Here is a 72,089-nt window from a genome sequence, read left to right as displayed (position 1 = left end):
ATCCCAAACATGTTTATTAATTTTATTTATAAGTGGGCAGGTGAGAGGGAGAAAAAAAATGAAACAAAAGATACAAAAAAAAAAAAGTAATGATAAAACACTAACTAAAGGTAAAATGAGTGAAAACGCATCTAATGTTTGGATAAATTTAAAATGAAACTTGTGAAAAAAATGAACCAATTTAAAAATCTGAATTTTATAGTAAGAAAATCGAGAGGGAGTATTATTTCTCTCTTCAGCAGTGGAGCGAGTATGTCCTACCATTTTGTTCCTCATCCGCACATATGCATTGAATATTGCATTCTCTGTTTTCTTTTAAGAAAAATATTAAATCAAAAAATTATATACTACTCTTAAGGTCTTGGGTAAAGAAAGAATTTTGTTTTAATCATATTTATAAGCGCCTCGTTTAATTTTTAACATAAATGTATTATTTTGTTTTTTTATCTATTATACTATAAATAATTATTTTTTACAATTATATTAAAGATAATTAAAGTTTAGAAGGAAAAATGACATAAGAAGAAGTTAAAAATTATAATATTCTAATTCAGGCATCTAAGGGATTAAAATTTTAGGGAAAGAACTTGATATGGTATTTTACAAATATAATTAAATGACAAAAATATCTTTATATAAAAAATAATTTATAATTGAAAAAATTGATGTTGATAGTCACACATCATTTGATGACAAATATAAAAGAAGACTCACAAAAAGTGACCACTTTAAAATGGACAGAAGAGATGAACAATTGTCACAGTAGTGATAAAAAATTTTTGTATTTTATTTGAAGTAAACATTACGGTGCGAAATCTTTTGCTTTTCTTAAGTGGAAAAATTTGTTCATAAATGGGAAAGGAGTTTGGCAAGAGTGGAGAAGAAAATTACATGATTCTTGTTCTATCCTGATCGATTTGTCCCATCGTATAGTGATTGGAGAAGAAAATTTTCATTTAGTTTGCCTGACATTCATATAACATATTATGTATATAAAAATATTCTTATGATTATATTTAAAAATATTGTTGTTATGTTTTAAAAAAAATTTAATCAGTTGAAAAGGAAAAGGATTATATATACGTTCTTGTTTTATTTGGGGTGAAAATATTGTGAGATGAGAAAACTGTTGTTTTTTAAAGTGTCAAAAAAATTTTTGTTGATTCGAAAAGACCTTTTGAAAATAAGAGAAATGAGTTAAAAACCCTCCACACAAGTTTCTTATGGTTCACTCGTATAAGAAAAAAGTTTACCAACTATGTCTTTAATTTCCAGAATTTGCAACCATGCTTCTAAAATTGTTGTTCCACTGTGGGGTTGAAATTAAAAGTTCGATCCAATTGGCTCATCTTCAAGTTATTGTCTCCATTTGAAGATTTTGGATTTTTTACACTTTTTTTCAATTTTTTCAACGACTTGAAAATATTTGTATAGATCAGTGCACTTGATCTAAATCAACATAGTAATATTGATCAGTGCAATTTATTTTTGCCCATTTGAAAGACATATGATATTTGGCGTAGTTTGAAAAAAAGTTTATAATTATTTTTGTAAATTTACTTTTTATATTTTTTAAATAGCATGTATCCCACTATAAAAAGTAAGTAGACTTTATGTGATTTTAGTAGTTGTATCATTTTCACTCTAATTTTACATTCTTATGTGCATTTTTGAACTTCCAAAAAGCATATGATGTTTGGTGCATTTCATGTAAAAGTTAATGAGTTTGTTCACACACTTGGCTTTTGGGGGGGGGGGGGATCTGTGCTACCTTTTTTATTGCAGGTTCTATCTTCATCAACTATTTTTTTATTGTAGGTCCCGTTCCCACTTTTTCATTGGGCTTTACATTCTCCTTTATTCTTTTTTACTACGTCAAAATTGAAAAATGCTATGTAAAATAAAACTAAAACCAAAAGAAAATAAACATTGGATGGGTGCTCATCCGACCAAAATTATAAAGGAAAGAGAGTTAACTAAAATATTTATTTAAATATTATGCTGTTTTCTGTGTAAGATTCAATAAATTGACGACAAAAAAAGCGTTGATTGTTAAATTATGAGAATAGTTAATCATTTTAAACACCAATCTGCATTGATCTTAGTGAAAGAGGTTTTGAACGCTTAAATATGAGATGTTGAGTTTAATTTGAGTTCATGTGAATTAAAAAAAAATATTTTAGAGATTTGTTCTCAATTTGGCCTTCGAGATAGTCATATAAACGTTTTTAACATAAACTTCAATTAAGAAAAATATTTTTAGAATTTGTTACCAAAACATTATTAAAAAATGTTGAAAATATATATTAAAATTAAGGTTGTGAAAATATTTTGAAAGGTTTTTGTAATTTTAGTAAAATTGAGGTAGGTCAAGTGTTATATTAAAAAAATTGATGTTGATAGTCACATATCATTTGATGACAAATACTAAAGAAGACTCATAAAAGTTGACTACTTTAAAACGGACAGAAGAGATGAACAATTGTCATAGTAGTGATAGAAAAATTTTTGTATTCTTTTAATTTTCTTGTGTGGAAAAATTTGTTCATAATTTGAAAAGGAATTTGGCAAGAGAGGAGTGGAGAAGAAAATTCCATGATTCTTCTTTTGTCCTAATCGATATGTCCTATCGTATAGTGATAGTAGAAGAAAATTTCTATTTATGGGGTGTTTGGATGGAATCAAAACCATGATTTTAAAAGTGATTTTACAGTTTACGAAGTAAATATGTTGAGGAGTTTGCCTCATTTTGCAAAAAAGTGCTTCCAAGTTCCAAACACCCCCTTAATTTGCCTGACATTCATATAAGACATTATATATATAAATATTCTTATGATTATATTTAAACATAATATTCATTTAAAATGATTTCTGTTATTGTTTTAAAAATATTTTAATTAGTTGAAAAGGAAAAAGATTATACATGCGTTTTTGGTTTGTTCGGGATGAAAATATTGTGAGATGAGGAAAATTTTATTTTTTTTAATGTGAAAAAGTATTCTGTTAAATTTGAAAAGAGCTTTGAAAAATAAAAGAAATAATGAGTCAAGTACCCTCCACACAAGTTTTGTATGGTTAACTCGTGTGGAAAAAATTTGCCAACTATGTTTCTTTTTTACTTTCCAGCATTTGTAACCATGCATCTAACATTATAAATATAAATATTAATTCAGTAAATTTATTCATGATAATTCGACTAATTTGTTTGTAGGAAATCCCATGAAGTCCAACACTTGTATAAGAAACTCTTTGGATCCAACAAACAAGTTTGGTAGGGGAGTCATTTGTAATTATCATGGAAGGGACAATAGAAAACTCCGTGCATATTCACTCATTTTTCATGAAATTTGAAAAAGAGTTTATTATAAGAAAGAATATATAAACATATTTTTTAATTAGAATCAATTATAATATTTATGAAGATTTATCGATTAAATTTTATTTATCAACACTTAATTAAATTGTCAAAGGCAGATTATTCAAGATTTATCACTCGCACATGTATAAAAAAGTTTAAACACCTTACTTATAAAAAAAAACAAAGTCCATATGTAAGAATATATTGTATACCAAGATTAGTTGTACTGTTCCTTTAAATTATTTTCATCAATTTATACATATGTACGTGATTTGCTAATAATAGCAATAACGTTTTATAACTTTTACAGGCATATTTGGAGAGGAATATAACAATTAAAAATTACTTAAATCCATATTTTTTTAAGGAAATGATGAGACCTATTAGGCTATAGCTTTGCATAAATAATAAAGAATTATGTATACCTTTTACATACATAATCGTCTCAAGCTTCACATCTCACTGTCATCGTGTATTGACCAAGACGCCTATAGAATGAACGCTTTGCTAGGAAGTCATTCACTGTTATGTGAAAGTTTTGCTTAAACCCCCACTTTCTAACACTATAAATACCAGTAATTTTGTGTAGAGTTGTAAGCCAGCTCTAGTAAAGAAACTAATCATGGGTCTGTGCAAAAATACCATTTTGTTCATTTTGATTTGCTCACTCACCTCATCACTAAATCCGTTATGCAAATGCAAAGCATCTGATCAAGTTCTTTGCATTCCTAGTGAGCGACAAGCCCTGCTTAATTTCAAGCAACATCTTCATGATCCTTCAAACAGGCTTGCCACTTGGTCTGATGATAACACAAATTGCTGCAACTGGACATCAGTTTCTTGCAATCATGAAACAGGTCACATTCTTGAACTTCACCTCTCAACTTCAATTACTTACTCATATGTGGGTTATGAGGTTGCTGAGATATCACGGTTTGGGGGTGAAATACATCCTTCGATACTTCAGTTGAAAGAATTAAGTTACTTGGATTTGAGCAGCAACTATTTTGGAGGCATGCAGTTTCCAAGTTTCCTTTGTTCAATGAAGAGCTTGACATATTTGAACCTCTCTTATGTGGGATTTAGTGGAAGCATTCCTCACCAAATAGGAAATCTCTCTGGTTTGCTCCATCTTGACCTTGGAGGAGATAATTATTTTACTGGAAAGATTCCCCATCAAATTGGTAATTTATCAAATCTACTCTATCTCGATCTCTCTGGTGGTGATCAATATGACATGGATTGGATATCATTGTATGAAGAAAATCTGCAGTGGATATCATCTCTTTCTTCACTTCAATATCTTCAATTGAGTTTTGTTAATCTGTCTAATGCCTTTGATTGGTTGCCTGTTTTGCAATCTCTTCCCTCATTGACAGAGTTACACCTACAAGGGTGTGCTCTTCATCACAATTTCCATCCAGCCATTGCCATAAACTTTTCATCTCTAACAATCCTTGACCTTTCCTCTTCTTTTGATTTTGGATCTCCTTCCACTCCAAAGTGGATTTTTCAGCTAAAGAATTTGGTTTCTCTTAAATTAAGCAACAAAAATTTGCAAGGATTCATCCCAAATGGTATTCATAACCTCTCTCTCATTGAAGATCTTGATTTGTCTGAAAATTTGTTTAATTCTTCTATCCCTGATTGGTTATATAGTTTGAACCATCTCAAGTCTCTTGATCTTTCCTTTAACAATTTGCATGGAACAATTTCACATGCAATTGGAAACTTGACTTCTATGGTTACTCTTGCTTTGTCGGCCAATCAATTGGAAGGGCCATTTCCAAACTCTTTAAGCAATCTCTGTAACTTAAGAAGTGTTTATCTCTCTAACAATAACTTCGATCAACAAGTTTCTGGGTTAGTAGAAATAATCTCTAATTGTGCTTCTCACACACTCGAGGTTTTGTCAATTGGTGGTTCAAAAGTTTATGGTAATTTGACAGCCCAAATTGGAATTTTCAAAAATCTCTATGGCCTTTCTATCTCTGGCAGTTCTATTCAAGGTGCAATTCCTATATCTTTAGGAAATCTTACCTCTTTGAAATATCTTGATGTTTCGGGAAATAAATTTGATGGGAATCCTTTTGATGTTTTGCAATCACTTTCTGAATTAGAAGATCTTGATATCAGTGATAATCTTTTCTGTGGAATTGTAAATGAACATCACCTCGTGAATTTCACTAAATTAAATTCTTTCATAGCATCAGAAAACAGACTTACTTTAAAAGTAGGTCCCAATTGGAAGCCATATTTTCAAAAGTTGATCTTCTTGGACATGGCCTTATGGCATTTAGGTCCCCACTTTCCATCATGGATTCGTTCACTGAAATATCTTAAGGTGTTGTCCATACCTAACACCAACATCTCTGATTCTATCCCCACATGGCTGTGGGGTGCATTCCCTTATGCTTCTTCTTTTGATTTCTCTAACAATGATATCCATGGAGAGCTTTCTTATACATTGAAGAATCCCATCAATGTCTCCACTATTGATTTAAGCTCAAATCGTTTAAGTGGTCCTTTACCACACATATCACCAATTATGGAATACTTAGACCTCTCAAATAATTGGTTTTCTGGATCCATAGCCTCCTTCTCATGTCAGGAAAAGGAAGAGCCAGTGTGGTTAGATTATCTCAATTTAGCATCAAATAATTTGTCAGGTGAAATACCTGATTGTTGGAAGATGTGGTCAAATAATCTAATGATTATCAAGTTTGATAATAACCATTTTAGTGGGAAGTTGCCCACATCCATGGGATCCTTACGTTGGCTGTACTCATTGCAACTACGCAACAACACACTCTCAGGAAATTTTCCCGTTTGTTTCAAGAATAGTACTAAATTGGTATTTTTGGATCTTAGAGAGAATCAATTTTCAGGAATCATTCCACCATGGGTTGGAGACATTCTCTTGAATTTGAAGATCTTTCTCCTCAGATCAAACCAATTTAATGGCAAGATTCCCAGTCAAATATGCTCTTTGAATTCACTACATATCTTGGATCTTGCACAAAACAACTTGATGGGACAAATACCAAGATGCCTCAATCACTTGAGTGTTATGCTAGTCAAGAATACCACTCTAAAATCGCACATCGATGGCAAAGGAAATAGTAGTATAAGATCTGTAACTGATGTGCTTCTAGAGGTGAAAGGAAGAGAAGATGTATATGCTTGGCCGGGCCTTGTCACAAGCATAGATCTTTCTGTTAATGAATTATCTGGGGAGATACCAAGTGAAATTACATCTCTCAAGGGGTTGCATTTCCTGAACTTGTCAAACAATCTTTTGAGTGGTAAGATTCCTCAAATATTGGAAACATGGAATGGTTGGAGACAATAGACCTCTCAGAAAATCAGCTTTATGGTGAAATCCCATCAAGCATGTCCAATTTGAATTTCTTGAGCAAGTTGAACTTGTCATCCAACAATTTGACGGGGAAAATTCCAACAGGCACTCAATTGCAAAGCTTCGAAGCATCAAGTTTCATGGGCAACAATCTCTGTGGTCCTCCGCTACCAAAGAATTGTGATGATTTGCAGAATATCCCAAACCATCATGATGACAAAGAAGGTAAGAGAAATGGGCTCGATTGGTTTTATGTGAGCATGTCCCTAGGATTTATTTCAGGATTTTGGATAGTTGTTGGTCCCTTGCTCTACAGTAGATCCTGGAGGTATACTTACTTTCGGTTCATAGACTACATGTGGTACAAACTTCGATATTGTTGGTGGTAGTTATGGTTGTGTGACTGTAGTTATGGTTTATTACGAGCATTTTGTATGGTGTTGCTTCTGTTTATCGTTAATGACTTGGGCTTTTGAATAATATAAGTGATGTTAGGATTATGCTTTATAGCAATAATGTGTACTCCGTATTTGTTTGATAATGTATTGCTCTATTGAAGAAAGGGTCTCCAATTTGTTCGTTGCTTCTTGGCATAAGCTAGTTGAGAATAATAGCTTTTGTTAAAAAAAAAAAAAGATAAAGTAAAATAAAAAAATAAGTTAAAAAATCGAAATAAGGCTTATTAGGACGTTGGACCTAGGTGGTCAATCTACCAATTTCAGGTTATTTTTTATAATTTGAACAAACAAGTAGTGTGTGTGGGTGTGGTGTGTGTGTGTATATATATTATATATATATATATAGAAGCACCTTTGCAAGCGAATGTATGAAAAATTAAATTTCAATTTGGATTTAAAAAGAAATTCAAAACATATCTAACCTCACTGGGTGGCAAGCAATGTGTGCATTTTAAATTACATCCCTCTATTTATTCATTCATTCATTCATTAAGTAAGTTGATCTTTTCCATCATTATTTTGATGCTTTTTTAAATCTCAGTTGGATAAAAAAAATATATATTTGAAAGTATAAATTAATTTATTGACTTAAAATTATTGTTTTCATATTTAACATGTTATGGTCAACTTCATTATTTATTATTGTTTTCATATTTAACATGTTATGGTCAACTTCATTATTTTATCTCTTAATTTAATTGAAAACTTCAATTAATTTCTGAACTGGCATTTTATCAAAATAATCCATGAATTTATATTGCATCTCATTTTTTATATGTTTAAAGTTACATATATTTGCCATCTAATGATGCTACTTGAACAGTAAATCCAAATGGCAGATGAATCCGCACCACTTATCACCTAGGGGGGAAGAATACCACAGTCAAAATCCAAAACAAAATTTAAAGATGAATGTGGCAAACTAAGGTTTAAATAAATCTTTGTTGGGAGAGGTATTCACATTTAGTGTTCAACAATGTCTCAAAAACATTACTTCCAAATAAGAGAATACATGTACTTAACAAAAATATTTTAGAATTGTTATCAAAATATTATTAAAAATGTTAATAAATTAGTAAAATTAAGGCTGTGAAAATATTTGGAAGGTTTTTGTAATTTTAGCAAAGATGAAGTCTTATACTAAAAATATTGATGTTGTCATAGAAGAAGACTTACAAAAAAAGTGAAGATTTTAAAAAGGACAAAAGAGATGAGGAATTACCACAACAGTGATAAAAAAATTTATTTTAGTTGAAGTAAACATCACGGTGAGGAATCTTTTATTTTTTTTATGGGGAAAAAGTTGCTCATAAGAGGGATGGAGAAGAAAATTCCATAATTCTTCTTTTTTGTGTTGAATACTATTTTGCTTTTAGTTAATAATTATATCTGACATAACAACTAATGGATTATGAAGCATTTATTAGTAGAAATTATTTTTGCCCCAAATAAAAACAAGGAGAAGAACAAGAAAGTATATATGTAAAAATACTTTTCTGATTATATTTAGAAATACTATTCCTTTAAAAATATTGTTGTGAATATTTTTAAAGTATTTTAGTTCAAAAAAACCTTATATATATTTGTTTTATGTAAGGTGAAAATCAAGAAACTAAAAATTGGACTAGTTGAGGCAAAAGGTCAAGGATCAATAGGTCAGACCTGAGTCACCTAGGGTCAAACATGTAAGAAATAAAAAATTGAAAAAAAATTTAAGTTTCATTATACCACCTAAGGACTAAATATTAGTTCATTACCTTGAATTACAAACAAAATAATCACATACTTTCAATTTCTTTTTTATCTTCTTTACAATTTCTTTGGCAAATTCACATCGTAGTATCATATTAAAAAGATCACTTCATATTAATCCTAGCAAAATATCAAACTAAATATAGGATAACAAAATATTCCTACCTACAGTTTATTAATCACTAAACTAATAATTATCAATAGCTTAAGAAAAAAGAAGAGGTTTTTGGCTCAAAATAGCTTTTTTTTAATTAAAAAAAAAAAGAGCAATCGGTTTAACCCACCAAACCAGGAGGGTTGACCAAATTGCCCCCAAATTGGTCCGGTTTACAATGGGTCACCCCCTCCTAGGTTAATTTGATTCCGGTCTACATGCTTAACCAAATTAGTTACCTGACTGGTTTGCCGATTTGCGGCCTGTACTAACTAATCTGCTTTGGTTTTCATACCATAGTGAAAATATTATGAGATGTGGAAACTTTTACTTTTCTATTGTGGAAAAGTGTTCTCTTATATTGAAAAGACCTTTGAAAAATAAGAGAGGATCGACCAAGAAACCTCAAAACAAGTTTTATGTACTTGACTCATTTTTCTATGAAAATATAGTTAATCAGCCTCTGGGTGGAAAAAGTTAGCCAGTAAGCCAACTACGTTTCTACTTCTCAAAACTTGTAATAATCTGACATTAAAATAAAAAAATTATTAAATAAATTTATTCAATAAAATTTGAACAATATGTCAGTAGGAAATCCTATAAAGTCCAAAACGTGTTCGAAAAAATTCTTTGGATCCAACAAAAACGTTAAGTGAAGGGAAATCATTTGTAGTCATCATCAAAGGGCCAATAGAAAACTTCGTGCTACATATTCACTCATTTTATATGAAATTTGAAGGAGTTTATTATAAGAAAAACATGCAAACCATTTTTTTTTAATTAAGAATCACTTATACTACTAATATTTATAAATTGCAAAGGCAGATACTATTACACCTTACTTTTACACCTCATATTACATCAATTGGAACCATTAGGAATCATTTCTTATGATTTAAAGTTGGAAAAATTCAAACTTTAAATTTTTGAAATTTGGGTTACTATTTATTGTAACCGTAATCTAGTCTAAATTTTGAAAAATCATGACTAAATCTAAAAACATTAAAATGGAATGGTTCCAATTTTCATAGAAATATCTTGACATGCCCATTATAAAAAAATATACATTGGCATCCCGAAGTGACCAATTAATCTCAAAATTCATTCTAAGTGATACTATTCATTTGATAAATTTTTAATTTTTCAAGATTTATGTCCAATTTTAGAAGGGCATAACTTTTTGTATAAAACTCCAAATTTAGTAAATTATCATTTGTTTTAAAGCTAAAAATGAGATCTATAAACATACCAATTTGCAGGTCCAAACTCATCTGATTGCTCAAAATATCATTATCATTGGTCAAACTTAACCCCTAAAAAGTCAACGTTTACCCCTTTTAAATTACCATTTTGGCTTTTCCTTTCCTTTTCACTACCAATCATCATGCCATTCATCATTACATTACTAAAGCTTGAATATTACTCAATATTCACATACATAAATTTTGGAGTCACTTGTACAAATATTCACGATAATTCATGACAATTCACATAATATACAACTATTGCTCAAAGAGATATATAATCAAATATCTCCCAAAATGATCTTCTTCTCTTTATCCTTACTTGGGCCAATTCCTAAATAGTGAATTTTGGACATAAAAAGTGAGATTTCATAGAAATCTCAGTAGCAAAGAACCATTATGCAATATGTAAAAATGCAATATGTGTGCATAAAATCAATACCATTATGCAACATTCCATGTGCATATCATTTGCAATGTAAAAAGAGCAATTCATCAAGCCATCAAACCATTTCTTTTACATATTACCAAGGCACATTTAACATATAATTTCATGCATCATCACATATATTTCTCAATCACATCATGGCATCATAAATAACGTAACACATACACATTTAAACAAGCACGAAAGCAATCAAATTATAAGTTCAATGCTACTTCTTGGTTGATAATTCAATTCGACCTCTTTAGGGAATCGGTGTCCCTCTTTGATCTCTTGCAATGTGCCTATTATTCCAAGCACAAATACATTCCAAATTACCAACCATTCAAGCATGAACACAATAATCTAACATTAGGCTCAATTAACATCCCTTTTTTCCTTGATTTTTGACCAAATTATCCCCTCTTTGTTTTAACCAATTCTTGGGCCATTCCTATACAAATTTTTACGTAGAATTTAAATATCAAATTAGATTTCACAAAATCATACTCCTTCCCTTTCAATTAGACTTGGCCGAATAAGGGTATTGTTTTTCTAAAAATACTATTTTTTATTCTAATGATTCCAAACACTTTCCTTTGATATATCCCTACATAAAACACATTTTAAACTCATTGGAATCAGCAAATCACATTAAAACAAACTCCTACCCCTAGATTACATAGTGGCTGAATAAGGGTGTTAAAACCTTAACTTTGATTTCTTCCAAAATTCAATCCAAACATCAATCAAACATGCAATTTCAAGCTCATATTCATGGTCTCTATCCTTCCTTCAACCATTCTTGGCTTAACCAAAATTGGGCAGCATCATAGCATAAGATTTATCATCAAAATAACCCTTAAATCCAACCAAAATCAAGTTTATACATACCTTGATGGATCCTAACTTGAAGCTTGATAATTTTTCTTGGATTTGGAAGGTATTTGGAACTGTTTGGTGGTGATTTTTTATTCTGGCAGAATTTCCCCTTATTTCACCCAAGTTGGCTGAATATATGTATAAATGAGGGGGTATTTATAGTCTTAAAAAATCTGACCCCTTTCCTTCAATGTGGCACCATATTTTGCCGCGTAAGGGGGCCATGTGGCTGCCATCCAAAACTCCAATTTTTGTGATCATGGCAAATGTCCCAATTCATGATTTTTCCATAAATATTTTACCTTACTTGGGGCTCAAGACACCCTTAACCTTGGGCCAATATTTGCACGAATTTTCTGGGCATTCTTGGCCCAATATTAAGCACAAATATGATTTAAAATGAGAAAAAGTGGGACCCACACATAAATATCAATTTCAGACCGAAATCCACTATTTTGACTTTTATTTTAAAAAATAGTTTTGGGCCTTCAAAAATTCATTTCTCTCATCAACAACTCCTATCTCATATAGGAAAGCCCTCTAAAACTTTTCAGAATTTATCTCAAGATTTAGCTATTTATCTTCAATTTTTTCCAAAATAGGGCTTTACCAATAAGATTTTAGCAATAAATATTTTAAAATTAATTCCTGTACTTTAGAGCCTAAAATTAATTTTAGAAATTCAAAGACCTTATATAATTTCTCATATTTTTTCAAGAATTATTGAGGCCTCAAAATATTTAAAATAATTATTTTCACCCAATTTTTATTATTTTTCTTGAAAAACCTCTATTTTTTGGAAATTCCGTAATAAATTTTTTTCACTCCATTTTCACCTTCAGGCTTCCATTGAGGTTTTAAAACCTCCAATTCACCAATTTTCTATTTTTAGGAAATTTTTTAGAATTTTTCTCTAATTTTTCTATTTTGCCCTTCCTAGACCAATAAATTTGAAAATATCAATCCGAACCCTTCTTGGGCCTCACATCATGCTTAGTTTTCTTAGCCAATCTTCTTTCCCTATTGGCCCTCAACCAAATTTTTCATCCCTTCCATCAATACTAAATTTTGCGGGATGTGACATTTCCTCCCCCTAAAAGAAATTTCGTCCTCGAAATTTGAAACATATCTTATTTAAACATCTCCGACTCGTTGTTCTACATGTCATCTTCCTTTTTTTTCATGTTTCTTCTTCTTGTGTTAGGCTCTCCCAAATTACTTTTACCATTGAAATGGTCTTGTTTCACAGCTGCTTAATCTGCCGATCTGCCATCATTGTCGGCTTCACCTCACATGTCAGGTTATCTTGCAGCGCAATATCTTCATATCTCAAAGTATGGGAGGGATCTGATTGATACTTTTTTAGTTGGGGAGCATGGACGACATCATGTATTTAATCAGGATTAGGGGGTAGGGTCAGTTCATAAGCTAATCGCTTAACTTTTAACAACATTTGGAAGGGTCTTCGATGTTAGTTATTTCGCTTTTGGGGTTTAACCCATTCTTGTGGCTAGTATCTCCAACCACGATCTCTAATGGCTTCCTTCTTATGTCCGTATATCTTTTCTGTTTACTTTATGCAGTGGACAATTCTTATCAATCATCTTTATTTATCCTCAACTTGATCTACCATCTTTGGAATGTAAACCCTCTTTATTTCTAGTTCAGTCCACCACAATAGTGATCGGCATTCCCTACCATATAGGGTTTCACATCCAACTATCCTTCTTTTATCTTTTCCATTTTACAATTAACTTGCCTGAATGCACACTATTCAGGACTTATAGCTTTCAGCCTAATTGACAACAATTGTGTCTATGAAAAAAAAAGAATCAAGAGTACTCTCTTAGTACTAATTAACCATTAGAGCGGGCTTCTATATCTTAAACTCATCCCTAGTTATTCTGTTATCAAGCCTCAAGAGGAATCACCCTCACGGCTTAATGTGTCATCTTATTCCCATATCTTGAGAGGCATCACCCTCTCAGCTTAGCATAGCATCCCCTTTTTCATATCTTGAGAGGCATTATCCTCTTGGCTTAGTATCTCCCCTTTAGACTCGGTTTACTATGACCTCGGGAGCCATTGTGCTCTATTGTAAACCTCTCTAGGATGTATTGTGACCCTGAAATATCATCATCATCATCATCATCAATTTTCCATGTTAAGATCTTTAAAAGATCTTAGACCACAGGACTGAGTAATAAAAAAAGTCACTTCCACTTCATGGGTAACATAACTGATTATTCCCCAAGATTGATCACAAACACCAGTATTGTCTTCTCGGACCTCACTTAATACTTCCCGTCAACTTTAGAGTTCTTACTTTTTCCATATTTTCTTAGCCCTTAAGTTTAGACACTTTAAGTCACTTTCCCTTCATTATGTCTTTTGAATCTTCAGGCACTAGCTCATCTATAGAGCTCATTAGCTTATCATCATGTCAATGCCAATCTGCCTTGCCTGGACTCTGCAATCCTTACTACCTCTTATCAATTCAAAACAACATTGGAAGAGGGCTTATGTTATCATGTTCTCATTACCCATCACTATGCTATGGTACCCTATTAAATTCGAGGAGTTGAATGCATCTGCCTCATAATACCCTTCCATTATGTTTGACCAATTTTGCTCTACTCAGGGTAAGGTTTATTTGGCGTCGTAGCTTGGCAGTTTCCCACTATTCTCATTAGAGGATTGACCCTTGTGGGCAATTGTATTGCTGATACCAAAACAATTAACAGTTCATCATTTTTGTACTACCAATGGAGGATATATCCCTGTCAACTCCATTTAGCTATTTACTGTAATCCTTGCCAAGAATGGTTCGCTCTCGTGAATGTAATCTAACCTTTGCGATAGAGGATCACGTCCACTTTCAGGGAGGTACTTTGTGGCTAAGCCCTTCTTGTATTCAATCCCTGTTAGGGTACACTTCTCATTTCCATATCCCTATTTAGAAGGGAGCCTCTCTACTAAAATTATACAGTTCCATAGGCAGCAGCATTTCTTATTGGGAACTTCATTTTCTCATATTTCATACTGGTCTGGGAGCCTAGGTTACATACTTGTAATTATCTTAGGGACATCGAGGAGTACTATATGGCCTCTAACCTTATGCAATACTTAAGCATCCTTAGGTTTTAGACACCATCGAGAACTTATTCATCCCTCATGACATATATGTTCCCAATACACCCATTAACTATCACTTGCTTATCTATTTTTATTTAGTTGTATCCTCAAGAGGGATCCTGCCTGACTTTATCCTTTCTGATTTATCTTACTCTCTGACTAATTATTCCTATGGTCAGATGTCGATCACCATACCCTGATCACATCACACAGTAGATATTTAATCACTATGCTATGTTGTGTTTAAGTCAGGCACCTAACTCATTGTTAGTTGTTCATTCAATATCATCTAGTCTCTATCCCTCTTAGTCTACTATGCCTTAGGAGTTTTTCTACCACTATTCAGGGATTTAATAAGTCTCAAACATTTTGTCCTGATATCTTGTCTCTTTCGAGGTTATATCGATTACTAGGAGTTGAGTTGTCATTTTGCTTCCCTACTAGGGTATAGGCTCCTACCCTCATCGAGCCTACTACATTCTCAGCCGTTTCATTGAGGCTTATACAATAAGGAGCCTGTAAATTGAACCCATCTTGGCATCATTCAATTGTTGTTCTATTTCCTTTTTCCACTTCTTCTCTCATAGAGAGGGATACCATATGTCCTTGGCAACCCTGCCTTAGATATCTACCCACCTGTGCTTCCATAATTAGATTTAGTTTCATTCCATACAAGGGCTTGATTCTCAGGCAGGAAGGATCAATGTTTTATTTTTTACAATCGAGGACTATACTATGCGGTAATAACCAATTCAAACTGAGTATAACATCAATGTCATAAAAAGGCATGCATGTAAGGTCTAACGTAGTGCAACAGTGGGCATACCGGACAATGCAATTTAACCAAACATCAAAAGTTAAAACTTTAGTGCCAACGGGAGTGGAAACATAGAAATCATATGGTACGTGTCAATAATAAGGCTTATGTGCCTAGCACAATCATACGATATAAACAAGTGGCTGGCGCCCGAGTCAATCGGTGCATGCACATAAAAATCATTCATAATAATCGTACCTTGGATCATTTCGAGCGACTTACTAGCCTATTTCTTGCTAAAGATGAACACCCTGCCTTGAGCTTATGGCCTCGAACCATCTGCATTCTGCAAACACTCCATGATAAAATGTCCTGGCTTTTCACATTTAAAGCACATGTTCTGACCCAGCAAGAATGGCTTATCGCCGTGGTTCTTACCAAATGTCTCGGATTCCCTTCCTCGACGAGTATTGTTAGTCCCTCCTCACCTTGTTCCTCATCCTCATCTAGACCTTCCCAAGAAATCAGGCATCTTCCTCTTCTTACTGTTGCCATAGGATGTTCCTTCTTGACCTGACCTCGCTAAGGGTCACTCAGCCTTTTGGGTTGCCTTAGCCAAATCTTGATGATTTTAGCTGCTCTCTGTGATACGGTAAACCTCCACCACCTTATTAAACACTTCAAGCTATCGCGGGGCTACCTTCTATCTCAGCTCAGGTCTTAGTCCCCTTACCATCTTTTCCATAAACCATCATTCATCATTCAGATGTTGGACGTATGTTGAGTACTAAGACAGCTTGATATATTTGGCCAAGTACTTATCAAAGGATTTATTGGCCTCCTGTTTAATGGTAAGGAACTCAGCTTCTTTTTCTTCCCTTACTGATCGGGGAAAATATTTTTGAAAGAACTGCTCCTTAAATACTTCCCAACTAACATGAGTTTCATTACCCTAGAGGACCAGCTCTGTATTTTTCCACTATCTGTCTACCTCTCCCTTGAGTTTATATATGGCCATCTAGGCCTTTCCCTCAGATAAGCACACGAGGATCATAAAAATTTTCTCAAGCCGAGTTATCTAGTCCTCGGCTACTTGTATGTCAAGCGTTCCCTCAAAGGATAGAGGGTTGTGCTTAGTAAAACGTACTATCCATTACTGCAAGCTATCAGGCTCCACAGCAGCTTGTGCTTGTTCAACAATCCCCGCCTGAGGTTGTTGGGGTTGCTGGAACGGTTGAGGTTGGACTGGTTGGGTTACTCTGACCGTTCTTTGGCTGGGTTGTTGTGATTGTGCTATTGTTGCTACTACTGCTTTGGCTATAGTAGCATCTCATTCCTGCTCTTGGCGGACTTGTGTAGCTTACAATTCTTACATAGTCCGCTTCTGTTTCTCAAGTCTATCCATTATAGTTTGGATAGGATCAAGTGGGGGTCTAGAAGAGGTTTCTCTTGCCCGACCTCTTCCAAGTCTAGTTCTTACTATTTTTCTTTATCTTCTTTAACTACAAGAGGAACGAGGACAATATGGATATGCAAAAATACTTTACCTATTACTTGACAGTTTAGCACAGTAAGTTTCACAGTCAACCAGTCGCAACCATAAACATATATAAATAGTCATCCAATCAAGATATATAAGGAAAAGGGAGAGTAGAAGCAATAAAAACTTCTAAGTCATCCAATAGCCAGGTTCTATCTCAACCCACCTCACCCGAGTCTTGGGTAATTAATCCATCAATATGTCAGCCTAGCCATATAAGCTCTCAAATGACGTCATCATAGTTCTTGAACTCTTCCTTTACTAATAGGAGTCTTTTCTTATCTAGTAAGTTTTTAATTCTAACCTTACCTGGAACCCCGATAGTTATTGGTACAGCCCTGATTCCACTATGGCTTGCCTTATCAGGGTTGGGTCTTACTACACGCTGTGCATCATCATGTAGCTCTCCTTCTTTGATCCAATTGGAAGCTATACTGGATGGTACCCCGTCCTTGGGTATATCATGATATCTTGGGGGAGTTACGCGATCTTTCTCTAATATCCATTGGTTAATGATGATCCCAAAATCACTATTCTCGTAACAAGCCATTTTCTTTTCTTGCCCTTAACTCAACTTATGGCACACCATATAGCTATGGCATATAGCATACAATTTGGTTCCAATTCACAATGCAATCAATAACATATACCACAATCCACAATACATAACATCAAACAACGATCCAAAACATTTGCTCTGATACTAAAAATATCACACTTTACTTTTAGATCTCATATTACCTCAATTAGAACCACTGGAAACCATTTCTTGTGACTTAAAGTTGGAAAAATTCAAACTCCAGATTTCTTGAAATTTGGGTTACTATTCATTGCAACCCTATTCTAGTTCAAACTTTGAAGAATCATAACTAAATCTAAAAAAAATTGAAATGGAATAGTTCTAAGTTCCATAGAAAGATCTTGACATGCCCTTTGTAGAAAAAGTACTCATTGGCATCCAGAAGTCACCAATTAATCTCAAATTTTGTTCTAAGTGGTACAGTTTATTTGGTAAATTTTTTATTTTTCAGGATTTATGCCCAACTTTGGAAGGGCATAACTTTCTGTACAAAACTCCAAATTTAGTAAATTACTACTTGTTTTAAAGCTAAAAATAAGATCTATAAGCATGCCAATTTCAAGTCCAAACTCATATAATTGCTCAAAATATCATTATCATTGGTCAAACTTGATCGCGACAAAGTCAACATTTGTCCCTTTTAAATTACCATTTTGGTTTTTCCTTTCCTTTTCACTACCAGTCATCATGCCATTCATCATTACATTACTAAAGCTTGAATATTACTCAATATTCACATACATAAAGTTTGGAGTCACTTATACAAATATTTACTAGAATTCATAACAATTGACATAATACATAACTATTGCTAAAAGAGATTTATAATTCAAATATGTCCCAAAATGATCTCCTTCTCTTGATCCTTGCTTGGGCCAATTCCTAAATAGTGAATTTTGGACATAAAGAGTGAGATTTCATAGAAATCTCAGTAGCAAAGAACCATAATCATCATGCAATTCATGCCATGTAAAAATGCAATATGTAACATTCCATGTGCATATCACTTACCATGTAAAAAGATCAATTTATCAAGCCATCAAACCATTCCTTTTACATATTGCCAAGGCACATTTAACATATAATTTCGTGCATCATCACATATATTTCTCAAACACATACACATTTAAACAAGCACGAAAGCAATCAAATTATAAGTTCAATGCTACTTCTTGGTTGATAATTCAATTCAACTTTTTTAGGGAATTGGTGTCCCTTTTTGATCTCTTGCAATGTGCCTATTATTCCAAGCACAAATACATTCCAAATTACCAACCATTCAAGCATAAACACAATAATCTAACATTAGGCTCAATTAACATCCCTTTTTCTTTGATTTTTGACCAAATTATTCCCTCTTTGTTTTAACCAATCTCTTGGGCCATTCCTATACAATTTTTCATGTAGAATTCAAATATCAAATCATATTTCACAAAATCATACTCCTTTCCTTTCAATTAGACTTGGCCGAATAGGGGTATTGTTTTTCTAAAAATTCTATTTTTGATTCCAATAATTCCAAACACTTTTCTTTGGTATATCCCTACACAAAACACATTTTAAACTCATTAGAATCAGCAAATCACATTAAAACAAACTCCTACCCCTAGATTACATAGTGGCCGAATAGGGGTGCTAAAACCCTAACTTTAATTTCTTCCAAAATTCAATTCAAACATCAATCAAACATGCAATTTCAAGCTCATATTCATAGTCTCTATCCTTCCTTAAACCATTCTTGGCTTAACCAAAATTTGGCAGCATCATAGCATAAGATTTATCATCAAAACAACCCTCAAATCCAACAAAAATGTAAGTGTTTGAGTGTAAATTCTCTTGTTAGTTTTGTAATGTTTATATTTCTTATGAATCACTGAATTTAAGTTGTAAATAACTGAATTTCACTTGTTCATTTACACTCAAACAATTGCATTTTGGGTTGTGAATTCTCTTGTGTTTTTGGTGAATAGTCAAATTTGGTTTGTAAATTCATAAACTTTTATTGTAAATCTTCAAATTACATTTACTCATTTACACTTAAACACTTGCATTTTGGGTTGTGAATTCCATTATGTTACTTGTAAATTGTCAAATTTTTGTTGTAAATTACTAAATTTGACTTATAAATTGTCAAATTTAACTTGTTCACTTATACTTGGACACTTGTGTTTGTTTTGTTATATATATTTTTATTTGCATCACATGATTAAATGGTTTGATTGGCTTAGTGGTCACATCATTTTTGGTATGTCAAGCAGTCATGAGTTCAAACCTTCCCTTGGTCACCTTATTTTTTTAAAAAAAAAAATCTTCCAGTCATCGCTACAACAGTGGCCACCGGAGCTCCAACCTTCGCAACGGCCACCTGAACGCTGGCAGCCGGAACTCTGGGGACTATTAATATTTATTTTTAAAACAAATAAAAATGAGCGGTATTATTGTACTCTTACTCTTAATTTTAACTTCAGTTTGGTCCTTTAGTCCTGTAGTGACATTTCAGAATATTTTGGAGGTTGTTTGAAATAAATTCTCAACTGCGATCCTTAAATGAAATTTTCCTACAAAAAAAAAGGACACATGATTATCTATTATTAGAGAACTTGATATAATGGATATAAGAAATCTGACGTAAGTATATTGCTTCTACAAATTAGTTAAAAAAGACTTTATATTTAGGACCACACCGAGTACATTATTTTTTTCAAATTATTCTCATCTTTTACACATATTAAAAAGAAATTTTTATCAATTGTTATAATTTGTGATGCAAATGATTAAATGATACATCTTGAAAAATTCAACATAACTTGTTTTTAACAAATAATTGATATAACTAATTTTCTTAATCTTTATATGTAGGACTAGAAGTAATTTAGTTTCTATACCATAAAATAATAATTTAATTGTCTAAAAAAAATTAATTGAACCTTTCTGCTGCAAAATTACATTTGTCATTAGGACCAAATACATCATATTTCAATTAAAATTTATTTTTCTATTGCATCCAAATTGCAATTTTCTTGGACCATAAGAACCTACCTGCGTCTGTGACGGTCAAAAGCTGTATGATGATATGGTATAATAAAACTTAAGCTTCCGGACCTCGATGCTAAGCATAGACACTTTTAATAATAATTTGAGTCCTAATTTATCATGTTGTGAAAAACTTTTTTTTCTTTTTACTAAACTGAATCCTTATCATTGACTTGTTCAAAGGTTGATTGGGTATCCTGGGTGGCCTTGTGAATCTGGGCTTGATGTTCGAACTTTCTATTTTCTTTCTTTTATGAGAAGTGCCATTAATTACTTTCTGTTGACAAAAGTATACCTCAGAATGCAAGAAGACACCTGACCTATTTATAGGGTTTTCATCATCTGATACCCAAAAAAAAAAAATCAAAAATCGGATTTTCTTCAACCCGTAATACCCATGCTTTTGTGGTTTGTCCCTGCATCTTGCTCAGAAGTTACTTCCAATGTAAGCACACGTGCTTGGACCGAAGATCATTTACAAAATACTTAGATCCATTTTCTGGCCTCAAATTATTACATTTTAACATTTAAATATGTTTATATTACGCCCATTTTCTTCTCCAAAGATTTTTTTTCAAACTTCTGTTACATAAATGCTAAAAATGTACATTGAAACTTAAGTCGCATATTATCACTGTATTAAGAACATATAATAACGTGACTCGTGCCCAATTCCAGCAGGTTAGGACGTCCAAACAAAGTGCTATATAATATTTTAAGCCACAGCTTCAGCTCGAGCATGTAGCTCAAATGGTGGAGCCCTCGCTTAGCATGCGAGAGGTAGTTCGATCCCCTGCATCTCCACAGTGTTTGGTTCTTCTTGTTTTCCTGTATGTTTTTCTCTCCTGGCAGGATAGTTGAGTGTGTAATTTACAGTGTAAAAAGGTTTTATATTTAAAACGGAAGGAATACTTCTTTAGAAAGTATTCATCACAAAGGTAGTTGAGAATATAAATAATTAAATGAAGTATTTTGAACAAATAAAAATATATTTTTTATAAATAACTAATTTAATTAATTTTTTAATTTTTATAAATTTATTATTTAGTTCTTACACGTAAGATTGGATGGAGTATTTTAATTCTATTAAAAAAAATTAATTGAACTACTGGGCTGCAAAAGTACATTTCCTATCAAGGTGTTTGTGCTTAACAGCGTTGAACTTTTCCTCAAAATTAACATTTGGTTTTTCTTTAATTAGCAAAATTAACGCCACAAACTTTCAAATTCCCGCCACTATCAACTATAAACTCATTTACCGTCTCGAATCACCAATCACCACACATAAAAATACAAAATAAATAGCATCAAACGCTTCTTATGTCTTATTCATGTACAATAAATATAAAAAATCATACTATATGAGTAATTCGTACGTACTCCCACATATCTCAACTTTCCAATGTACACAAATCAGCTCAAATCGTCACTGTAAAACAATAAGATATCCCTAACTGTGTATCAAACGAATCATCATCAATCAAAATAGACATAAATAGGAGGAGAAATTAATCGATTCACATGCCTAGTTCTTCAAAATAGCCAACATTGAAAGAATGACGGAGGCGCCGATAAGGGCGACGGAGCTGGCAACAGATCCGGCAGCTCCAACATCGGGAGCTGGAGCCGGCGAGGGCGACATGCTGACTTCCTGGGCGGAGGCGGCCGCGGAGAAGAGAGCCACGGCGAGGAGGACAGCAAATGCCTTGAATATGCTGATTGGTGCCATAGTGAATGGGTAGAGGGAGAGAGAGAGGGCTTGAGAGAGTCTGAGAAGAGAGCGGAGAAGGCAGAGCAAGCTCGATACAAAGGATTGCAGAAAGATGGGAAGGACTTGGGGAGGGAGGGGCGTATATATAGAAGGAGAAGGCGCGTGGACGGAGACAGCTGGCAGAGAGGAAGCGCGTGATTGGTTGGTTAGGTGTGACTCTGAACTCTGAAGTTTTCGTGAGAGAGGGCAATTCGTTAACCGACTCGTTTCGTCGCTTCTTCTTGATGACTGCTACAGGTGTAATTTGCGTGTAGTACCCCGGTCATCCCCTCTTTATTTTGAGAGATTATGTGATTATTTATTTTGATTAATGTGAAAGGATTTGTAATTATTATCTAATGAATTTTTTAAAAGTAAGAAATTTTAAAAAACTATTAGCGAAGAAACAGAGTTTATTAGGCTCACATTATATTATTTTATTATGCGCATAAATGATTGACTATTAAAATAACAATATTGTCCTGATTATGAAAGATTGTGCATTGTATTATTTATAATTCATAATTTTATTGAATACTTCCTCCCATCTTAAATATAGGATTTTTATTATGGGGTTTATTGATTCTAAGTATAATATCTCAATCTATCTTGTTTTTCATATTTATAATTTTTGAAAATCATCCATATCTTAAGAACATTTTCATCAAAAGATAGCTCCAATTTAAATTTTTAGAAAGTGTATTATTTTTTTTAAAAAAATATACTTTTTAACATATAACTAAGTTAAGTAATTACTTTAATTTCTGTAAATTAATTATTTTAAACCACACCACTCTGATCCTTAATATAAATCATTTATAACACATTTTCATACATCAAAAAATATATTAAATTAATAAAAAAAATTAATTTTATTCTTATTAAAGTTTTCTCTACATATATTTAGAACCAAAACTCTTCTTATAAGTAACTTACATTTAAGTCCAGAGTGAATTAAAAAAAAACTAGCAGAATATTTGTTGAGTGCAACTATAAAAACCGTAAAGTAGTTGCACCTAACCGACCTTCACATGGATGAAGCAAGACAAGTAACGCGGAGTAAGCAATTAGGCCCACTCTTCTACCAGAAAAAACTATGCAATGTGGCACATGTATAACATAATAGCATGAATAAGTTAGTTAAGAATTTAAAGGAAAAGAGAAAAGACAGATAGAAGTTGGCAGAAGCTGACTCTGGGAATGAAGGATGCAGCCTAACATGTGTTTCCATTCAATTGGAATGGGCCATTCTCATTCTTCATGAATTTCTCAATCAATATACGCCGCATACTTGGTCGCCTTTCTAAACTTCACCGACTTTTCACAATAAACAAAAATTATGACCGCCGACTCCATTTTTAATCACATACTTTGAAATTCAATATATCATTAAATTTCAATTTTTTTTCTTTGATGTGTCCTGAGAGTTTCTCTCAGCCAACAATAATTTAGGACTGATTTCTTTCCAGGCACAGCAATCACCTTAGCTACATTTTGCCTCCCTAACAATATCTTTTTTATGACATAATCAGGGACAAAATGTTTAAGAGACCAAGCCATTTGCCAGTTGTGCCAAGTTCTATTATATGCCTTATAATATAGTAAATATATATATATATATAAGAAATGGGTAGTATTTTTTTCAAATTGTGTATATCTTTTCTTTTTAGCCTTCAATTTAATGTAGCTATTTGATATCTGGTAATTTAGGATGTGTTTGATATGAGGGATTTGGAGGGGGAGGAGGGGAGGGATTTTAATCATTTCCCCTTATTTGGCAACACACAAATTTTAGGAGGGGAGAGAAAATTTTTGAAAATTTTTCCTCCCCTCCCCTCTTCAACCTCCCTTCCAAAATTGAGAGGATTTGGAGGAAAATGACAATATTTTGTCATGTTGTGATCATTATACTCATATTTTGTCATGTGATGACCATTATGTCCATATCTTAAATAAAATAAGGGCGAAATTGTCCGTGTCAAAATATTTTTTCTCCCTTCTCCTCATGAATCAAACAAGATAACATTAAAACTCCTCCACTCCCCTCTCTTTTTATAAATCCAAACAAGGTAATATATTAAAATCCTTCCACTCTCCTCCCCTTCCCTTCCTCTCGTTGAGGCAAACATACCCTTATAATTAAAATCTATTAAAAACTAAGGCAAATGGTATATATTAATAACAACAAGTCTTATTCTATTAAGTGGGATCAGTTATATTGATCACAAATACCACTATACTCTATTAATAACCAAATCTTTGGATACACGAGTCAACAAAGATAAATGATACACGTATCTCGAGAAACAAATTATTCAAGAAGTCAAGAAATTTAAGTATTACCGTAAAGGGTATATCACCTCCGGATACTAAACTAATTTAAATACATTTGAAAAATTAGTTAAATTAGTTATTTATAATAAATATGAATTGAATTTTCTAAAATACTTTTTTTAATCATAACTATCCTTAAAATGAAAATCTCCTCAAATGAATTATCCATTTTGGGGGACAAAAGTACAAAGTGTATAAAGATTTTATATTTAAAATCAAATTTAATTTTTACCTGTCTCTCACTCTCACGTTAAGAAGAGGCAATAACTTGTATCTCTAGAGTTTCGTAATTAATAGTAAGCGTTACCATTAAAAAGACGTGACTTGTTTGGGTGGGCAACCAAAAGTTGACAGAGAAACAGCAGTAATCATCACTCATTTTTATCCAGCAACCACCAAAGTTGAGGCCCCTTACACCACGTCTGAAGACATGTACAGATCATATTATTCCCTCTACTTCACAATCCCTTTTGTTTTTTTGTTTTTGGCAAAAGAAAGTGTCCATTCCTATGTAGGTTAGAGGAGGGTAGTGAGTTGTTAGTTTGAATCATAATAGAATCGTAATTCAATCTCCACTAAAAAATTACTTTTCTATATGATGATCAAATCAAGTCAAATACAAGCCAGGCATCTTACCCCGCCCGGGGGAGGGAATCCAAGTAGAATACAACTTTTTTTCATTTTGGTGCATAGATAGCGAAAATCATATATATATATGTATATATAATCCATTCACAAATACCATACAAGTGAACTCTCCAATGTACATAAATAATCAGCTGTAACAATAAAGCATCCCTTCGTGTATATAAAACGAATTATCATCTTCAATCAACGAATACATAAATCGGAAGAGAAATTAATCGATCTATTTCTTCAAAATCGCTAGCATTGACAGGACAACGGAGGCGCCGATGAGGGCAACGGAGCTGGAAACAGATCCGGCAGCTCCAACATCGGGAGCTGGAGCCGGCGACGGAGACGTGCTGATGTCCTGAGCAAAAGCGGCGGCGGAGAAGAGAGCCACGGCGACGAAGACAGCGAAGGCCCTGAATGTGCTGATTGGCGCCATAGCGAACGAGTAGAGTAAGAGAGCGCTTGAGAGAGTCTGAGATGATACTGAAGAACGAAAAGCGATTTCGGCAGAAGAGAGATTGCAGAGATGGGGGGAATTAGGAAAAAGGGAGGAGTGAACATATAAATAAGGATGAGGAGGCGCGTGGGATGAGACAGCTGGCAGTGTGTTAGGCGGGTGACTCTGAAATTTTCGCGGAAGGCCAGTTCGTTAACCGACTCCTTTCGCCGCTTCTTCCTTTTTGACTGCTTCTGGTCTATTATGCAGCGTGAAGTACCTGTTCAATTCATCGCCTCTTTATTTTGACGGATTACGTGATTATTTATTCCTCAATGTGAAAGGGATTCGCCATTGCTAAATTCATTATTATCTAGTAAAAAGTTTTAAAAATTATTAATGAAGAAGAAACAGATTTTATTATGGCCACATTGCATTAACCTTCTATTTTAAAATCATTTTGCTATATACACTTATGTGCTTGTATAATTAACTATCTAAATGACAGCAAGAAAAAAACGAATGATTGGTTGGCAGAAAAAAATAAATATAAGACATATTTCTCATATTTATCATTTTTTTCTAAATTACTCCTATAGATATTCCTTCAACCATAATCAAGTAGAAGAAGGAGAGAAGATATTAAGAAAGATGATTATGGTGTTTTAAGAAAAACATGTCATATTTATTATAATTAACTAACTTACCTAGCTTCTTTAATCTAATAAAATTACTTAAATAAGTTTTATATTAAGGATCAGAGGAATAATTGTATTAGCTACTGGCCCAAAAAAAAAGTAATTGCATTAGCTATATAATGATTTTCCCTATGCTTACCTAGAGCCGGGAATCAGGGCCAGCCCTTCAGGGTTAGCGGGCTTAAAAGGGCCGGCCCTCCAGGGCTGAAATTTTAAAAATACCCCAATTTGTCAGGCCCGGCCCTTAAACTACAGGACCAGGGCTGGCCCGTATAAGAAAAAATACTATTTTTTATATTTATCATATTTTTTATAAAAATATAAAAATAAACCAATGAAATTATTAATAAAAGAGATAAATATGAATAAAATTAAGTCACAAATATAAAATATTATCATATATAAATATTCATCAACATCTAATAACATCTAAAACATTCATTAACAAGATAATAACATCTAAAAGTTTTATCTATAATAAAATTGTGCAATAAATAAACACTATCATTAATCTTTTGAAACTTCATCATCACTATAATTAATTATTTTTCTTCATAAGTATGCTTTTCTTTCGTAACAAAAATATCAAGTTTTTCTTCTTTATAAGAATTTTATTTTTAAATTTTACAATCTAACTATTATTTTACTTTAATGTGAGAAACATTGTTGTTGAAACTCATGAATTTCTAATTCAAATTATAGAATCACAAGTTATATAAGTATAAAAATATTCTATTATCAAATATATATATAGTTTAAAAATATTAACGCATATAATATAAATCAAATCATTATTAAAATCCAAATTAACCCATTTTTTAAAAATTTAATTGGATAAATTATTGTCTAAAACTAAATTTAATTTTAAAATGATAATAATAACTAAATATTTGAAATATTATTAACAATGTAAAAAATTAATAACATTAATATTATATAAAAAAATTTAAAAAAATAAAAAAATTATAAAAGGGCTTAAAAGGGCCGGCCCGCAGCCCTCCAGGGCCGGCCCTTTTAAGCCCTCGACCCTCCAGGGCTTATTTCTCATTTTAAGAGAAAAATATCAAGCCCGGCTCTCATAATTTCAGAGCCTAAAAGGGCCGGCCCGACGGGCTCGGCCCGTTTTCCCGGCTCTATGCTTACCTAACCTGCACATTGCCCAAGCAAGACATGCAATGGGGCTTTTATAATCCCGACCCCAATTCAAACCATGAGTGTTTTTTAATTTTATCCTCATTTAATTCTTATTGAAAAGAAATAATAAAAAAATAGAGAACCACGAATTATTTGTATACAGAGAGGACAAAAAATTTTCAAAAAAAGTAAATTCAAAATTTTTTATCAATTTAATACATTTATTAGTATGTAAAAATGGGTTACAATTTGCAAATGACTTATTATAAGAAGGGCTAAAATATACATATGTTCCTTTAACTTAATAAAATATTTTAATTTGGTTTCTTAATTTTAAAAAACCTGTTTTTAGACCTTTAAGCCTGAGATCATTAGTTTTAAATAATAATATTTTTTGTAACAATCGTGTTTTGTTTAAAAATTAAATTTAATATCTTGGCATTTGAGAATTATGTTTTATCAACATTTAATATCTCAATATCATTATTTTTTTTGTTAATGATTTTTGGGGTAAAAGACTAAATTTACTTTTTAAAGTTAAACAACTAAATTAAAACCTTGTATAAAGTTAAATGACTAAAAATATATTTTAACCTAATAAGATGTGGAATGGTATTTCCTCTTCATTGTATCATAGACAAGTTGGGATTTAGGTCAAGTTACCGGAGCACTCAACCAAAACAAATAAATGCATTAGTTAATAAGAAGGTTGATTATATTCTCACACTACTACAAAAAAGTGTATTTTCATCTGAAATTAAGAACAAAGAAAAAAAATAGTCCTATATTCGTGTGGTTAAAGTAAACAGACGAGTATAGAACCACATACTCATCTGCTAGGTCAAACTACACGAGTTTGTAGCATTATACTTATCTAGTCCACCAGACCAGATGAGTATATAGCCCATATACTCATCTGGTCACAAAAGGATGAAGATTCGTACTCATATGTTATGGACTGAACAAGTATGGTCTAGCACATACTTGATTGTTATGGACTACCAGACGAGTATGTAACTTCTATTTACGTCTCTTTAGTCAGTGTCTCCTTCTAAACAGATAAATATGAGTCTTCAAAACATATGAGAATAGATTTTTTGTAGTAGTAGTGTCATACATATATATATGCCTTTCACCTCAAACACTGGTAATTTAGTTTTTATTAAAGAATATACAAGTTTAATTGAATTGGTCGCCAGCAACTTACGTTTGTGAGAACCAAATACATCATATATCAATTTTGAGTTTCTTCTTGAAGAAAGGTAATAAGCACTTCATTTTCGGATGGGAGAAAGATAAGCAATAATTTAAATAATTTTGATGGTTAGCCCAATACCAAATGTATAAAAACACAAAATAAATAACATCAAATACTTCATATTTCTTTACTCACGTAACAAAATAGCAAAAATAATATATAATCCATCCGCAAATGGCATATAACTGAACTCTCCAATGTACATAAATAATAAATTGGCTCAAATGATCAATCTGTAATGGAAAAAAAAAAATCCCACGCGTATATATATAAAATATATATCATCAATCGATCTATTTCTTCAAAATCGCTAGCATTGAAAGGATAAAGGAGGCGCCGATGAGGACAACGGAATTGGAAATAGATCCAGCAGCTCCGACATCGGGAGCAGGGGCGGGCGAGGGTGACATGTTGAAGTCCTGAGCGGAGGCGGTGGCGGAGAGGAGAGCCACGGCGAGGAGGACAGTGAAGGCCTTAAATGTGCTCATTGGTGCCATGGCGAATGGGTGGAGAGAGAGAGAGAGATTGAGAAAGTCTGAAAAGATAGATAACGGAGAACGCAGAGCAAACCCGATAGAAGTAATAAGATTGAAGGGAGTGGGGAAGAAGTAGGGGGGGAGGGGTACATAAATGTAGAAGGAGGAGGCGCGTGGGAGGAGACCGCTGGCAGAGAGGAAGCGCGTGAGGGGTTGGGTGTGACTCGGAAGTTTCGTGGGAGGCCGATTCGTTAACCGATTCCTTTCGTCGCTTCTTCTTATTGACTGCCATTGGTCTAATTAGCGTCGAGTACCCGCTCATACCCTTATGTGAGGTTATCTTTTTTTTTTTTTTTTTGGCCCACGTGATTGTTTATTCCTTAATGTGAAAGGACTTGTAATTTTTAAAAATTATTAATACGCTGTGACTTTCTTAATAATAAGAATTAAAAATACGTAAAGAAGAAGAAATTATATATATTAATTTCATTTGTTTGTTAGCAATTTGAATTATTTATTTATTTATTTATTTTGAATGAATGAATGGGATAGGTTTGACGGCCAAAATTGGCACTCTCTTCCTTTGACAATTGCTGAACAATGAGGCATATTGTATCATCAAAGATTTGCAAATGTGGTGGAATTGAGGAATTCAAAGGTTACAGGTGTTCAAAGATTTGATTGAGACAACAAATTGAAGGCCACCTTTTTCTTTAGATTTAATTCATCGGGCTAGGACCAACAAAAATTAGGTCTAGTGGAAGGAATTAATCCCCCATAACGTGACGAACTAAAATTTAAATTTCTACTAGGATAAGTATCCATATTTAATTCCTGACAGTACTTTGAATATAATTATCTCTAATAAAACAATACTTATGTTTTAACAACAAAAAAATGATCGAGCTAGGAAAATATTGAATCACATCTTTGGGCCCTTTTTTTTTTTTAATAGAAAACACAGCCAGGAAGCTCTGTATACGGCCATAGTTTTTAGCTAATTTTTGCATATCTAATCATCCCAACAATTGATTCTTTTGATGTTTATGTCTTGACTTATATATACACACACATCTGTGTGATGTGTGTGCGTATATTAAGGGGGTGTTTGGATATAATCAAATTATGGTTTGGAGAATAACTTCTGGAGAATAGATTCTGGGAAGAATAGATTTTGTGAAAAAGTGATTCTAAGAAGTGAGAGTGTTCAGATAGTTGTTACCAGAAACACTTTTTATATGTACAAATTACTAAAAAAAGCATAAGTTAATATGATAATTACAGAAAAAAAATATATTTTATGATATATTTTAATTTGAAGGAATAAAATTGTTAATAATATATTTTTTTATTAACATAATTAATAATACATAAGATAATATAATTAATAAATAATTAATATGTATGTATATTTATAAGACATAAGATTAAATATATTTATAAAAAATATGTTTATAAAAAAAACAACAAGATGCATATCCTATAGGCTCTCACACTCTCTCTTTTTTTTCCAAAAGCAAAAAATTTTTGCTTTTCCCAAAACCATGGTTTTGGTTTTTTTAAGGGTGTTTGGGTGATTTTTTTCCCAAACCATGGTTTGGGTTATCACCCAACACCCCCTAAGTATGAACTTCTGATTCATTGATTCTCCTTAAAAAAAATTTTAAAAAAAAATATTGCCCCTTGGTTGTATTTTATGATTAACTAATGATAGCATTATTTTTTTATTATTGTTGTTATATCTTTCTTACTGTTGTGTTATTAAATACATCAATACAAAAGTATTCTTATTTAATTTCAAATATACGAAACATAATATTGAATAGGGCAGCCACACTTGTATGAAAAACAGCGCAAATTCCTCATGGGTGACCTTCTCTTGATGGCTAACCCCAGTTGTCCCCTGCAACACATTGCAAAACAGAGGCAGAATTTAATTAAACACATGAGTGTTAAAATGTTCGCATTAAGTGAAATAATTATTTTTCGTTTTCCTAAGTAGAGTACTAATTTGACTGAACTATTACGAATTTAATCACATAATAAAGAGTATAATGAGGATTTGAATTGTGATTAGAAAATATAATACTCTTCCAATTTAAGAGTTGGTATTAGTCCTATATATAAGAATTATTTCATATATTTATCAATTTTTTTCTAAATTAACCTTATTGATATTCACTCAACAATAATTAAGTAGTGGAGAGGAAGGAAACTAAAGAAGATGATTAAGGTGTTTGAGAAGAAAAGGCCACACTACCTCTTATCTTTAATATAAGAGCTAGTTTGACTTTTAATTTGATTTTGAATACAAGATCTCAATCTATTTTGTCTTTCATATTTATCTATTTTTCTCAAAGCAATTTTTGTAATAGATGCACATGTTAAAAATTTTATCAAATGGTAGTTCTAACAAATATACATGATTAGCAACGGTATTATAAGGAAGAGAACACTTATTTATTACAAATAACTAACTTAACAAACTTTTTTAATCTACTCAAATTAGTCAATTAACTCTTATATTAAGAATTGTAAGTAATATCATATTAACTAATTTAATTAACATCTTTAATATACTCAAATTAGTTAATTAAATTTTTCATTAAAGATCAGAGGATAGTATACTATCTCCCATCCTAAATACTCCCTCCGACCCATATTATAACTAACAACTATTATCTTTACTTTGTCCCTAAATATAAGCAACTTTTAACAGTTGTCTTAAATTTTTATAACAAATTTTTTGTTTTGCCCCCTAATAAATACTTACTTTAATATAATCTCCCTTCATTATATATTCTTTCTCTTTTATAATTCTCCCATCATAAATAAAGGTATTTTGAAGAGAAAAATTTAATTTTTACACATTTATTGTCTTTAACCAATTTTAACTATAATTTTGATTTACGTAATCCAGTACAAGTTTGCTTATAATATGGAACGAAAGGAGTATAAGAGTTAGCCTATAGTATATGAACAAAGATTAATTTAACGCTGGATTTTCTTTCTGAGTGAAATTAATATTACACAATTTTAAATTTCGCCCAAAACCAATCGAGTACAGGAGTGTTTGGAAATGTTAAGTATTTTTAAACAGTACTTTTTTTATAAATTAAGACAAACTATTTCACATATTTACTCTATATATTATAAAATTACTTTTAAAATTATAATTTAGTTTCTACCCAAATATCTAAACTCCTTTGCTGTCCCCATAAACGAAAAAGAAGATAAAAGCATCAAAACGCTTACTTATTTCTAAATCATAACAACAAATATTCTTTTTTTAAAAAAAATCATATATATAACCCATACATAAATGCCACATATCAACTCTCCATCACTCTGTGCAACCATTAAACAACCCTAAGGGCTAAGTTTATGTGAAACGAATCATCAACAATGTCAACGTATAGGAGAAACCAATTGATTTACATGCCTAGTTCTTTAAAATGGCCAGCATTGAGAGGATAATGGAGGCGCCGATGAGGGCGACGCAGCTAGAAACAGAGCCGGCAGCTCCAACATCAGGAACCGGAGCCGACGACGGCGACATGCTGAAGTCTTGAGCGGAGGCGGCGGCAGAGAAGAGAGCCACGGCGAGGAGGACAGGGAAAGCCTTGAATGTGCTGATTGGAGCCATAGCGAATGGGTACAGAAAGAGAGCTCTTGAGAGATTCGGAGAAGAAACAGGAGAGCGCAAACCCGATTCACAAGAGGAGAAATTGCAGAGAGATGGGGAAGGAGGAAGGAGGGAGGGGTATATATAGGTTGCAGGAGAAGGCGCGTGTAGGGAGACAGCTGGCAGAGAGGCAGCGCGTGAGGGTGACTCTGGAAGTTTTCGGGTTCGTTAGCCGTCTCCTTCGGCCGCTTCTTCTTCTGGACTGCCACTGGTCCATTTCGCTGCGACTACCCGTTCATCCCGACGTGATATTTTAATTGTTTTTTGAGTTGAAAAATGCAACCCACAGCCACAGTCCACATATTTGAAGATTGAAAAAAAAGAAAGCATATACAGGTTGCCGTCTACGTAAAACTTATTTAACTAATTTGATTACATTAAAAAAATTAAAAAAATTAATTAATTATAAAAAATATGATAAATATTTTCTAAAATATTATAATCATCTTACATAATATCCTTCTTTTTTTTTTACGTAATTATGATTAAGAAGGATGGTAATTTTTTAAAAAATTGATGAATATAAAAAATAGCTCTTGTATTTAGGATCAAGATTAATTCAATAATTATGCCTTATATTAAGAACTAAAGGAATAACATTTGTTGTTGGCAAAAGAAAAGAAAAGTACCATGAAGTCCTAAAAAAATAATTACCAATAAATCTTAATAACAAGTGAATAGTTGTCATTTATTATCCCAAAACTTGTAGTTGCATGCTGTTTTTTTTTATATCAGGACTTTATAGTAATTATATTCCTTATTTGAGATTTCATAACAATTCTCTCAAAATAGATTGATCTTATTTAATATTGGGAAAAATTGGCAAAAAAAAAGGAAAAACTTTGGTGAACTCTGTTCATTGATTAGGCTAAATTTACAGGTGAGTTTACAAATATACATACGTACTTATCAACTAACAATTATATATATTTTTATTTTATAGGTAATAAAAATATATAAGTTTACATACGCATTTTAATAAATGATAATAACAAAATAACAAGTGTTTATCATATGAAAATTTACAAATCCTAATTTATACTATATATGATGAGAAACCAAATCGGGATAGGTTTCAACGCCAAACTTGGTCCTTTCCCTTTGACAATTGCTAATGCGATGGAGTAGAGGAACTCAAATGTTACAAGTGTTCACAGGGGGTGTTGAAGCTTTCAAGTTGATTGAGACAACAAATTGATCAGGCCACCCATTAATTTGATCAGGCTAGGCAGTTTTTTGGAGAAAATATTGCATCATATCTTTCAACCTTCAGTTACGGAGATTATAAATAAGAAACCCTCCATTTGGCCATGATCTTCTATAGTACTCCTCCGGTCCTTATTATAAGACCTAATTTGACTTTTTATTTGGTCCTAATTATAAGACCCCAATCCATTTTGTCTCTTATATTTATGCATTTTTTTCCAAGATAATCCTTCTAATAATGATAGTTTTAGCCAATATACTTAATTAGCAAGGATATTTTAGGAATGACAACACTTATTTATTATAAATAACCAACTTAACTTACTTCCTTAATCTCCTCAAATAAGTCAATTGGGTCTTATAATTAGGACCGGAGGAGTAGTACTTAGTTGATTCCTGTTTCTTTTTTTTGGACACATTTAAACATCCCTGACCTACAATACAGGCAGGAAGATGATACACACACACACACGTGTATTGCCTGCAAACAGACAGGAAGATTATTAAAAGTTGGTTCTTTTGGTAATTATGTCTCGAACCATAAATTATGATTTATAAGTAATATTTTTTGTTAATTGATGATTTATATTAGTAAGATAAATTGCCATTATATCTTTCTTGTCTATATTAGATTTCTATGTTATTAGTTCTGGTTCTAAATATAAATCTAATTTGTCATGCAACTTGGATTAGAAACTAAATCTTATAATATGATTAAAATCAATATTATGAGTTCTTTTAAAATGATTTATAAACAACTTTCCAATCGTAACTTAAGCATGATATAAATATACGAAGAGGGTTTTGTCTTACGCTTAACAAATGTCAATCCGAACCTGCTCGAAATATATTCACACAAAAGTATTCTTATGTTATTTCAAATATATCAAACACACTTGTATCAAATCAAACGCAGCGGAAATTCCTCATGTGTGACCTGTTCACGATGGCCAACCACGGTTGCGGAAGAAATTGGAGAATCATTCTGGTCCAGTTGTCCTCTAGGACCCAAATTAAATACTTGAGACACATGAAATCTGGAGCAAATGCTAATTAACTATAAGCATTTTCTTCAAATTTTATGTCATTTTCATTTTTATTCTAAAATTTGAAACCATTATTTTTGGTTCCTAAAACTTCTTTTTCAAAAATTAAAAGTACTAATTTCAAGTTTGAAGAACAAAAACCAAAATTTCGCCCAAACTCACTCAAATACAGAATCATTTGCCGTCACAAGGACACAACACCACATGAATAGCATCAAATACTTCTTATTTCTTAATCATGTACAATAAAGAATCATACATAACCCATACATAAATGCCATACATCTCAACCCTCCAGTGTACATAAATCAGTCCGAATCATCACTCTGTGCAATGATAAAACATCCCTAAATGTGCATAAAACGAATAATCATGAATCAACAAACAGGAAAAATCAATCGATTCACATGCCTAGCTCTTCAAAATAGCCAGCATTGACAGGATAACGGAGGCGCCGATGAGGGCGATGGAGCTGGAAACAAATCCGGCAGCTCCAACATCGGGAGCTGGAGCCGGCGAGGGCGACATGTTGGAGTCCTGGGCAGAGGCAGCCGCGGAGAAGAGAGCCACGACGAGGAGGACAGCGAAAGCCTTGAATGTGGTGATTGGTGCCATGGAGAATGAGTAGCGAGAGAGAGAGTGCTTGAGAGAAAGTCTGAGAAGATACTTAAGAACGCAGAGCAGATTCAGTTGAACAGAGATTACAAAGGGATGAGAAAAGTATGAGGGAGGGAGGGCCATATATAGAAAGAGAATGCGCGTGGAAGGAGAATGGCAGAGGGAGCGCGTGAGTAGTTGGGTGCGACTCTTTTCGTTAACCGACTCTTTTCACCCCTCCTTGTTGTATGATTAACTATTTTCTTTTTCTTTTTTTTTATTTTGACCAGCGTGATCGTATTCGTATATTCCTTAATGTGAAAGCAATTTTTAAATTATTACTGCTTTCGTTTCAAAATATAATTTTTAAACATATATTTTTTAGCTCATCATAAATTTTTTTTGTATTTAATTGTTTCAAATGAAATCGTATTACAATTTTTTTATTTATGAAAAGGGTGAATGACAGAAAGGATGAGTAGAAAAAGAGATAAAAAAATATAATCAATTCAGGATAAAAATTAAAAGATATTAAATAATCAGAAAAATTTTAAATGAAATTTATAAAAAAAACTTTTTTAAAAAATTTGAAGTAATAATCAGACAAATTTAAAATGAAATTTATAAAAAAAAAGGCAGACTATTCCTTAATTTGAAGTTTATATTTTGAATGATAATATAAAGGGAGAATTATAATGAGAAGAAAATAATTACTAAAAAACATTAATAACAACCTAAACAGTTTATAATAAAAAGTTTTAGAGTAGAAAATAACAATTTTTAAAATTTATTTTATAATATTTTTAAAAAATCTTATTGTAATTCTCCATAAAAGAAATCCCAAAGTTGCAAGTGTTCGCAGCGCAGACTGTGTTGAAATTTTCAATTTGATTGAGACAACAAAATTGAAGACCACCCTTTTCATGATTTTTTTTTTGGCCAATGTTTTCATGATTTAATTATGTTGATAGTTTTTAGAGGAAATGGTGACTCATACCTTTCAACTTTTAGCATGGAAGATGCAATTAAGAAGCCCTCTACTTAGTCAAATTCAAATTAGTTAATTTTTACATATTTGATGATCTCTCGCCCTACAATATAGAAAGGGAGAAAGACGATGGCAAATGTATTCTTTTGATATTTGTGTCTTGACATATTACGTTTCATTAAAAAATAAATAAATAAATAATTGCCCATTAGTTATGTTTTATGACTAATGTTTTGTTTGATAAAAAGATGACTAATGTTTTATTATTGATTAATGATAGTATGATAAATTGCTATTATATTTTTATATTATTAAATTCATAAACTCAAAAGTATTCTTATTTTATTTTAAATATATCAAAGTTAATATTAGGTAGGGTAACCACAGTTGTATGAGACAACGCAAATTCGTCATGGATGACCTGTTCTTGTTCTTGATGGCCAACCACAGCTGTTCTCTTGGAACCGAAAAGTTGAGACACATAGACACTACATCTGAATACAGGGGAAGATGCTAATTAATTAGAATTAAGTATTTATACGACCTTATTAATTTAATCAAACGCATGATTATTAAAACGTTCACGTTAAGTAAAATAATTATTTTTCATTTTTTTTCTAGGTAGAGTACTAATTTGATTGAGCTATAAAACAGCTGAAGAAAAAAAAAACAAAACAACCGTTTGGCAGCAAAATTTCGCTTGTCACCAAAACAAATGCATCGCATACCAATTAAAATTAAACCTCTTTTTTGAACAATTTGATTTGAAAAAAATTACTGACAAATCTTCCAGTACAGACTTCTTTGTCTAAAGATATGACTTAGGTTTTTCAATAAGATGAAGTTGTAAGAATATCACTTTTTTAATTCTGTGAAAAATTTATTGTTAATTGTTATATCAAACTTGTTAATAGTATTAAAGAATTTGTTAACCGTACTACTGAAATTATAAAAATTCTCAAAAAAATAATGACCAGTTGCCGAAGCTCCAATTATGATGACCCACCTTAACTCTAACAGTTATTCCCGTCACTGAAGCTCCGGCAACTAGTTGACCGGTGAAAGTGCTTGGTATTTTAAAATAATAATAATAATAAATGGTAGTATAATCATTTCAGTAAATTTACAAATTTCAATTTAGTCATGTATACCTAAACTGAAATTTTACTTATTTAAATAACTATTTGAGAATTTTAAAAGCCAGTAGTCATTTTTGTGGCCAATCACAGTTGTCGAAGAAATTGGAAAACCATTCTGGTCCTGTTTCCTTTAGGACCCAAAAATTTGAGACACATGAGATCAGGAGCATATGCTAATTAACTATGAGCATTCGCTATTAGTTCTTCAAATTTCATCTTGTTTTCATTTTGATTCTGAAATTTGAAACTATCATTTTTGGTCCCTAAATTTTTTTTAAAAAAAATCAAAAGTACTTATTTCAAATTTGAGGGAAAAAAACCAAATTTTATGAACTTAGAATAGTACTTCAGCCCTAAATATAAAACTCTTATACTGTATATAAGGGTTTTATATTTAGGACGGAGTATTAAATTTCTAATGATAAGTATTTTAAGGATATTATGAATTTAACCAAACACATAATTATTAAAATGTTCATATTAAGTAAAATAATTTCGTCGTTTTTCTGGGTAGAGCACTACGTCTACGCTCCCCCCCCCCCCCACCTCTTCCTGAAGCGTACTGCACTTTGAACTGAAAACCCAGCGCAAGGAGAAAAAACAGAGAACTGTGCGGTGAAGTTTAACGCTAGATTTTCTTTCTGGATGAAATCAATATTGAACAGTTTTAAATTTCGCCATAAAATCACTCAAATACGGACTCATTTGCCGTCACCAAGGACACAACACCAGATAAATGGCATCAAATGCTTCTTATTTCTTAATAATGTACAATAAAGAATCATACATAATCCATACATAAATGCCATATATCTCAACTCTCCAATGTACACAAATAAGTTCAAATCATCAATCTGTGCAACGATAAAACATCCCTAAATGTGTATAAAACGAACAATCATGAATCAAAGTCCAGGAAAAACCAATGGATTCACATGCCTAGTTCTTCAAAATAGCCAGCATTGACAGGATAACGGAGGCGCCGATGAGGGCGAAGGAGCTGGAAACAGATCCGGCAGCTCCAACATCGGGAGTTGGAGCCGGCGACGGCGACATGTTGAAGTCCTGAGCAGAGGCGGCGGCGGAGAAGAGAGCCACGACGAGGAGGACAGCGAAAGCCTTGAATGAGCTGATTGGTGCCATAGAAAATGAGTAGAAAGAGAGATAGAGCGCTTGAGAGGAAGCCTGAGAAGATACTGAAGAACGAGGAGCGGATTCTGTTGAAGAGAGACTGCAAAGAGCTGAGGAAAGGAGGAGGGAGAAAAGGGCATAATATATAGAAAGAGAAGGCGCGTAGACGGAGACAGCGGGCAAAGGGAGCGCGTAAGCGGTTAGGTGCGACTCTGAAGTTTTCGTGGGAGGCCAATTCGTTAACCGACTCTTTCCGTTGCTTCTTCATGAGTCTTCAGTACTGCCGCTGGTTTCTCAAGCGCGGAGTGCCCGTTCATCCCTCTTTATTGTGTGATCAACTTTTTTTTGGTTAAATTTTGGCCAGCTTGGTCGTATATTTATTATTTCTTAATGTGAAAGCGCTTGTGATTTTTAAATCATTATTCCTTTCGGTTTAAAATATAATTTTCAAATAATCAGACTATGCAATTTAAAAAGTTATTCATGTCGGCAAAAAAAAATTATTTAAAATTAATTTAAAATAATATACATATGCATACAACTTATTTTTTTTCCAAATAAATACTCTTATTTATGAAAAGAGTAAATGAGAGAAAAAAATAAGTAAAAAAAAAAGATGAAAAAATAATTAATTCAGGATAAAAATTAAAAGATATTAAATAATCAGACGAGTTTAAATTGAAATTTATTAAAAAAACAGACTTTTACTTGAATTTGAAGTTTATATTTTGAGCGATAATATGAGTCCAAAAGTTGCAAGTGTTCGCAGACTGTGTTGAAGTTTTCAATTTGATTGAGACAACAACATTGAAGACCGCCCTTTTCATGATTTCCTTTTTTTGTTTTTTTTTTTGCCAATATTTCAAGTTTCAACTTTTAGTATAAAAAACACAATTAAGAAGCCCTCTACTTAGTCAAATTCAGATTAGTTAATTTTTACATGTTTGATCATCTCTCGCCCTACAATATTGAAAGGGTGAAAGATGATGAAAAGTTATGACACTTGTGTCTTAACATATTGCGCTTCATTAAAAAAATAACACTACCTTCGGTCCTAATTATAAGAGCTAGTTTACTAATTTGAAGAGATTAAGAAAATAAGTTAAGTTAGTTATTTGTAATAAATAGATATTGTCTTTCTTAAAATATCATTGCTAATCAAGTGTATTGGATAGAATTACTATTATTAGAAGGACTATTTTAGAAAAAAACACATAAATATTAGAATCAAAATGGATTGGGGTCTTATATTTAGGACCAAAATAAAAGTCAAATGAGGTCTTATATTAAGGACTGAAAGTAGTAAAAAATTGCCGATGGATTATGTTTTATGACTAATACTACATCCGGTCCTAATTATAAGAGTTGTTGACTAATTTGATGAGATTAACGAAAGAAGTTAAGTTTGTTAGTTGTAATAAATAGGTAGTGTCTTTTCTAAAATATCCTTACTAATCAAGTGTATGGGTTAGAACTATTATTGTTATAAGGACTATCATGGGAAAAAAATGCATAAATATGAGAGATAAAGTAGATTGTAATCGTAGGACCAAAATAAATGTCAAATAAAGTTCTATATTAAAGATTGGAAGGTAGTGGTTTGTTATTGATTAATGATAGTATAGTAAATTGCTATTATATTATATTATTAAATAGGCAACCTCAAAACTCAAGTATTCTTTTTTTTGCTAAAGTATTCTTATTTTATTTTAAATACATCAAAGTTAACATTAGGCGGGCCAACCACAGTTGTATGAGACACCACGCAAATTCCTCATGGGTGACCTGTTCTTGATGGCCAACCACAGTTGTCCAACAAATTGGAGAATCATTCTGGTCCAGTTGTTCTCTTGGAACCAAAAAGTTGACACCCATGGCAACACATCTGAATGCAGGGGAAGATGCTAATTAAGTAGAATTAAGTAATAGTTTTTATAGGACCTTATTAATTTAATCAAAGGCATAGTTATTAAAACGTTCACGTTAAGTAAAATAATTATTTTTCATTTTTTTTTCTAGGTAGAGTACTAATTTGATTGAGCTATACAGCAGCTCAATAAGGGGGCAAAAAACAACTGTTTGGAAGCAAAATTTCGCTTCTCACCAAAACAAATGCATCATGTACCAGTTAAAATAAAACCTCTTTTTTGAACAATCTAATTTGAAAAAATTCCTGAAAAATCTTCCAGTACAGAATTCTTTGTCTAACCATATGACTTAGGTCTTTCAATAATGTGTGACATTTTTTTTCAATATATATTTAGCTTCATGTAATATATATTTAGTTATATGCAAATTGTCCGGCTGAAGGTATATTCTACACCACTGAGGTTAAAAATACGTTGGACTTGCTTTCAGATTCAGATTAGTTCATTTTTACATGTTTGATCATCTCTCGCCCTACAATATTGAAGGGGTGAAAGATGATGAAAAGTTATGACACTTGTGTCTTAACATATTGCGCTTCATTAAAAAAATAATATACCTCCGGTTTTAATTATAAAAGCTAGTTGACTAATTTGAGAAGATTAAAAAAATAAATTAAGTTAGTTATTGGTAATAAATAGGTGTTGTCTTTCTTAAAATATCATTGTTAATCAAGTGTATTGGATAGAACTATCATTATCAGAAGGACTATCTTAGGAAAAATGTATAAATATTAGAGACTGATAAAACCCGATTTTTATATATTTTATCCCATATTAATTCAGGATTTACATGACAATTTTGAGCTTAATTAGATTTTTTATGCATAATTGGATTAATTGGTTGATTTTTGGATTTTGCATAAAAATTGAGATTTTGGATTAAAAATATAAATATTTTCTGATTTCCTACTTTTGACTTGGAATTAATTTTTTCTATTTCTTTGGAAACAAGTTTCATATTTTTAGAAAGACTATTTTTAGAAAGTTTTGCACTTTCTTGCTTAATTTTTGTGCAGATTTAATATTTAATTTTTGATTATATTTGGATATAATTTATATTAATAGATGCACTTAAATTTTTGTAAGTCAAGAAAAGAGCATATAGAAAATCCAATGGTACAAGATTGTTTCTTGAGATTTAAGCATAATCCAATGGCTAATATCTAGTGGGTCAATTAATTACTAATGGGCTTGAGCTTTAGATCCGTAAAAATTTCCTTTTTGCTCATTAAACTATTTTCCTTGTTTTGAGAGGAGGATTCACGCCCAAGAGGACACACTTCCATCTCCATTCATTCAAGCACAATTGAACGCCTAAAGAGACTTTTCTCCTTCTCCATTCAGCCGCTGGACATCACGCTTCAATAAAAAATTCACACGTTTTCCCTACGCACAAAAGCCATCCAATCTTCATCACCAACTCTTCCATTACACGTGCCACATAAATTCAGCATTTTATTCTCCATTTTCCATTAACTATGGTGGCCATGATTTCCAATAGCGTGGAGGGAGGAGATAATACCATGGCAGCTTAAGCTTGTTAGGGAGGCAATTTAGGAGGAGCATGGAAGAGACTTGAGCCTTGGGCTAGCACTTAAAGCCCACAAGGAAGTGATGTTTCATTTATCTTTTTAATTTAAGGACTTAAAATTATTTAGTTTTAAATAATTTTAAGTTGTAATTTTGTGAGACAATTTAGTTTTAGATTGTCATTTTTATTCTTGGATTGGATTGATATTTGGATTTTATTTGTATTGAGACACTTGTTGGAATTTATGTTTAGAACCTTTGCACTGTTAATTGAATTTATAATTGAGTTTTCATTATGAGTTTAATTATCAATGTAGTTTGAATTGCAAAATTTGGGTTCTTTTGCCTCTTAATTGTTTAATTAAGTTAGTTAATTGTCTAATTGTTTAATTGGATAATTTCAAACATAATTTCCAAAATTAATTGAGTTATTTTTCATTGGTTTTAATAAGCTTAATCAACCAACCTTATACTGTTATGAGTTCTTTAATAGTTTAAGGGTTTTTGAAATTGAGGGTTCCTTTTGTTTCAAGTAGGTAATTAAGTTTATTAATTCCACTCTCTTATCACTTCCCTTTGGTCTAATTAACTGATTAAGGTTATGAAGGTTAAATCCATGCAAATCCTAAGTTGTCCTCTCTACCTCACCAAAGAGAAACTTCTCAATTTTCACTTGTTAATTTTTTTTGCTCTTTAGTCAATTTTCTTCATTTATTATTTTAATTTTCTATCTTCAAAAAAAAAATCCCCCCGAAAATTGCATTGCATTCATTTAAGTTTAATTTAATTTTCATATAAGTTTTAGCACATTTGCATCTTTCATTTAGAATTAGAATTTTACACTTTAGTTTAAGTCCAATTTATTGCATTTTTTTTATCACCTAAATTTTCACCAGAAAAAACCCACAACTTGCTCCTTGGAAGTAATGACCTAGGTCGATTCTAAACTACAAATTAATTAGACCCTAGTTTAATTTAGTGCTTTGACGACAAAAGGTATCATCAGAAACAAAGTGGATTGAGTTCTTATATTTTGGACAAAAATAAAAATCAAACGAGGTCTTATATTAAGGACCGGAGGTAGTAAAAAATTGCCCATGGATTATGTTTTATAACTAATACTATCTCCGGTCCTAATTATAAGAGCTAATTCACTAATTTGAGGAGATTAAAGAAAAGAAGTTAAGTTAGTTATTTGTAATAAATAGGTAGTTTCTTTCCTAAAATATCCTTACTAATCAAATGTATTGACTAGAACTATTATTGTTAGAAGGACTATTTTAGAAAAAATGTATAAATATGAGAGACAAAGTGGATTGAAATCTTATATTTAGGATCAAAATAAAAGTCCAATAAGATCTTATATTAAGGACCGAAGGTAATAGTTTATTATTGATTAATGATATTATAGTAAATTGCTATTATATTATATTATTAAATAGGCAGCCTCAAAAGTATTCTTTTTTTTTTTTTTTGCTAAAGTATTCTTATTTTATTTTAAATACATCAAAGTTAACGTTAGGCGGGCTAACCACAGTTGTAGGAGACGCAACGCAAATTCCTCATGGGTGACCTGTTCTTGATGGCCAACCACAGTTGTCCAACAAATTGGAGAATCATTCTGGTCCAGTTGTTCTCTTGGAACCAAAAAGTTGACACCCATGGCAACACATCTGAATGCAGGGGATAGGGGTGCACATGGGCAGGGCTGAGCAGGGCAGAACCCCTGCCCGATGCCCAGCCCGAAACATGAACGGGCTGCATTTTGCAGCCCGCTGCCCGGCCCTGCCCATAGAAGCCCTAACCATTTTGGGCTGGACATGGGCGGGCTGGGCAGGGCGGGCTTTGCTGCCCAAATGGTGATGACCTACCGATATCACATGTAAAAAAACTTTCATCCATACCTGAAAATTACATTTCATAATTTTATATTTTCACACATTAAAATTATCCAAAAATAATTCAAAACAAGTCTTAGGAAATATCTAAATAAATAATATTCATAATCTATTTAGAACAAAACAACTCTCAAGATTGTAATTAAAGTCTTGAAATTCAAACGGTTTGCATTAATCTCCAGAAAGTTGAGAAAAGAATAAAACATCTGAAAAAATTGAAGAGGGGTTGAAGCACATTGAGATATTCCATTGGGAGCCAGGGATGGCGATGTAATAGAAACTTGATTATCCATTTAAGTGGCAAAAATTAAATATTACCTAAAGGATTGCAAAAAGATATTAAAACTGAAGCAATAGGCTAACAGGAATAACATAGACCATATAAAAATGGGGTGAAAATAATTGTAAAAAGAAAAATAAAAAATCTTATAATCTCATAATAATTTAATATAACGACTTTTAATATGTAAATACTTATTATGCGATACAATGCAGTTAGCAGTCCATACAACTAAAAGACTTCTTTCTATCATATGACTTGTTCATAAAAAATTAATACAAAATAACTAAATATAAATTAAATAGAAAACATGTAATTCAGATAATTAAACCCCAATTTTCTTTCCATGCTCCTACCCCAATCTTGTTTTCTATCTTGCATAAATATTCAAAATTGTTTATTTATACAAATATGTAATGTATGAACTCCATTCTCTAACAGAGAAAGTTGTTAATGACATAGAGGGGAAGACTGACTTATAAATAGCCAACACTACAACAACAACAAACAATAGGATATGCACAATAAAGCTCACGAAGAACAAGTTAAAAACAAGATACTACTGCTTCTTTAGAAGAATTAGATCCCCTAAAATAGAAAACTAATAGACATGTAATAATAATAAGTTAAATTGCAAAGAGGAGGGAGATAACTTTTTTTTAGGTAAAGAAATGTAATATATTAATATTATTTTATAAATTATAATATATATAATCTGGGCAGGGCCAAATGGGCAGGGCAGCATGTCCTGCCCGATGCCCAGCCCTGCCCATGAAATGCCCAGCCCAAAGATGCCCATTCTTTTTCGGGCTGGGCTGGGCAATTTTTCTTCGGGCTCGGGCGGGCTCTGCGGGTATTTGGGCTTCATGCACACCCCTAGCAGGGGAAGATGCTAATTAAGTAGAATTAAGTAATAGTTTTTATAGGACCTTATTAATTTAATCAAACGCATAATTCTTAAAACGTTCGCGTTAAGTAAAATAATTATTTTTCATTTTTTTTCTGGGTAGAGTACTAATTTGACTGAGCCATACAGCAGCTCAAGAAGGAAAAAAAAGAACAACTGTTTGGAAGCAAAATTTCGCTTGTCACCAAAGCAAATGCATCATATACCAATTAAAATAAAATCTCTTTTTTGAACAATCTAATTTGAAAAAATTACTGGAAAATCTTCCAGTACAGAATTCTTTGTCTGAACATATGACTTCGGTCTTTCAATAATGTGTGACATTTCTTTTTCAAGTGTGTGCAATATATATTTAGCTTCATGTAATATATATTTAGTTATATGCAAATTGTCCGTGCTGAAGGTATATTCTACACCACTGAGGTTAATAATACGTTGGACTTGGTTTCTTAAACAAATTTTAAGTACCTTTGAGTAGTAAATTTTACAATAGGAGGGTTTTTTAGCAATTTTTTTATATCTAATTTTGTTGGCCATGTATAAAGAATACACTAAGTTCAATTTTAAGTAGGCACTCCTTGAAATAACTCTGAAAACAATTTTATACATATAGGGAAAAAACCCCATTAAATGTGGGCTTTTAATCCAGTTGTGCGCGCTCATGGGCTACGGAATATTATAGCAGTAGTATAATCCGAAGAATGAAGTTTCACACTATGTTGTCTTTTCGGATCAAATTAATATTTCTTTTTTTAAATTTCGCAGAGAATCAATCAAATACAGACTCATTTGCTGTCACCAAACAAATCAATCAAATACTTCTTATTTCTCATTGATATACAATAAATATAAACAATCATCTATAGCCCAAACATAAGCGTCATATATCTGAGCTCTCCAATATACAGAAATCAGTTCAAATCAGAAATCATCACTCTCTGCAGAGATAAAACATCCCTGGGTGTATATGGAACGAATCATCAACAACCAACAAATAGGAAGAATCAATCAATTCACATGCCTAGTTCTTCAAAATAGCTAGCATTGAAAGGACAACGGAGGCGCCGATGAGGGCGACGGAGCTGGAAACAGATCCGGCAAATCCAACATCGGGAGCTGGAGCCGGGGAGGGCGAGTCCTGAGCTGAGGCGGCGGCGGAGAAGAGAGCGACGGCGAGGAGGACAGCGAAGGCCCTGAATGTGCTCATTGGTGCCATACCCGTCGCGAATGGGGAAGAGAGAGAAAGAGAGAACTTGTGAGAGTCGGAGAAGAAACTGGAGATCGCGAAGCAGCTCAATGGAAGAGACTGGAGAGATTGCTGAAAGATGAAGAGGGAAGAAGGGAATGAGGGGTATATATAGAAGGGGAAGGCGCGTGGGGGGAGACAGCTGGCGGAGAGGAAGCGCGTAACGGGCGGGTGTGCCAGTTAAGTTTTTCGTGAGAGGCCAAGGCGTTAACCCGCTCGGTGCCTCTTCTTGACTGCTACTCAGCTATTACCGTACACGGCTATTTAGCGCGGCGTGGAAGGAGCACCGGTTCTTCGCCTCTTTTATCCGGAACTATGTAATTTATTTTTTTTTCTTAATTCGAAAGGATTTTTAAAATTTTTTATAAACAAAAAAGATTTGCATATGAGGAATAAAATTTAGCTCTTAAAATTAATCTAATAATAGTTAGATCATGAAAAAATTTTCTCATTTTTTTTTACCAGCAGAAAAAAATTTTCTCATTTCATAAGGAGAATAATGTAATAAATACATTAAACAATGGTTCAATATTTCTTACATTTTAGATAAAACATTTTTATAACGATAACATTAAAATCAAGTTATTTATATTTATTGGGTTAGGTTTTTCAATCACGTATGATCATGTGTCATATTTACAAAATATTAGTATTTAATATTATTTAATTATAATTTCATATATAAAAAAGACAAGTAGTCATATATGATTGAAAGTTTTAATATAATAAATCTAAAAATCTGATTTAAGTTTTTTTTTTCTATTTATAATTGTTTTATTTCGGATAAAACTTGCATTAAAAATTCCATTATTTTTCTCATCCAAGAAAACACACACACGAGGCAGACGGGATGCGGTGCGGTGCTGCAGTGCATACGATTGGATGTTGACAATTGAATATTGAGAAAATCACCACGAAAAAGTGTCGAATTAACTATAAGCATTCGCTGTTAGTTCTTCAAATTTCGTCTTCTCTTCATTTTGATTCTGAAATTTGAAACTATTATTTTTGGTCCCTAAAAATTTTTTCTCAAAAATAAAAAATACTTATTTCAAATTTGAGGGGAAAAAAACCAAATTTTATGAACTAAAAATAGTATTAAATTTCTAATGATAAGTATTTTGAGGATATTATGAATTTAAGCAAACACATAATTATTAAAATGTTCATATTAAGTAAAATAATTTCCTTGTTTTTCTGGATAGGATTGTTGACGGGATGGGACGGGATTTTTGTCTCGTGCTGTATCCTCTCATGATTATGTTCCAGTCCCATTTCTCCTTTTTTTGAAAAAAAAAACACTATAATTTTTTGTATGAATTTTTTTGGTTATAATGTTTATTTTTTATTGAGTTTCTAAAGATAAAAATATTATTAAAAAATTATGTATAAAGCTTAATTATATATTATTAAAAAGGTGTAAAAATAATACTTAAAAAAATACCGTAAAAAAACACTGGCTTTATGAATTACTTTAGGGAAAATCATATTGGAGGTACCTGTTTTTTTTTTTAATTTTCAATTTGGTACCTATGTGTTTTTTGTTCTTAACTAAATCTTTAATTTTGCTCAATTAACATCATTAATCCTTATATAGAGACTAAAAATGCCAATAGAACAAAGTTATAAGAGCTAATGTCGCTAAAAAAAAATAAAATTAAATGTTTAATTAAGAGGAGAAAACACATAGGTACCAAATTAAAAATTGAGAGAAAATAGATGTACCTATGATATGCTTTTCCCATTACTTTATTAAGAAAAGAGATTTTATTGAGATAATACTATAATTTAATAGCTAAAAATTACTATAAAAATAATTATTATTATTTTTAAATAAATTGAATAATCTAATAATTATTATTAATAAATAATTTTTAAAAACAAATACTCGAGGGCAGGACGGGATGACCTCATCCCCTGTCCCATCCGATCTCGGTTACTGTCCCACTCATCTCGTTTTGAAATTTTTTTATTATATCTTATCCTGTCCAGAACTACGAACGGAATGTGATAAATTGAACACCTCTATTTTTAAGTAAAGCACTACCTTTTTTCTTTTTGGACTGTAGAGTACTACACTTTGATTGAACTAAAACTCCAGCGCAAGGAGAAAAAACAGAGAATTGTGCGGTTAAGTTTAACACTCGATTCTTTCTGGATGAAATCAATATTGAACAGTTTTAAATTTCGCCGTAAAATCACTCAAATACGGACGCATTTGCCGTCACCAAGGACACAACACCAGATGAATAGCATCAAATGCTTCTTATTTCTTAATAATGTACAGTAAAGAATCATACATAACCCATACACAAATGCCATATATCTCAACTCTCCAACGTATACAAATCAGTTCAAATCATCACTATAAAACATTCCTAAATGTGTATAAAACGAACAATCATGAATCAAAGTCCAGGAAAAACCAATCGATTCACATGCCTAGTTCTTCAAAATAGCCAGCATTGACAGGATAACGGAGGCGCCGATGAGGGCGAAGGAGCCGGAAACAGATCCGGCAGCTCCAACATCGGGAGCTGGGGCCGGCGACGGCGACATGTTGAAGTCCTGAGCAGAGGCGGCGGCGGAGAAGAGAGCCACGACTAGGAGGACAGCGAAAGCCTTGAATGTGCTGATTGGTGCCATAGAAAATGAGTAGAGAGAGAGAGAGAGCGCTTGAGAGGAAGCCCGAGAAGATACTGAAGAAAGCAGAGCAGATTCTGTTGAAGAGAGATTGCAAATAGATGAGGAGGGAGGGAGGGGCATAATATATGGAAAGAGAAGGCGCGTAGAAGCAGACAGCGGGCGGAGGGAGCGCGTGAGTGATTAGGTGCGACTCTGAAGTTTTCGTGGGAGGCCAATTCGTTAACTGACTCTTTCCGTTGCTTCTTCATGAGTCTTCATTGTGTGATTAAATTTTTTTTTTGGTTAAATTTTGGCCAGCTTGATTGTATATTTATTATTTCTTAATGTGAAAGCACTTGTAATTTTTAAATCATTATTCCTTTCGGTTTAAAATATAATTTTCAAATAATCAGACTATGCAATTTAAAAAGTTATTCATGTCGGCAAAAAATAAAAAAATTAATTAAAAATAATATACATATGCATACAACTTATTTTTTCCCAAATGAATACTCTTATTTATAAAAAGAGTAAACGAGTAAAAAAAAAAGATGAAAAAATAATTAATGCAGGATAAAAATTAAAAGATATTAAATAATCAGACGAGTTTAAATTGAAATTTATTAAAAAAAACAGAATTTTGCTTGAATTTGAAGTTTATATTTTGAGCGATAAGATGAATCCAAAACTTGCAAGTGCTCGCAGACTCTGTTGAAGTTTTCAATTTGATTGAGTCGACAACATTGAAGACCACCCTTTTCATGATTTCCTTCTTTTTTTTTCTTGCCAATCTTTCAAGTTTCAACTTTTAGCATAGAAAACACAATTAAGAAGCCCTCTACTTAGTCGAATTCAGATTAGTTAATTTTTACATGTTTGATCATCTCTCGCCCTACAATATAGAAAGGGAGAAAGATGATGAAAAGTTATGACACTTGTGTCTTAACATATTACGCTTCATTAAAAAAATAATAAAAAATTGCCCAGGGATTATGTTTCATGACTAATATTTTATTATTGATTAATGATAGCATAATAAATTGGTATTATATTTTTATATTATTAAATACACAAACTCAAAAGTATTCTCTTTTTTGCTACAGTATTCTTATTTTATTTTAGATGCATCAAAGTTAATGTTAGGCAGGGCAACCGCAGTAGTCCAACAAATTGGAGAATCATTCTGGTCCAGTTGTTCTCTCGGAACCAAAAAGTTGACACCCATGGCAACACATCTGAATGCAGGGGAAGATGCTAATTAAGTAGAATTAAGTAATACTTCTCCGGTCCTTAATATAGGACCCAATTCTTGAGTTAGTTTTGGTCTTAAATATAAGACCCATTTTTCATATTTATCAATTTTCTCTAAATTACCCCTATGGATACTCCCTCAACCATAATCAAGTAGAAGAGGGAGAGGAGGTATTAAGAAAGATGATTATGGTGTTTTAGGAAAAATGTGTCACTTTTTTTATAATTAACTAACTTACCTAACTTCCTTAATCTAATCAAATTAGTTAAATGAGTCTTATATTAAGGACCAGAGGAGTAGTATTTATAGGAACTTATTAATTTAATCAAAGGCATAATTATTAAAACGTTCACGTTAAGTAAAATAATTATTTTTCATCTTTTTTCCTAGGTAGAGTACTAATTTGATTGAGCTATACAGCAGCTCAATAGGGGGGGAAAACAACTGTTTGGAAGCAAAATTTTGCTTTTCACCAAAACAAATGCATCATATACCAATTAAAGTAAAACCTCTTTTTTGAACAATCTAATTTGAAAAAATGACTGAAAAATCTTCCAGTGCACAATTCTTTGTCTAAACATATGACATTATGACTCAAGTCTTTCAATAATGTGTGACTTTTTTCCCAAGTGTGTGCAATATATATAGTTAGCTTCATGTAATATATATTTAGTTATATGCAAATTGTCCAGCTGAAGGTATATTCTACACCGCTGAGGTTAAAAATACGTTGGACTTGGTTTCTTAAGCAAATTTTAAGTGCCTTTGAGTAGTAAATTTTACAATAGGAGATTTTTTTTTAGCAATTTTTTTATTTAATTTTGTTGGCCATGTATAAAGAATACACTACGTTCAATTTTAGGTAAGCACTCCTTGAAATAATTCTGAAAACAGTTTTATACATATAGGAAAAAAAATATTCATTAAATGTGGGCTTTAAATCCAGCTGTGTGCGCTTATGTGTTACGGAATATAATGGTAGTAGTATAATTGGAAGAATGAAGTTTAACACTAGGTTGTCTTTTTGGATGAAATTAATATTTTTAAATTTCGCCGATAATCAATCAATGAATCAAATGCAGACTTATTTGCTGTCACCAAACAAAACAGAAGATAGATAGCATCAATCAAATGCTTCTTATTTCTCATTCATATACAATGAATATAAACAATCATATATAGCCCAAACATAAGCGTCATATGTCTCAGCTCTCCAATATACAGAAATCAGTTCAAATCAGAAATCATCACTCTGTGCAGAGATAAAACATCCCTGGGTGTATATGGAACGAATCATCAACAACCAACAAATAGGAAGAATCAATCAATTCGCATGCCTAGTTCTTCAAAATAGCCAGCATTGAGACGACAACGGAGGCGCCGATGAGGGCGACGGAGCTGGAAACAGATCCGGCAGATCCAACATCGGGAGCTGGAGCTGGCGAGGGCGAGTCCTGAGCTGAGGCGGCGGCGGAGAAGAGAGCCACGGCGAGGAGGACAGCGAAGGCCCTGAATGTGCTCATTGGTGCCATACCCGTCGCGAATGGGGAAGAGAGAGAGAGAGAACTAGTGAGAGTCGGATAAGAAACTGGAGATCGCGAAGCAGCTCAATGGAAGAGACTGGAGAGATTGCTGAAAGATGAAGAAGGATGAAGGGAATGAGGGGTATATATAGAAGGGGAAGGCGCGTGGGGGGAGACAGCTGGCGGAGAGGAAGCGCGTAACGGGCGGGTGTGCCAGTGAAGTTTTTCGTGAGAGGCCAAGCCGTTAACCCGCGCGTTGCCTCTTCTTGACTGCTACTCAGCTATTACTGTACACGGCTATTTAGCGCGGCGTGGAAGGAGCACCCGTTCTTCACCTCTTTTATCCGGAACTATGTAATTATATTTTTTCTTAATTCGAAAGGATTTTTTTTGCTCAAAAAAAATTCGAAAGGATTTTTAAAATTTTTTATAAACAAAAAAAATTTTTCCTATGAGGAATAAAATTTAGCTCTTAAAAATTAATTTAATAATAGTTAGATCATGAAAAAAATTTTCTCATTTTTTTTTACCAGCAGAAAAAAAATTTCTCATTAAGTCTTCATAACGAGAATAATGTAATCAATACATTAAACAATGGTTCAATATTTCTTACATTTAAGATAAAATATTATTTATAACGATAATATTAAAATCAAGTTATTTATATTTATTGGCTGAGGTTTTCAATCACGTACGATTATGTGTTATATTTACAAAATATTAGTATTTAATATTATTTAATACTTAATTATAATTTCATATAAAAAAAGGACACATAGTCATATATGATTAAAAGTTTTAATATAATAAATCTAAAAATCAGATTTAAGTTTTTTTTTCTATTTATAATTGTTTTATTTCGGATAAAACTTGCATTAAAAATTCCATTGTTTTTCTCATCCAAGAAAACACACACACGAGGCAGACGGGATGCGGTGCAGTCCTGCAGTGCATACGATTGGATGTTGACAATTGAATATTGAGAAATTCACCAGGAAAAAGTGTCGAATTAACTATAAGCATTCGCTGTTAGTTCTTCAAATTTCGTCTTCTTTTCATTTTGATTCTGAAATTTGAAACTATTATTTTTGGTCCCCAAAACTTTTTTTCCAAAAATAAAAAATACTTATTTCAAATTTGAGGGGGGAAAACCAAATTTTATGAACTAAAAATAGTATTAAATTTCTAATGATAAGTATTTTGAGGATATTATGAATTTAAGCAAACACATAAATACATAATTATTAAAATGTTCATATTAAGTATAATAATTTCCTTGTTTTTCTGGGTAAGGCTGTTCACGGGATGGGATGAGATTTTTGTCTTGTGCTGTGTTCCCTCCTGATTATGTTCCAGTCTCATTTCTCCTTTTTTTTTTAAAAAAAAACACTATAATTTTTTGTATGAATTTTTTTAGTTATAATGCTTATTTTATATTGAACTTCTAAAGATAAAAATATTATTAAAAATTATGTATAAAGCTTAATTATATAATATTAAAAATATGTAAAAATAATACTGAAAAAATACTGTAAAAAGAACATTATATAATGGATTCATGAATTATTTTATTAAGAAAAGAGATTTTATTGAGATAATACTATAATTTAAGAGCTAAAAGTTACTCCCTCCGTTCCTTATTATAAGAGACAAATAACCGAAGTATGTTGATCAAAAAAACAGTTAAAGTTAGTTAAGAACAATTAATGTATAAAAAGTATAATTTTTTTTCCAAAAATACCCTCATTAATAAGGAGAGAGAGCATGAGAGAGAACAATTAATTATTAAAAGAAAGAGAAGTGGGAGGGAGAGAGAGTGTGAGTTGGAGATAATAAATATGGGTAAAATAGTAAATCAACACAAAAAAGTAGAGACAACTTGTAAGTGTCTCTTATATATAGGAACATGGCATAAGCATCAAGTGTCTCTAAATAAGAAACGGAGGGAGTACTATACAAATAATTATTATTATTTTTAAATAAGTTGAATAATCTAATAATTATTATTAATAAATGATTTTTTAAAAACAAATACTTGAGGACAGGACAGAATGACACGGGATGACCCCGTCCCACGTCCCATCTTGTCCCGTCTCAGTTATTGTTCCATTCTATCTTATCTTGAAATTTTTTTATTGCATTCCATCTCATCCCAAACTACGAACGAGACGATATAAATTAAATACTTCTATTTTTTAGTAAAGCACTACGTTTTTTTTATTTTTGGTCTGTAGAGTACTACACTTTGATTGAACTAAAACTCCAGCGCAAGGAGAAAAAACAGAGAATTGTGCGGTTAAGTTTAACACTACATTTTCTTTCTAGATGAAATCAATACCGAAGAACGCAGAGCAGATTCGGTTGAAGAGAGATTGCAAAGAGATGAAGCAAGGAGGAGGAAGGGAGGGGCACAACATAGAGAAAGAGAGGGCGCGCAGGAGGAGACCGCTGGCAGAGGGACCGCGTGAATGGTTAGGTGCGACTCTGAAGTTTTCGTGAGAGGCCAATTCGTTAGTCGACTCTCTCTGTCGATTCTTCATGAGCCTTGACTATTGCCACTGTTTACTAAGCGCGGAGGGCCCAATCATCCCTATTTACTAACGTTATCAGTTTTAATTATAAAACCTTATTTAAAAAGCATAAACAAGATCTTATAACTAGGTATGTGATTATAAATTTTTTTATTTTGGCCAACGTGATTGTATATTTAATATTTCTTAATGTGAAAGCACTTGTAATTTTTAAAGTATTGTGGTTTAAAATATAATTTTCAAATAATCAAACTGTGCAATTTAAAAAGGGACAATAACTAAAAAAGAAGTTGGGATTTTGTAAATGTCAAACAAGGAATGTCAAAAAAAGTTTTTGTCATTTGCAAATTTAAACTTGTCAATACCGAATAAAAGTGTGTTACCAAACCTGATTTGGGATTTATAATTTCCAACTTCTTTTTCTGTCATTCTCCCATTTAAAAAGTTATTAATGTCAAAAAAAATAAAAAATTTATTGAAAATTAATTAAAAGTAATATACACATGTATACAACTTATTTTTCCCAAATAAATATTCTTATTTATAAAAAAGGGTGAATGAGAAATGAGTTAAAAAAAAGTATGAAGAAATAATTAATTCAGGATAAAAGTTAAAAGATATTAAATAATCAGAAAAATTAAAATTAAAATTTATTAAAAAAAGAAGAATTTTTTTTGTTCAATTGGAAGTTTATATTTTGAACGATAAGATGAATCCAAAAGTTGCAAGTGTTCGCAGACTGGGTTGAAGTTTTCATTTTGATTGAGACAACAACATCGCCAACATGATTAACTTTTTAAATTGCATAGTTTGATTACATGGTCATACCAAAAATAAGAAAGGTTTAAAATGAAAATATCAGAACAAGGGTACATGCAATGCCTATCAAAGAGAAAATAGTTAAACATCATTTGAGGTGGTTTGGGTATATGCAGAGAAGGCTATTGAAGGCGTTGGTAAGAAGAGTGGATCAAACAGTTTGAAGTCTTATTAAAAAGAGTATAGAAAGACTAAGGAGAACTCTCAATGAGGTCATTAAACGAGACTTTCTGGTCAACAATATATCTAAAGACTTAATTTTTGATAGAATACAATGACATTATGCAATTTATATAACCGATCCTATCTAGTGAGATAAAACTTGTTATTGTTGTTGTAACAAAGAAGACCACCCTTTTCATGATTTTTATTTTTGCTAACCTTTTCATGATTTAATTGTGTTAATAGTTTTTAGAGAAAATTGAGAGTCATGTCTTTCAACTTTTAGCATAGAAAACACAATTAGGAAGCCATCTACTTAGTCAAATTCAAATTAGTTAATTTTCACATGTTTGATCATCTCTCGCCCTGCAGTATAGAAAGGGAGAAAGATGATGAAAAGTTTATTCTGACATTTGTGTCCGGTCTTTAATATAATATTTTATTTTATTTTTATTTTGATCCTAAATATAAGATCTCAATCTACTTTATCTCTCATATTTATATATTTTTTTAAAGATAGTTCTTGTAACAATAGTAGTTCTAACCAATACACTTGGTTAGTGAAGATATTTTAGGAAAGATACCACTTATTTATTACAAATAACTAACTTAGCTTCTTTTCTTAATCTCCTCAAATTAGTCAACTAGTTCTTATAATTAGAATCGTAGATAGTATTATTCTTCATTAAAAAAATAATAGAAAATTGCCCATGGATTATATTTCATGACAAATACCACCTCCGGGCTTCGATCATATTTATAAGATGTCGTTTATAGTCTACAAATAAAATCTTATAGCTAGGATCGGAGCTAGTATTTTGTTATTGATTAATGATAGGATGATAAATTGGTATTATATTTTTATATTATTAAATACATAAACTCAAAAGTATTCTTATTTTACTTTAAATACGTCAAAGTTAATATTAGGCAGGTCAACCACAGTTGTCCAACAAATAGGAGAAACATTCAGGTCCAGTTTTTCTCTTGGAACCAAAAAGTTAAGACCCATGACAACAAGTCTGAATACAGGGGAAGATGCTAACTAATTAGAATTAAGTAGTAGTATTTATAGGACCTTGTTAATTTAATCAAACAAATAATTAATAAAACGTTCACGTTAAGTAAAATTAATTATTTTTTTATTTTTTCTAGGTAGAGTACTAATTATTGAACTATACAGCAGCTCAAGGAAAACCAAAACTTTGGCAGCAAAATTTCGCTTGTCACCAAAACAAATGCATCATATATCCATTAATATGAAACCTCTTTTTTGAACAATCTAATTTGAAAAAATTACTGAAAAATCTTCTAGTACAAAATTCTTTGTCTAAAGATATGACTTAGGTTTTTCAATAATGTGTAACCCTTTTTTTTTCCCCAAGCGTGTGCAATATATCTTTAACTTCATGTGTATATTTAGTTATATGCAAATTGTACAGCTTAGACAACTAAGGTTAAAATTGTGTTGCACGCGGTTTCTTAAACAAATTTCAAGTACCTTTGAGTAGTAAATTTTACAATAGGATATTTTTTAGCAATTTTTTTATCTAAGTTTGTTGGCCATGTATAAAGAATACACCAAGTTCGATTTTAGGTAAGCACTCCTTGAAATAATTCTGAAAATAATTTTATACATATAGGGAAAAAAACTCATTAAATGTGGGCTTTTGATCCAGTTTTGTGTGCTCATGTAATATTTTTTAAATTTCGCTGAGAATCAATCAAATACAAACTCGTTTGTGGTCACCCAACAAAACAGAAGATAGATAGCATTAATCAAATACCTCTTATTTCTCATTCATATACAATAAATATAAACAATCATGTAGAGCCCAAACATAAATGTCATATATCTTAACTCTCTAAGATACACAAATCAGTTCAAATCAGAAATCATCACTCTGTGCAGAGACAAAACATCCCTGAGTGTATACGGAACCAATCATCAACAACCAACAACTAGGAAGAATCAATCAATTCACATGGCTAGTTCTTCAATATAGCTAGCATTGAAAGGATAACGGAGGCGCCGATGAGGGCGACGGAGCTGGAAACAGATCCGGCAGATCCAACAACGGGAGCTGGAGCCGGCGAAAGCGAGTCCTGAGCTGAGGCGGCGGCGGAGAAGAGAGCCACGGCGAGGAGGACAGCGAAGGCCCTGAATGTGCTCATTGGTGCCATAGCCGTAGCGAATGGGGAAGAGAGAGAGAGAGAGAACTTGTGAGAGTCGGAGAAGAAACTGGAGATCGCGAAGCAGCTCGATGGAAGAGACTGGAGAGACTGCTGAAAGATGAAGAAGGATGAAGGGAATGAGGAGTATATATAGAAGGGGAAGGCGCGTGGGGGTAGACAGCTGGCAGAGAGGAAGCCCGTAACGGGCGGGTCAGTGAAGTTTTTAGTGAGAGGCCAAGGCGTTAACCCGCTCGTTGCTTCATCTTGACTGCTACTCAGCTATTGTTCTATTTAGCGTGGCGTGGAGTGCCCGTTCTTCAACTCTTTTATTTTGTGGAATTATGTAATTATTTTTTTCTTAATTTGAAAGGATTTGTAAATTTTTTTATATGAGGAATAAAATTTAGCTCTTAAAAATTAATTTAATATAGTTAGGTCATAAAATTTTCTTCTGGAATAACAACGTAATAAATACATTAAACAATAATTCAATATTTCTTATATTTAAGATAAAAAATTATTTCTAATTGCTTCTTCCGGACATAACTTGCGATTGAATGTTGCCTATTGAATATTGAGAAACTAATCAGGAAAAAGTGTCCACGTTAATTCAGGAAATTTTTGTATATTTGGAAATAATTATTAATTTAATATATTCTTTTTGGTGGAACATTATTAACAGTAAAAAAAAAAGCCCGCCAGGATAACCGGAAAAAAAAACACCAGAATTCTTAGGCTCTAAGTCTTCTATATTGGTCCATATGTTCTCCTTTTAATACACCTTTTGGTAGGAAAAGGGAGATTAATTCGTCAATATATTATTTTTGGTTTTTGAAAAAGGTCCCTGGGGCCAAAAATTCATGAAGTTGTAGGCATGTTCCTTACTTTGTGAGTTTTTTTTATAACTATTTTGTGAGTTTGATTTGCCAACTATTATAGATAGTGTGAATATTATGTAATATTACCCCAAAAAAAAAGTCACATTCTCTCAATTTTTATATAATTTTTTTCTAATTATAATGGTGGTACTATAATCAGAGCTTTAAAGTCCTTAATGGGTAAGATATTTTCTTTTATCGCCGTTCAGACCACGATTCCAAAATTATACCAAAAGCAAAGAAAGTCACACCAAAAAAGAACTTTCGTTTGTGCGCATGGGATATTTAATAAAGTTATGACTTTATTAGTTTCTTTTTTTTGGCCAAAAAATAAAGTAATTCTTGATCCGTCTCACAAGTTACACAATATATATGGGCGAACACTGTATAAAGATGATCTTGAATTTACTTTGCTTTAGTGATTTTTCTTTGTGCAATTACTTTATTGATTTTTATTCCAAAAAAGAAATTGCCCTTTAAAGATAAGGGAGGGATTCCAAAATGTGAATTCTGTGTTTGTCGCCCACTATTCTCCTTTTTCGAGTGAATGAATCATGCAATATTTTTATGTTTTTTTTTATTGAAAACATACAATTTTCATTTTAAAAATATACCCAAATTATTTCAAAAGAAAAATTATTCCATACTTAAGTAGATATTATTCATTAGAAAAATAACAAAAAAAGAAACTAAAAATTACTAAATACTCCCTCCGTTCCTTATTATAAGAGACAAATAACCGAAGTACGTTGATCAAAAAAACAGTTAAAATTAGTTAAGAACAATTAATGTGTAAAAAGTATAATTTTTTTTTCCAAAAATGCCCTCATTAATAAGGAGAGAGAGCATGAGAGAGAACAATTAAATTATTAAAAGAAAAAGAAGTGGGAGGGAGAGAGAGTGTGAGTTGGAGATAATAAATATGGGTAAAATAGTAAATCAACACAAAAAAGTAGAGACAACTTGTAAGTGTCTCTTATATATTGGAACATGCCATAAGCATCAAATGTCTCTTATAATAAGGAACGGAGGGAGTACTAAATAAGAAATGTGCAACAAAAATGTGTTATCATTTGCAAATTTAGTATTAACAATACCAAATAAAGTATTGTTATCAAACTTAATTTGAGATTTAGTGTTTTTCAGTCTTTTTTTGGTTATTTTTTCTTATTCATTTTAATTTTTTTATTTTTTATAAAAATTAATTATATAAAATTAGAAAAATTATACTATCTCTTGCCCTTAAAATAAAAGTTAGATAACTAGTTCAATGATACAAAAAAAAAATTGGTTGACTTAGAAATTTATAACAAACACATGCTAGTTTTTCTAAAATATTCTATCCTCTTTAATTATATGCACTAGAATCATCTCTTGGTTGGAACTCTTTACTAAAAATTTAAAAAATAAAATGAGTTGTGATGTTATATTTAAAATCACATTCAATTACTAATTAGTTTTTATATCAAAAATTGCACATAAAAAAACACTTAAACTAAAATTGGTATAGTAGAGTTTATGGATTCTCAATAAAACATTAATCTTGTAGAGAGTGAAAGCAGCAAATTATTGTCATTTTTCATGGTATTGCTGACATTAAACTTTTTTAATTGAAATTATGTCTCCACCCTCTAGTCCAATACACATATTTTTTTTGGCTAAAGTCAAGTTCAATATATCCTACTTGTTTAAAGAAGCATCTCAGGATTACAAAAGAATAATGTTTCATAACTTTTACGTACATTATTCCTTCTTGTTTCATGATTTAGGGTCACATGCATGGTGATTTTAGAATATTATTAACATTAATTTATTATATATTAAGCATCGAAATTTATAATGAGTTGTCCTTTTGACAGATCAATTCCTGCTTTAGTTGCCACCAGAGGATCATTACTTTCATATGCACAGCCTAGCTACACCTCATTGCAACAAAGAATCTACCTTTAATTCTTCATTTTTGCCAGATTTTTATTATTATATTTCCTAATTAAATAAAATAAATTAAAGCTCAAGCTTCCTAGGTCAAAACAGGTCTCATGTCTCCAAAAAAACTATACAATACTCTATTATATATATATATATATATGTATGTATGTATATATTGACAAATTATTGTCCCCCAAGAAAGGCTAAATTGACGAAGAAAAAACCCCACTTTTTTTGCATCCAAATTTGGAAATTATGCAATTATTGAAAATTGTGATCCGAAAAATAGGAAAGCCAATATCATAATTAGGAAATTCCCTCAACCCAAAAGACACTATAAAAGCATTGCTGCGCCTTGCGTTAATCCTCAGGCAGCAGATATTCTCATTCTCAGTTCTAAGGTGTGTTTGGTGAATCAAACTTCTTTTTGATTTCAACATCACAAAAGAAGTTCCTCTTTGTTTACCAAATCCGCCATGGAGATGAAGAAGCTTGCCCTCGCCGTCGTTCTCGCCGCCGCCTCCCTCACCGCCGTCGTGGCCGAAACTGAGGCTTCTGCTCCTGCGCCAGGACCGTCCAGCGGAGCCACCGCCCTCGGCTCCTTCGTCGGCGCCTCCGTCGTCTCCTTCGTTGCCATGTACCTGTAGATCCGAGCGACGGTCATATTCTTATGAAATACATTGATAATTGTTTGTAGAGAGAAGGAGAAGGGAATCTACAGTGTGGAAGAAGAAATCAGTGGAAATTTCTAGGTTTCTGAGCGAGAAAAGAAGGTAGGATCTGAGATTTTGTTTCAATTTCTTGTTCGAGTTCCTGGTTGTGCATTTATGTTTCGTTTGCTGGGTGTAATCTTCCTTCTCTTTCTTTCTTGTGAAAGAGTGTTCTTGAAGGGTATGTAATGGATTGATTTTAATGAGACTCTAATTAAAGTTCGGGCATTTCTCCGTCGATTCTATATGCCATATTTAAACTGATCCTCAGTGATAAAACGAAATTAAATTACAGGTTTAGCTAAATCAAATCGTTTAATTTAATTGATTGCGGATTTTTCCAATTAAAAAAAACTAGAATAAAGAAGTTCTTCATACTTGATCGAGTTAAGGAACCGCGATAATTCTCACAAGTTAAGGCAATTTCCAACCTGGGCCATGGGGATAGAATTTTATAAAATTCTGGGAAAAGAAATTTGGACGTTAAAATCAGTGAATATTTTCGAGAATTATGAAGAATTTGAATTATAAATGTTACTCCTCCGGTCCTTATTATAAGACCCAATTTGACTTTTTATTTGGTCCTAATTATAAGACCCAATCCATTTTGTCTCTTATATTTATGCATTTTTTTTCCAAGATAATTCTTCTAATAATGATAGTTTTAGCCAATATATTTAATTAGCAAGGATATTTTAGGAATGACAACACTTATTTATTATAAATAACCAACTTAACTTACTTCCTTAATCTCCTCAAATAAGTCAATTGGTCTTATAATTAGGACCGGAGGAGTAATTCACATGAACTATAAGGTGTTTGAAACAAATAATACTTCTTCGATGCTTAATATAAGACTGATTTAATTAATTTGATTAGACTAAAAAAGTTTGATAAGTTAGTTAATTATAAGAAATATGACACGTTTGTCCTAAAATATCATGATCATCTTTCTTAATACCCCTATCTCTCTTCTACTTGATTATAGTTGAGGAAGTATCTATAAGGGTAATTTAGAAAATTGATAAATATGAGAAATTGGTTTTATATTTAGGATCAAAACCAACTCAACAATTGGGTCCTATATTAAGGATTGGAAGAGTATATTCTTTTGGACTTAAATAATATGTCTTATTCTTCAGGTCTTCTTTTATCATATAAATATCGTTAAATAATAATTTCTATAGTGTATATTTATTATTTAGTGTGGCCCAAATAATTACAGGTGAAACTGAATATAATTTTTTATTTAATGTTTTTCACTATTATATTCCTAGCTATGATTATAGGTCAAACTGATATAGTTTTGGAGCCTCCTTCTTTTTGTTTTTGTTTTTTTGGGTAACAGAACCTCCTTCAGTCCTTCAATTTGAGCAGTCTTTTTTCTCACAACAATAAAAACTCATTTGAAATCATTTATAAATAGTTTTTAAAACATACAAGTGTTTTTAATAGCCAACACAAATAGGCCCTAAATAAGTTGGCCCAAAGGAATTATAAGGTGTAATCTCTCACATTTTAAGAAACTCTTCCTAGTTTATTTTTGGATGCAACAAAATATTCTTTAATTCCCCTAAATCAACCATCTCGCAATGAATGTGATATTCAACAATAAATAAATTTTAATTATATGGAAATTCTAATTAAAATGGCCGGTCCATCAATGACAAATCCGAACCCAATGTCCAACAGGACCCATTTCCCCTCGAAGTTCTCTGTTCTGTGCTGCAATCTACACTTTGGTTGTACTTTTTTTATTTGGGGGGGGGGGGGGGCGCCAAAACACTTTGGGTGTTCCTTGCTCCTAATTTTCTGACCCTTCATAATTAAATATTATACACACTGAAGTTATTATTCAGCCAAAGGGGAGTCATCCTCATAGTTTAGAGTTGCAATTTATGATTAGATGGGTTAATATGTCTAAAAATGTTATATATTATTGAGGTTATATAATTTTTGGTTCCTTAAGTTCACCGCATGTTAGTTTTAGCCTCTCAAATTTGAAATTATAAGTTTTGGTCACTTAAAAAGAAAATAGTTTAAATTTTTATTGAATTATAGGGACTTTTATTGAATTATAGGGAATAATGTTTTAAATGAAAAGAAATTTAATGAATTAAAATTTATGGTTTGAAACTTGAGAAACTAAAATTAAAATAAGAGTAAACTTGGAGGATCAAAATCTGTATTAATCCTATATCATTTATAATACTGATTAAGAGAGAAAAACCCTTCCAAGTTGAGTAGCAAAATGAGATTGGATGCCTGGGTTTTGCCCCATTTCTTATTTTCTTCTATTGTTCCATTTTTTTTTTTGGCTTGTATTGTTGATGACTTAATTAAGAAAATATCCCAGAACATTATTTTGAGTCAATCAAAGTGGACCGTACATTTGTACATAATAAAAAATATATTATATTATCTCTAATTTTTATACATTATGCTCTCTCTTAACCCAAGTATAAATCACTCCTAACTAATTGATGCATATGAATTAAAAACAATTAAAATCACCAAAACGTGTCATAAAATTCAAATGATTTTTAATATTATTTTTAGTAATTACACTATATTCCAAACATTATATTAATTTCTACTCGTTCTTACTATTTTTATTAAATATTGGTGTGAATGAAAAAATATTTAATAACATCTCTTGTTTTTCATATAAGAACTAATTCATTGTTAAAGTTGGTGCTAAATATATTATCTTAACACATTTTGTCTCACAAATTTATAATTCATTTTTCAAAATATCACTACTGATCATGCATATTAAGGAATATTCATCTAATGATAGTTATGGTTAAAAAAGATATCTTAAAAAATCAATTTATATTTGTTACAAATAATTAATTTTTCTAATTTCTTTAATCTAATTAAATTGATTAAGTAGTTATTATTTTAAGAATCGCAGGGTGGAAGTACCATTTAAAACCATCAAAGTATTAATGACTCCTTCTATAAGATGTCCTATATTATGAGTTCGAAGGGAGCATTAATGATATTCATTGTATGATATGGCAGTAAATAAGAAAATATAACACTCTGAAAGTGTACATAAAGCTTTCATTTTCGATCCAATTTTTTCTAATATGATTCATTCATTCAAACTTCGTGTCAGTCATATGATGACCTTGACATATTTTATCATATTTGTCAAACTAAAAACAAAAAGAGAAGTTGCACCTGCAGAAGCGCACAGCTTTGAGCAGCATGAAAGTTAGAGAACGGAAGGAATCCAAAGACACATTTCAATCCACATTAAACCCATGACTTTGTTTTCTTGACAGCTCGATCTTCATGCAGTGGTCTAAATTCTGTCTACATCCTCTTAACTTCTTTTTCCTCAAACAATCTTAAAAGGGCAAAAACCTCTGTTTCCTTTTCCCACGCTAAAATCCTCAGAATCCGGAGAGTCCATTGCTCTGCACAACATGTTCTCTTTGGTAACAGCTCTGAGTTTTGTGACAACAGTGTGTTTGATTTCAAAGAATTTGGTAATTAATGCGCTTGAACTCGAGAATTACTATGATCTGGCTCCTTCTCCATCAGCAATGGTTGCTGCTACTGCTGGATCAGCTTCAGCTTCCTCTGTTTCTGCTGGGTTCATGGGTTACTCTGTGCTGTTCTATGTTGTAGCTATTTTATTTCACTAGAAGGTTGTTCAAATATGAAATTTCTGTGAGAATCCTGTCTGGTGTCTAGTTTTTTCTGTGGTTCCTTTTTCATTTCTTCTCTCGTGCAGTTTCATGTACCTGTTTGTATCAAATCATGTGGTAATTTCAGTGCTTACTTCTTCCCCGTTGGCCTATATCTACTTCTTCTTCATGTTCAATGATCTTCTGAATTGAAGTTCAATTTTGTAGAAGGACATGAATTTTTGTAAAATAGTCGATAGTCCATCACATTCTAACTATAAAAACTAGTTAAGACTTTATTCATTGCACTTGATGGGTACGTAGGAGTATTTCAAAATACTAACTTTTTGATAGCATCATAATGATAAATTAAGTTTGGATATTGTTTGTTTTCCAAATGATCAGAACACAAGTGTTTTTTTTCCCCACTATTTTCAGGAGTTTGGATCAACAATTACGCTTGAGTAATTACAGAGTCAGAAATCATGGAAGAATATATACTAAATGGCAACAAGCAACTACCATGTTCACACAGTTCAAAATGTAGTATCAATAAGTGCCTATTTGTTTCAGCGTTTGGAGAGCATTAAGTTATTTTTTTTCCAAGCATAAGCACGTTTAAAAAATTTGTGATATTTAGTTTGGCGATTAAACAATCTGACTTTTACATAAAAAGCTATAAGTAAAAATTAGTTACTTATGACTTATGGCTTTTGAAATGTAGAGAGACAAAAAGTTAAGAAATTTACTACCTCTTCTAGTTCTTATTATAAGTTTCAAATAACTAATTTGCAGATAATAAAAAATCAGTTAAAAGTAATTGAAAGTAATAAATAAGTTAGAAATATACTTTTATTTTTAAATATGCCCTTATAATAAATAATAAAAAAATAAAAAATATGAGATCAACAACAGCTTATAAATAATTTAAAATTACTATATTATATAAATTGATAATTTTTTTATTTTTTATTATTTAATAAAAGTCTTATTCATTTTGGTAATTTTACAAACTAAAATTACTGATTTAATTATAATCCAAACAACTTATTTTCACAAACTAACTTTTATAAAATCTAATCGAAATACAATTCACATCACCCAATTTAACTATCACCCAATCTAACTTTTTTAAAAATCAAATTTGACAATAAACTATTTTTTTAATCATTAATCCAGATAGACCTTAAGTGTGCGTATCAACATGCAGCATACCCAGTCCATTGCAAATGTAGTATCAATATGTAGGATAAGAAATTTTAATACTCGCTCACTAAAAGAACTACCAAAACGACAGTTCAAAATATTAGTCAAATTTAGTTAAAAGTGATAAATGTATTGGGTATATGTATATTTTTCTAATTATATCCTTATTTGTAAAAAGAGTGTATGAGATATAATGAGTAAAAATTTATTTCAGAGAGATAATAATAAGTGACATATATATTTAATAAAGGTAAAAATAAAAAAAATTAGCTTAAAATTTTAAATAATGAAGATTTGTTTCTTATATTTAAGAACACCATCATGAAAGAAATTTTTTCTTGTAAAAAGGGACGGGAGATGTAGTATACTTTTAGGGGCATTTGAGAAAAAGACATTAATTATCCTTAGAAATTCCGAAAATACAACATGAAACTTTTTAAAACACACGTTATATTTGAAATGAAGTTGGTGTAAAATTTGTTCCTATATATAATGGAAATTATTTTTTTAAGTGTTATTCATCATATTGTTATGAAATTCCCCTTGTACCCTTATTAAAAAGTAAATTGACTTTATGAAAAATACTGGTGAAAGCTCACAAGTTAATTGGGCCTAGCATTTTTTTTTTGGTGTGGTTATAGTTTGGTTCCCGCGGTTAGAAATCAGGACCCGCTTGGTTGCCAGGAAATAAACTTCACTGGAAGTCACCCCGCTTGGTTCCTTCCTCTCCCAACTTGACGAGGTTCGAACTTCGAAGGTCCTAGTCTTCCTTTGAACGCACCCATGGTTGATCTTTAGGTGGTTAGACGGAATGCGTATTCCGCTGTGAAGGTCAGTCATCATATTCCTGATTGAACGCTTACATTGTTGATGTTTAGGAAGGAAATCCAGAGTAAGAGTCTATCTTTTACCATCCTTGCTCCTTTCGGTTGTATAAATTGTGGATTTTGTTGCAAGAGGTGAGCTAGTTATTATGATTTGGTAGTTGGGGGATGGTTTTTTTTTCTTTTCTTTCATTTTGTTTTGGTTGTGCTTCCCTTCAGATGGTTTTTCGATTTTCTATTTGGAAGAAGTTAAGTTTGCTGAACTTTACTTAGAAGTGGATTATTTTGTGTAGTTCTGTTGCCAATAGAAATTGGGTTTATAACTTTGCCTACTCTGAACAATCTTTTTCTTGTGCGGAAATATATCAGAAAATTTGTTGTTATTTCAACTATGGTGTCTTGCTCCTAATATGCATTGTCTGGGGTAGAAGTTCACTGCGTTTCAGCTGATAGGAAGCCTGCGCTCATATGTTCATTCTTCTTCTTCTTCTTTAAAACGTTGGTTGAACCTCTAGTAATACCTGCTTATCTGTTTGATTTGACATAAAGTGCGGGTCAAAGCTTTTCTAAGTCTTTGTTTGGCATGAGTGTTTTAGTCTTAAATTGTGGTTTTCACTGTGGCTTGGAGTTGGGTTTAAATTCTGCACAAGCTCTTGTTGTTTTCCACGTCTATTAGCATGATTTAATCATGCTTTGGTCTCAATTCTGTGTTAAGAAATCTAAGCTAATTTGAGCCTTAAATTACGGGAACCATCTAGAATTTGCCTTGGAAATTGAGTTTCATAACTAAGTACCATTCAATTCTCGGTATGAGTCTTCCTATTTACCTTTCTTCACTTAGACACCAATGATGGCCACCACGATTTCACAATAGGTTGCTGAAATCCTCTCATTCTTCTTCTGTCTTTTTTTGCTTTTCTTTTTCCTTTTCTGCTTTATTTTTTGGGTAAAACTGTCTTTGGTTTCTTCTAACTTGCTCTTCAAGAAGAGGCAAAGTATATCTCACAGTCTGAACCTTTCTCGCACGGTCTGAGCCTTTCTCCCTCTTCAATCCCCACTACTGTTCCACTACATTACGCTCACAATTAATGCCCTCAAAATGCAAAACCCAGAATTTTTTGGATTTCAAGTTCTATTGTAATATCCCAAAATGTTCCTCTCTTTCCTTTGGTTCAGAGTGAGAAAGCATATGTTTTTACAATACCTGATTTGTTTTCATGAAAACAAGAACACATTTTTCACAATGGCGATGCTGGATTCATTGGAATCACCAATTCTTTGGTAATGCTGATGCTTAGGTTTTAGACTCTTTTCATTTCTATCAGAATTTAGGCTTTGGGCTCAAACCTATTTATTTATGCCTTGACTACCATAAGCACATATTCTTTTTTGATAGAATCTGCAAATCTGTTTCCAGTATAAGAAAAAAATATGAGAAATATATATACTGTGTGTTGGTAAGTAAAATCAAGCACACTAACTGAACATCCCTTTTGTCATGAAAATATTCTCATTGCTCCCCTCTGAAAGATTCTCCACGAGCAAAGAAAATGATTCACAAACTTAAAATTAACAACCTGACAAACTCCCCTATGATGACATTAATGTATACTTGGCAGTGACACGTGTATTCTTTGGTGTCACCTATGCATCAGTATGTCTCCTTGGTTGTCTACGAATTTAAATGAGCCATGGTTATCAAAAAAAGAATATTGATATATTTACCCTCTGTTTCCATTTTGGGTGATATTGTACTCTTCCCAAAACAGAACGTTCTGCAAATGCTGGCGTTTCTTTCCAATGCTTTCCACATATTCTTCGGCCTCTACAGGCTGTAGGCTATTACAATTCTCAGGTACTAGCATCATATCCATCCTTACAGTTTGCAAGACCCTTGAGCACCTATACCAAGTCCATGCGCAAATCATCAGCAAAGGGTTAGAGCAAGATCATGATCTCATTGCTAAGTTCATTTCCCTCTCCAATTCCCTCGCTCCTCTTAATTATTCAAAAAGTGTTTTTGATCGTGTTATCAGACCTAACACCTTGCTTTGGAACTCTCTTATTAGAGGGTACTGCCACCAGAACTTCTTTGTGAATGTTCTTAATGTTTTTCTACGCATGAAGAGAGAGGCTTGTCTTTCTGATAACTACACATTCCCACCTGTGATTAAAGCTTGCTCAAATTTATGCATTGTGTGGGAAGGAAAATCAATTCATGGATCAATTGTGAGGTGTGGGTTTGAACAGTGTGTATTTGTAGGAACTAGTTTGATTGACATGTATGGCAAATGTGGAGAGACCAGTGATGCTCGTAGGGTATTTGATGAGATGACTGAGAGAAATGTGGTTTCTTGGACAGCTATGGTGGTTGGGTATGTTGCTGTTGGAGATGTTATGGAAGCAAAGAGGTTGTTCGATATAATGCCGCAGAGAAATGTCATTTCATGGAATGCAATGATTCAAGGGTTTGTAAAAGTGGGAGATTTGGGCAATGCTAGAGGTATTTTTGACTCCATGCTTGAAAAAAATGTTGTTTCCTTTACGAGTATGATGGATGCCTATGCAAGGAGTGGTGATATGGTGTCTGCAAGATTATTGTTTGATCAATGCTCAAATAAGGATCTTGTTGCTTGGTCTACTTTGATATCAGGTTATGTCCAGAATGGTCAGCCTAATGCAGCATTGCGAATTTTTCTAGAGATGGAGTCTTTGAATGTAAGGCCTGATGAATTCATATTGGTAAGCTTGATGTCCGCTTGTTCCCAGTTGGGGTGTATAGAACTCACACAGTGGGTTGATTCTTATGTATGTGAGTGTTTTGTTGATCTTCAACAAAATCATGTGATGACAGCTCTTATGGATATGAATGCGAAGAGTGGAAACTTGGAGAGGGCATTAAAATTGTTTGAAAAATTGCCTAAGCGAGATCTAATCTCATATTGTTCAATGATACAGGGGTTGTCAATTCATGGGCACGGAGTTGAGGCTATAAACCTCTTTAATAAGATGCTGACAGCAGGAATAGTTCCTGATGAGGTGGCCTTCACAATTATCCTGACAGCTTGTAGTCATTCTGGACTTGTTGATGAAGGTTGGAATTATTTCAATTCCATGAAGCAAAAATTCTGCATTAATCCTTCTCCTGATCACTATGCATGTATGGTTGATCTTCTTAGCCGATCAGGGCATATGAGGGCTGCCTATGAACTTATAAAATCAATGCCTATAGAATCTCATGCTGGTGCTTGGAGTGCACTTCTTGGGGCTTGCAAGTTATATAATGATTCAAACTTGGGAGAGATTGCTGCTAATCGACTATTGGAGTTTAATCCTGAAAATGCTGCTAATTACGTGCTATTGTCTAATATCTATGCAGCTGCGGAGCGATGGCTTGATGTTTCTGCTGTGAGGAATAAGATGAGGGAAAGGGGTGTGAGAAAGATACCTGGCTACAGTCAGATTTAGCCCAGAGCTGAAATTGTATTGCACACACTTCTCTGTTGAAACTGTCAGCTTCCTGAGGTGATTTGTAAGTTCAATCATTGATTTTAACACACGTAGGATAGATTGAGAATATGGGTGTTGGTATAGTAGTAGCAAACTTCAACTAGAACTAGCATTGTTGATATTGGGGGATGAATTTTATTAAATTGAGAATTGATAATGTCAATTATGTTGTCAAGTGTTGGTTTCATGTTGATTGTGTTGATGGTAGCTTTGTGGATACCTTCGCAATTGGGTTTAGCTTTGAGTCAACGACAGAGGTTTTGCATTCGCTTGATGTTGCTTGTGAGTAGATACCATCCCGTCATACGATTTTATCAACTCACCGTTAACAAACCACCATCTTCAGGCATTGATTTTCCTTCGCCATTTTTCTGTTAGTTGTCCTACTTTTAGGAGACAAGCTCCAACAATGTTTTTCTGTTTCTCCACATTGGGAATTACATGTATGGAAACAATGGAATCCAGTGACTAATTCTGAAACTTTTCTATGAGTGATAATTTGAAAAAGTGTACGAGTGGTATAATTTAACCTGAGTTTTCCTTTAATTATTGGTATGAGGATACTATATGAACAGTTTTTGACACGGCCGGTGCCTAGATAAATGAAATAGAATTCTTGTACTTCATACATGTCTGATTTTTCGAGGGAGGGATTTGGTTTCCATATGTTTATCACTAACGACAATTCTGACTTCTGACCTTTTGTCTAGGCTCAAACAAGACACAGAAGTGATGCATTAGAACGAGGCTGCATAACGACAGTGAGCTGAACTGACCTTAAGCAGAGACTATGGTTTTGTGGTCATATCCACCTACAGCACGGCAGTTAGCCATAACTGCCGGTGCTTTTATCACCGGTGCTTCATTATTTGCTGTTGGAGCTTATCTTTCTGTAGTAAATATAGGTCCTCAGCAAGCTCGGGCAAAAGCTCGCAGTGAATTAATCAAGAAACATCTCCGTAAGATGTTTGATGATTGATATGGATATTTTACTTCTCTGGCTTTTCTGCTCCATCATCTCTAGTTCTAACTCTTTGGCATGGAGCTCGATTCCCTTGATACCACATTTGGTGGAACATCTGGCCGGATTTTTGTGGGATCATAAAATGGCGACAGACACAATGGTACTCCCATTAAGTGGTGGTTGACGTTTGCGAAGAGGTCATTTATGCAGAAATTGCTCCTTGTACTGTTGTGCCGTAGAAACGGTGCTCGAATCAAAGCACTCGGATAATGGAGACTTTCTTTCTTGTTTCATATGTATCTGAGCTCTTTCACAGTTCTTTTGGTTGTTTTCTGAAAGGTACTTGTCATATCTAAGTGCAT

The 72,089-nt window shown here is 32.3% G+C and overlaps 2 protein-coding genes across 5 annotated transcripts; both read left to right on the top strand.

Moving 5' to 3' along the window:
• Positions 1–3,980: 3,980 nt before the first annotated feature.
• Positions 3,981–6,710, top strand: LOC114733628 (receptor-like protein EIX1). Its single transcript, XM_028921122.1, has one exon. It carries the CDS (start codon positions 3,981–3,983, stop codon positions 6,708–6,710), a length of 2,730 nt encoding a protein of 909 aa, XP_028776955.1.
• Positions 6,711–67,212: 60,502 nt separating this feature from the next.
• On the top strand, positions 67,213–71,805 carry LOC114733642 (putative pentatricopeptide repeat-containing protein At5g37570). 4 transcript variants are annotated; one of them, XR_003739094.1, is made up of 4 exons: positions 67,213–67,321; positions 69,023–69,756; positions 69,907–70,785; positions 71,474–71,805. XR_003739094.1 is itself a non-coding variant. In XM_028921136.1 (2 exons), the coding sequence occupies exon 2, from the start codon at positions 69,054–69,056 to the stop codon at positions 70,719–70,721; it is 1,668 nt and encodes a 555-aa protein (XP_028776969.1). In that variant the 5' UTR covers positions 67,213–67,321; positions 69,023–69,053; the 3' UTR covers positions 70,722–71,002. The 4 variants fall into 4 exon arrangements, 1 of the variants encoding a protein (XP_028776969.1); XR_003739093.1 differs by having other exon boundaries at positions 69,023–70,778; XR_003739092.1 differs by having other exon boundaries at positions 69,023–70,785.
• Positions 71,806–72,089: the final 284 nt, after the last annotated feature.

This window comes from Neltuma alba, unplaced genomic scaffold, assembly GCF_004799145.2.
Source record: "Neltuma alba isolate B1F8T4 unplaced genomic scaffold, ASM479914v2 tig00013022_pilon, whole genome shotgun sequence".
NCBI lineage: Eukaryota > Viridiplantae > Streptophyta > Magnoliopsida > Fabales > Fabaceae > Neltuma > Neltuma alba.
The sequence above is the reverse complement of the archived record's forward strand: the minus strand, read 5'-3'. Positions and strand labels throughout refer to the sequence as shown.

Excerpts from the sequence above, each read along its gene's own strand:
- LOC114733628 (XM_028921122.1), top strand. The coding sequence starts at position 3,981 with ATGGGTCTGTGCAAAAATACCATTTTGTTCATTTTGATTTGCTCACTC.
- LOC114733642 (XM_028921136.1), top strand. The coding sequence starts at position 69,054 with ATGCTTTCCACATATTCTTCGGCCTCTACAGGCTGTAGGCTATTACAA.